The sequence below is a fragment of the Glycine max genome, chromosome 18 (genome assembly GCF_000004515.6).
Source record: "Glycine max cultivar Williams 82 chromosome 18, Glycine_max_v4.0, whole genome shotgun sequence".
NCBI lineage: Eukaryota > Viridiplantae > Streptophyta > Magnoliopsida > Fabales > Fabaceae > Glycine > Glycine max.
Window position 1 is genome coordinate 52,728,850 of NC_038254.2, and position 72,089 is coordinate 52,800,938.

At 30.8% G+C, this 72,089-nt stretch overlaps 5 protein-coding genes, 1 long non-coding RNA gene and 1 pseudogene across 7 annotated transcripts; 3 read left to right on the top strand and 4 right to left on the bottom strand.

The window, feature by feature from the left end:
* Nucleotides 1–445: 445 nt before the first annotated feature.
* LOC100788063 (probable receptor-like protein kinase At5g24010) lies at nucleotides 446–2,397 on the bottom strand. The gene has a single exon (XM_014770718.2). It carries the CDS (start codon nucleotides 2,269–2,271, stop codon nucleotides 871–873), a length of 1,401 nt encoding a protein of 466 aa, XP_014626204.2. The 5' UTR covers nucleotides 2,272–2,397; the 3' UTR covers nucleotides 446–870.
* Nucleotides 2,398–7,767: 5,370 nt separating this feature from the next.
* On the bottom strand, nucleotides 7,768–10,404 carry LOC100788593 (uncharacterized; annotated as a pseudogene).
* Nucleotides 10,405–10,563: 159 nt separating this feature from the next.
* LOC100789131 (nucleolar protein 14) lies at nucleotides 10,564–17,822 on the top strand. The gene is made up of 13 exons (XM_041012136.1): nucleotides 10,564–11,262; nucleotides 11,434–11,504; nucleotides 11,739–11,798; nucleotides 11,885–12,097; nucleotides 12,186–12,314; nucleotides 12,680–13,147; nucleotides 13,204–13,368; nucleotides 14,710–14,902; nucleotides 15,016–15,209; nucleotides 15,523–15,615; nucleotides 16,299–16,438; nucleotides 16,769–17,047; nucleotides 17,157–17,822. The coding sequence occupies exons 1-13, from the start codon at nucleotides 11,229–11,231 to the stop codon at nucleotides 17,419–17,421; spliced, it is 2,304 nt and encodes a 767-aa protein (XP_040868070.1). The 5' UTR covers nucleotides 10,564–11,228; the 3' UTR covers nucleotides 17,422–17,822.
* Nucleotides 17,823–18,622: 800 nt separating this feature from the next.
* On the bottom strand, nucleotides 18,623–22,824 carry LOC100815167 (uncharacterized). Of its 2 annotated transcripts, XM_041012135.1 has the most exons (5): nucleotides 22,552–22,824; nucleotides 22,082–22,159; nucleotides 21,455–21,508; nucleotides 21,132–21,185; nucleotides 18,623–19,347 (listed from the first exon to the last, which is right to left on the bottom strand). In XM_041012135.1, exons 1-5 carry the CDS (start codon nucleotides 22,569–22,571, stop codon nucleotides 18,882–18,884), a joined length of 672 nt encoding a protein of 223 aa, XP_040868069.1. In that variant the 5' UTR covers nucleotides 22,572–22,824; the 3' UTR covers nucleotides 18,623–18,881. The 2 variants fall into 2 exon arrangements, with proteins under 2 accessions (XP_040868069.1, XP_003552409.1); XM_003552361.4 differs by lacking the exon at nucleotides 21,132–21,185 and having other exon boundaries at nucleotides 22,552–22,729.
* Nucleotides 22,825–25,381: 2,557 nt separating this feature from the next.
* On the top strand, nucleotides 25,382–26,332 carry LOC121173975 (short-chain dehydrogenase/reductase 2b-like). The gene is made up of 2 exons (XM_041011848.1): nucleotides 25,382–25,473; nucleotides 26,059–26,332. The coding sequence occupies exons 1-2, from the start codon at nucleotides 25,382–25,384 to the stop codon at nucleotides 26,330–26,332; spliced, it is 366 nt and encodes a 121-aa protein (XP_040867782.1).
* Nucleotides 26,333–27,964: 1,632 nt separating this feature from the next.
* On the bottom strand, nucleotides 27,965–28,590 carry LOC121174039 (uncharacterized). Its single transcript, XR_005889730.1, has 2 exons — nucleotides 28,545–28,590; nucleotides 27,965–28,327 (listed from the first exon to the last, which is right to left on the bottom strand). It is a non-coding gene; the product is annotated as an uncharacterized lncRNA (long non-coding RNA).
* Nucleotides 28,591–35,929: 7,339 nt separating this feature from the next.
* Nucleotides 35,930–39,027, top strand: LOC100789656 (U-box domain-containing protein 15). The gene is made up of 4 exons (XM_003551622.4): nucleotides 35,930–36,252; nucleotides 36,736–36,852; nucleotides 37,052–37,477; nucleotides 37,975–39,027. The coding sequence occupies exons 1-4, from the start codon at nucleotides 35,941–35,943 to the stop codon at nucleotides 39,025–39,027; spliced, it is 1,908 nt and encodes a 635-aa protein (XP_003551670.2). The 5' UTR covers nucleotides 35,930–35,940.
* Nucleotides 39,028–72,089: the final 33,062 nt, after the last annotated feature.

The following is a 72,089-nucleotide window of genomic DNA, read 5'->3' on the forward strand; positions in this document are numbered from 1 at the left end:
TAAACAACTTACAGAAAACAAGTGTTGCGAAAAAAAAAAATAAGAACTTATGACATGGCCCAGGAGGAAGATAGACTCGTTCAAGGAGCATGTCAGAACTTCTCTTGAAAAGTTAGTAAATGCTAATGAATATTTTCTAATATCCAGCGAGACTTGGGATGATGGTTCATACATTATAAAATCTCAAAAGCCATTACCACCTATGAAGAGGAGTAACATAAAAATTATTCAAGCCAAGGGCTTGTGAATCATTAGAGATAATAGGTAATCCATTAACCAAATGAACTACAAGAGCAATTTTCTATGCAAATACTAAAAAATTGTATAAAATGAGCAAAAGAAAGCTTTCCCTTCATTCTTCAGTTTCAACAAGCTCATGGAATTAGAAATTTGCTCCATGATTAATTTAAACAAACTCGGTCCAAGCATAAACCAAAACAGATAATTTGGGGCATCAGTATATTTTCATATAACCACTAATATAGAAGTTACATGCGTATTTCCAAAAGTTCGAGCAATAACAATGATGAAAGCTACAGCATTACAAAAGCAGAGCAAAATTAACAATGATAAGAAAACAAAGTCTGGAGGCAAAAGGAATGCCTTAATTAATATTATGATATAAACAAGTAAGGAAACTTAGATATAATACAACAATCCCTAAAGCATTGGCATTAGTCGGGCTTCCAGAATGTCTTCCTTTTCTAGCTTGATCTGCAGCATGTTCCTTCATGCTTCTCTTTTCTCATGAGGGCCACAACATTAGATGGCTAGATTTGCTGATATTTTTACACACAACTTATTCACTTGCTGACTAAACATTGCCAATCTTTTTTTCTTATATTTTGATATAACTATATATCACCAATCTTAATTCTTAACACTATCATCCGACAAATTCACAGGCAACCTTGACCAAGACACAGATTCCCTCGACCCAATCAACCTCCTACGAATCACTATGGACAAGCTCAACACAATGCAAACAGCAGCCACCAAAGTAAACAGCATACCTGTATTATTCCTCGTCGACCAGCTCTTCATAACTAAATCAGCACAAACCTCTCCATCAAGACTACTGCGAGAATTGTTCAACTTCATAACCTCAACCGCATTCAATATCCCATCGATGACATGCGGCATGCTGCTCTTCGAAGGACCTACACCAACACTCAAGGCCCCATCTCCTCCATCAACCACAAAGTCCGCATAGAACGGCGAAGCCAGCGAATTCGTAACGTATGAGAGATCCAAATCTTCATAAGCCAAATTTCCATTGACATAAACATTGAAGTAAAGCAAACCAACCGAAATGCTAGCAATATCACAGAAATGCAACCGAACCAAGTACTTATACCCTCCAACAACCGGAAACACCCAAGTCATATTAACGTTAGGAACAGAATCATTCTTACTCCTAATCAACCTAGCACTATTATACACATTATCAGGCCCAACCTCACGACTAGCCCCTCCAACATGGTAATTGATTCTCCCACCAAAGTAAAGCTTTTCCGACCCAACACTTGGTCTGAAAAACCCATCATCAGGAACCCAAGTTCTCCACAAGGAATCATTAAAAGGGGTAACTTTAACACCCCCAACAGTGACCCTGTAAACAACTTCAAGAGCCTGTTTGTTCAAACCCTCAAATTTCTCTAATTTCGATGAACTCAAATACTGTGCGGTGTCGGGGACAAGGTCTTTGGGCGCGGAAATCACCTCAATGGCGTTGACGAACGCCAATCTGGAGTCTTTGTTCGGAACAAACACGATTTCGAGCTTCTCCGCGTCGACCCAGATGAGATACTCGACGATGCTAGGGTTTGTGGCGTCGCTTAGCAAGCGAGTGAAGTTGCTGAGAGCGACGTGAGCGTTGAGCAAGACGTGAAATTGGGCGAGACCCAGATCGAGATTTGGGGTGGTGAAGGGGTGGAAGTGGAGGCGCACGATGTGGGTGCCTTTGTCGGAGACGGGGAAGGTGTATCTGGCGGGGCTTGTGAAAACCCTAGCGGTGTGGTAGATTGGGGGGGAATTGGGGAGGGGGTTGTTGTTTTGGAGCGAAAGGGCGTGGGGGGGCGGGGAGAAGGGGGAGCGGTGGTGGTGGTGGGTGGAGAGGTCACCGGAGAAGTGGCGGTGGTCGACGAGGGTGGAGGCGGCGGAGGAGCCGCAGTTGATGAGGTAATCGTCGGGGGGATAGAAGAGGTGGGAGAGGGTGGAGAAGGGGAGGAGGAGGAAGAGGAGGAGGAGAGAGAAGAGAGTAGAAGGCATAATTGTGAGAGATGAATGAATTGGTGGAACTTTGGTAGGGAAGATGATATAGAAGAAGAAGACTCAGTCGAAGTCGTTGAGATGAGTCAACGGGACCCACACGCTCTCACAACCTGGGAACTCACTGTCTTGACTCATTCCTTCATCATTTTTCTTTTTTTTTTTAAGAGTGGATTTTCTTTTTTCTTAACTTAAATGTAGGGATGTACTACTATTTCTTCTTGATAAATAGTTAAATTTGGCTTCCAAAGTGTTGAGTTAGATTTCAGTAATAATTTGATTAAAAAAATATAAATTTATTATTTAAATGTATAAAAAATTTATGAAATTATTTTGTTATTGAATTATAAAGTTTAAGAATTAATTTGATAATAAATTATATTTTTTTAAAGAATAATTTGATATTAAATTAAAAATTTTATAAATCAATTTATTGTAACTATTAATAAGATTAACTTATCGTACATTGTACAGATTTAAAAATTAAATTTAAAATTTTCAAACATTAATTTTTGAACGTTTTACACTTTCACCCTTTAAGAAGGAATTCGAATTTTTACCCTTCGTCGTAACATTATTATTTATTTTTAATATATTTAAAGATTAAATTAAAAAAATTATTCTTTTGAAATCTAAAACTCCTTTGGATAAAAGTGGCGTTATTTATCTAACATTACTGACAATATTTATAAAAAAAAATGTTACTGACAACATTATCTAATCATATTAAAATTGTTGACTTTTACATATACTTATTATTCAAAAAATTTTTCTGAGAGAAATTATTATAAAATTTATAATTATATACATTCATTCATGATTCAACATTTAATTTTAACACACACATATATATATATATATATATATACACTGCTTATTTTTTTATAGAAAAAGTAAGCTAATCAATTGTAACTAGTTATCTTAAGATATATTCAAATTTCAGTGTTGCTTATTAGAGACTCTAAATTACCCTTCTATGCTTGTCATGTGATACCTTCTTGCCAGTATTCTTCTGCGGAAATACTCTTAATTCCCACTAGACCTTCCATTCCCCCTATTACATGCCTCTACTCATTTCCACATAATCTATCACTTCTTTATTTCCTCCCATCTTTCATTTCTATAATTGTATTTGGTTATTTCTTCCCACCTTCCATTTCCTATTCTTTTTTCACAATCGCCGATCTGATCTTAGGAATCGATTGCATCTGAATTTGATTGATAATATAAAAGAGTAAATATTCAAAAAGTAAATATTCGCCCCATTTCTATAATTGTATTTTGTTATTTCCTCCCACCTTCCATTTCTATAATTGTATTTGGTTTTTATGAGTATTGTTATATGAGTCATTTTGATCATTATAATTTTAAAAAGTAAAAATTATAAGATCACTTGATGATGAAAGAAAAAAAATGAGAGAAAAAGAAATTGTGAATTCAAATTTTTCTACTAACAAAAATTAACAAGTAACAGTAAAAAAATGTCATATGGATGAAAGTACAAGTACGTGTTGGAAGGGTCCGACGAGAAAATGAAACAAAAGGTAAGGGTAGAGGAAGCACACAAGGTGGTCTTGTTAGAAAAAGAAAGTGATAAACAAACAAATAAGGTAGGAGGACGATGTTGATGGATGGAGAAATAAGAAGATGGAAAGGGTAGTGATATATGAATTAAAGATGAAGAGGCAATAATTAATGATGTAATAATGACTAAGATATACATCAATGACTTAAATCACATAATTAGTGAACTCAACATTTGACATAACTAAGTTAGTCAACATGGTTCAAAACAGTAATTTATGGATAATAATGTCATGGAACATCTTATCAGTAAGAATTCTGTAATTGTCATGACTTGAAAGACATGTTTGTCGATGAGTTACAGAAGAATCTCAATAGAACAACAATATATATAGTTTACTTTTCAATAATGTAATGAGTGAAAATTACTTTTTATGTGTATAGAGATAACTAAGCCTTTATCCCGTCATTTGAGATAGAAGCAACACATCAATGTTCTTGTTGTTGTGTACTCGGTATGCCCTTATGACCTAATTCACTTTTAAAAGAATAAAAACTCAAATAAAATAATATTTTTAAGGATCAAAACTAAGTTTTAAGATGTTTATAATAAGAACCAAAAACAGGCAATGTTGAATAATGACTTAAACTCATGTGAAGTATGTATATTTCTTTTCTAGGAGTGGAAGTTAGGATTGATAGCAATTTTCAAGTTCATTGCCCCAAGAAGAATCAAAAGTAACTTGCTGTTTTTTTTAGAAAGTAACTTTCTTTTAATACAAATTCTTAAAAAAAAAATCATTAGGTGTAAGTCAAAATTAATTGAACACGGCATTACAGGCTGTTAGTTTAGAAAATGCTAAAGCTATTTTACAAACTAATGGAAAGCTAATGACCCTTTAATTTTGGTCGTATAATCATAATCCACACACCGATATGTTATTATGATCAGTGGACTAATAATAGAAACTCACCATACAACACTCACACGCACAGCGGAAACTCAATGGAGAGAGAGACAAAACTAAAATTGTTTTTTACACTCTCACATTCATAACAGAAAAAGAGATTACTTCACAAACTAATAAACTTGATTTTTCACTCATATGATCTATCAACAACGTACAACCTGTGCCCTTTGTATAGGCATGTTACATACAATATAATATATTACAATTTGCTAAGTGTCACTTAAGTAAAGTATATATTCTAATTGCTAACCATACGTAACAGCATAATGCCAACGTAACACAGGATAATTTTACTAAAGGCCACGTAACATATAGTACATGTGACACCCTCTATCACTCAAATAATTTTTAATAAAGGAATAAAAATTCAAATATTAATTAAAAGTATTTTTAAAACATTTTTAAATACAAGCTTTTCAAATGGGTAAAAGGCTCACATTCACTTTCTTCTACATCATATTCAAACTTGTCCAAATAAATAATAAAGTCATCTCGACTCAAAGAAAGTCATATAAGTCTCATACAATTAATATAGAACCTATATCCTAATGTCACATCCTATTAGAGCGTGGTGTTCTCGTGTCCTCTAGCATGAGGTTATTCATAGTCATCCACCTATTCATCTGCTCCCCCGAACACAAAGTTCAAGATCATCACAGGATCCAAACATAAACAACAAACCGGGAGTAAGTTATCACATTGCTAACTACTAGAGAGAAACAACACAACATATAGTAGCCAAATACAATTTACTTAGCATATCTCACATTATTTCATCACTTTGTCATTCATCAATCACACCTTTCAATCATCAATCATTATACACAGGAATCACACACTCTGATCAAGACATAATAACACATCAATTTCATAATAAACAATTAGCAAGCGTATGCGACAGTTATGCTAAGACTCAAGCCTATATGCAATGTGGTACCATGTCAGTGAAAAACCACCCTGGGACGCTTAGAAGTACATAACAAGACACACCACACAATGGGTTTGTCAGGTCACTCTCACTAAGTAAGATCATAGGGAGACCAGTCAGGGTCACGATGTTTTGCGAGAATGCTCCAACCATATGAGATCAGCATAGGCTTAAAGGAGCACTCAAACCCGGTGACCCCCAAGGCCTACACTCCGAAGAGTCCGTCAGGACCTCTCCCTCCTGATTCAGGTCCAACCCCTAAAATAATTTTTGCATGCAGACACTGCTAATGAATTATACAATACCCACGACCTTACACTCGTGTTTTAAACACGTTCAACACAATTGCGCTACGATTTAACACTGGTTCCTAAATAGGAAACCTACATTTTCTCTTTAACACTGTGCATCAACGCTTTTCTCAAGATAACACTGGTCGGGTTATTGTATAATTCATAGCTTACAACACAAGTAATTTCACATCAAGTGTTAACTACACACTTATCCACAACTAGAACTCATTCACAATTTCACTTCTCATAGTGTGGAAATCCACCATCACATGTTTACACGTATCTCACAAATTAACACATGTTCAACTTTACACTTATACTCAATCTCAATAACAATATTATAATCTCAAAGCAACATGTTATTCTACAATTCATCACATACTCACAATTTGAATCATCATTTCATATCCTCAATATAACAATTTATATAAAAGACCATCACAACATGAGGACTAAAATCCCTCAAATAATATTACACAATTATATCAAAATCATAGGTCGAAACATACAAATATCAAGAGCACAATTTATCAAGCAATATTCATTGGGACATCAATATTTTATTTATAATCATAAAGGAAAAATTGTAATTTAACAAACATCCCAAAATAAAACCCCAATTTAATCCTCTAAGGATCCCTACACATGTTCTCACTAATCCCCAATTGTGAATAACTCATCCCTTACCTCTAAGCGGACTCACGTGTCTTCCGATAGCGATAGCAGCATCTCTAGCGGTTCCCTAAAATTCCTCCAGTTTCTCCTCCGACTGCTCCGATAGAGTTTCCAAACGTCAAAGAAACGTAGAAGGGATTGAAACCTCCACTTGTACTGTCTTCATACGATTCCTTTTTCTCCCTCCACGAATATTATCTCCCAAATCCCAACGGTAGAAGCGTGAGGAATTGAATTTCGAACAACATATACAAATTTCACAATAATCCAACGGTTAACGAAACCGGGATCGTAGTTTTACCAAGACAGCTCTGGGTTTCTGCGGGAAAGAAAAAGGCTACAATGCGAAGGGTGTTTCTCTCAGTTCAGACATGATATCGAAATTCCCAACGGTGAGAATGCTCGAAATTGTGTTGCGAACATGATACTCAAATTTCACGACGATCCAACGGTGAACGGGTTTGAGATCGTTGTTTTTCTGAGACTGATTTGGTGGGCTGCGGAAAAAAGAAAGGATTTTGAGAGGAAAAGGAGAAAAAAGAAAATGAGGCCAAAAAGATTAACATAACTATTTATACCTAAGGTACTCACCCTATTATTTGCTCTATATTTATTTATTTATTTATTTTTTACTAAAAAACTTTTTAAATTTATTTACGAAAAAATTGGAATGTTACAGTACACCTTGCAAGGAAACAGCCACGTAAAGATGTTGCCGTCAAATACATGGGGTTGCAGTAAGAAATTTTGTTTTGCTGCTTGATTTAGTTAACCGACATCATATTACTTTCAATATTAAAACTCACAAATAGTTTGTTCATGTATATTTTACGTAATATGTATTTAAAAAACTCATTTACCATATCATATCAGTATTCTTTCATCACATGCATCTTAAAAGTCCAATGTAATTAATTTATAGTATTTTACATAATCACAAGACCTCCCACCCAAAAAACACCAATTTACACTTGTAACACTTGTCTTTTTCATACTCTAAACCTTTCGCTATGATATTCTCAAAATCATTAAAGAACAACAAATAAGAGTAAATAATAAAGAACATGAGAATTATCAGCAGAAAGTTGGGCTACTCCCCATGCCTCTATTTATGAGCAAATTCGTTTTTCCTGCATTCTCCCACGTCAATCACCATAGTTCCTTCTTCCTTTGACGGTTCAACCCTACAACAATTTCTTCTGGGAGACTGCTCAAAACAATAACATAAACCGAAACCCATTTTAAGTAAGCAAATATTAGTTTCACTCATCAATATAAAATCAAAATAATACATTAAAGACAAAATGTGCTTCAAGCTTTTTGATTTTCTGTCAAAATTGATCATAATCCAAATAATTTAAAAACTATAATTTTGAAAATCATATTTTTTTATTTAATAAATTTTAGATCGGAATTTCCTCCGGCTAGATAAGAATTCTCGTATTCACACATTCTATTAATTGTAATCGTTAGATGATGATTAGATGACTCATATTTTATCTTGACAAATCTAACCTAAAATATACATTTGAAATGTGAACTGTAATATTCATCTAACGATTACAATTCATGGATGCGTGAATGCAAGAAACTCATTTCATAAATTACGTCATTTAGTATAACAAGTTTCATAAAGAAAAACAAAATTCATTTTAATTATAAGAAATACGAAAACCAAACTCTTTTTATTAAAAAATATAGAGATTAATACCATTTTTTTATAAAAAAAGTAAGAGACCTAAAACAAACTTTTAGCTGGGCATTAAACAATTCAAACAGTACTAAAGAGATGGACCCAAGATTTTAGGAAAATAGAGAACCTACCTTGTCCCACAAGTGCGGGTCGGGTTTCTTAAGGACCTTCATTACTTGGATTTGGGTCGGATCGGGCATTTTCCAATTACACTCCGGGTGGAGCTGGACCCGAATATACTCACTCACAGTTTCATCACCAACGCCATCAAAGGTTGCATTGGACAAGTAAAAAAAAAAAGGTTTATGGCAAGTATTCCGGCTGAAAGGGCGCGTGTTGAACGGAAAACTGGTATAATCTACCCGGCGATACCAATTAAGAAAGGTTCTGGCCGGTATCTCCATGTCCCGGGCCAGGAAAATGCCCCGGAAAATTTGAACCGCATAGCCCCACGATACGGATATGGTCCATTGCCGGGCTCTGTCGTAGCAAATGGACTGTTGCATGAGCCCATACGAGTCGAGTTTCATGGGCCCAATGAGCCTCTGTAGGGCCTCAGCCACGTTTGGAAATATGAGCTCAACCACGTCCAAGTGATGAAGTGATGCATGGAAACTAGGGGTGTAATGGAATGTGCTGCTAGGAGTCCAAAGACGTTGCCGTATACATCAAACTGAAAACAAAATAAAAAAAAAAATATATAGTGATTTTGTACAAGTATATGTAGCAACTTCTAAAAAAAAATAAAAATTATAAGTATATGTAGCAGAATTGTAAAAACTAAATGCATAGAGTATGAGAGGAATAAACTGAAATGCATAATTATTTGTAGTTGAATGAATAATTACCTATCTTGGCTTCAAATATGTTACTTGCTTCTTTTCATTATAATAGTCGGATAAAAAATTATATTCCAATATAATTATTATTATTTTTATTTATATCCTTTATATATTAATGATAAATTATTAAATCTATAAATAAATTAATGATAATATAAGGTTAGTTTTATAAATTATTATTCTCTTTTATTTGTTTATTTTTGTTTGGTGTGTATAAAATAATCAAAGATAATTATTATTTTGGGACGAAAGGAGTATAATTTATAGAAATCTAAATGATACTCCTAACGTGTGAATATAGGAATATGGTTGCTCGACGGGTTGTGTTAGATTTAACTAAATTTGTTGTTTAATTCGATTGAAATTTGATGGGTTAGATTAGGTTGAGTTTGTATAATTTTTCTTAGAGACTCAATTCATTTCAATCCAATCCCATCATGAAATGAGTTAGATTGAATTGAATTAGTGAAATCTGAATATTTGGAAAAAAAATTATTTTGTAAAAATATATTTTTATTACAATAGTTTTACTTTATAAGTTTTTGGGGTGTGAGTATGAGAGTAACATTTTCCTAAACAAGTATATATGAATAGAATGCCAAAATAATGTAACAGATGTCGCAGCTTAGATGCATGCCAACTGACATCTAACAAGTAACAACGTTAGTGACCAACAAGAATCGATCATAGAGGTTTTATATTATGTGAGTATGTGAGAGGTGATATAATTTTCTTTATAAAAATATATATCGTGTCATGAGTTATGCTAGGACACCTCCACAGAGCATAGGTAGGCCACGTGCATTACGCGTGGAGGCTGCGCACGCATTAGAGGTTCTTAAAAGCTTATGTTAAATGCAAAAATAATTTTCGAAAATAAATAAGAAAAGAAAAAGCTGGAGAAAGCAACAACTTTCATAATTGCTTTTTTGGATCGTGGGAGGGGTGGGTTTGGTTTGGTTTGATAGAGAAAGTCAAGAGGGATTGGGTAGCTGGAGCATTTCCAAGGCATATTAAAGAAGAACAAGAAATTTCCTAAAAGACAGAGATTTTTGCCTCAAATATGAAAGCAAAAAATATTGTATTTAGTGTGTGCCACCTATGTAAAACCACGTCTAAATATGCCCATTAAATTAATGAAAATGAACCATGTGAATCACACCCATCACCAACTTTCTCATCTGTCTTCTTTTGGGTGCACCTCCATCTCAATCATATACTGTTGACCAAATTCAAGCAGCAGAAGACCTACTTAATTAATGCTAAAAGAAAACACTAAATATATTTCTTTTATAAATATAACTACACTAAATGCATGATTGGATTTAAGTATATTAAAAAAGCTAAAAGAATAGTTTTCTAAGATAAATAAACTGAGCAATTTCTCAGGAATCCAACAGAATAAGTGACACACAAAAATTTGTGATTTTCAATGAATTTTCAACCAATAACAGAAAAATGTGTTTAAAAGAGTGCACTAGAGATTTTGTTGTTAGCATTTGCCTTTAGCATACATATGACCGGATGACAGTGTAAACAAGTTTTGAGGAGAGCTACTGCTAGCAAGTAGCTAGACACTCTCTACTGTTTGTTAAAATTTACAGGATATTACAATATAATGTGTGGAGCTTATTGAACAAGTGAAACTCACTAAATTTTGTGATTTTCAATAAATCTCAGTCAATAAAGAATAAAGAAGAATGTGTTCAAAAAAGAATATGTTGGAGAGTGTGTGCTAGCATTTCTAAAAGCTCAGTATATTTAAATTATTTTTTTGTAAATTTATTTTAGAATAAATAATATATGCACTATGTGGTGATGATGTATTAGAATGCCATCCGAATATCCGATTACAAACTGCCAAACGTTGTAAGTTTGCTGACTATGCAATGATGATGTAAATTCTCTTTCTTTGGGTGTTTTTAGCTGAACAGGAAGTTGAGCAAGAAAAGCAAGTATCACTTGTCTGATGGAGAGGAGAATGACTTTGAGGGAATTGATTCTCTTGGAAGAGATGATTTTGAGGATGAGATGCTTCCTGATGATATTGATGCTGAGACTGATGGTATGTCAATGTTGTGTGATAGTTAGATGACTTTTTTGTATTGTACTTTGTTTTGTGACTGCAGAATTGATGGCTTATTTGTCAACATTCTGCTTCAATTGTAATGAATGGCTTATTATGCTGCTTGTTATTTTTGTATCTTGGGTTTATGCTTAGTGCTGGATTTTGCAGAGAAATTAGATTTGGTTCAACGGAGCATGCAGATTCCGGGGGAAACTAGTGCGGATGATGGGGAGGAAAATGTAAGGCCTGTTATGCTATACATGTTGGTACCGTTATTTTTGTTTCCTATTATAATCTTAATATGCGTACATGATGTTACGTATCATGTATGGGTTGTGTAATCTGCGAGTGATTCATGTGGTGATTATCTAAAATGTTAATATCCTATTTTTGATAAACTTTTACAATTGTTACTGGATTTTGAAATACTTTGAAGTTGGTTCTTAACTGTGAGTTTGTGACTTCTTCTGCAGAGACATAAAAGCAAGAAGGAAGTGATGGAGGAAATTATCTCAAAAAGCAAGTTTTACAAGGTGTGGGATATTTCTGTAATCAAGGCTATGGTAGTTATTTGTTCTCTATATTTGCTCACTTTTTTTTTCACTCCAATATTTTCCAGGCTCAAAAGGCAAAGGATAAAGAAGAAAATGAAAACTTGGTGGAAGAATTGGATAAGGATTTCACTTCCTTGGTTCAGTCTGAAGCCTTGTTATCTTTGACTGAACCCAACAAGATGAATGCTTTGAAGGCTCTGGTGAACAAAAGTATTTCAAATGATCAAAGTAATAAGGACCAGATGTCTGCTACTCGGACAATGGATAATTCTGTGCAGGTACTATTTATCCATGCGGGTTCTTCTTGGCCTGATAACTTCATCTTATTATAAGTACATCCTATATCTAACTTTCAATTTTTGGCAGGAAAAACCTGATGATTATGACAAACTTGTCAAACAAATGGGGTTGGAAATGCGTGCTCGCCCTTCAGATAGGACAAAGACACCAGAGGAGATTGCTCAGGAGGAAAAAGAAGGTCTAGAGCAATTGGAGGTATGGTTACGTGACTTTTAACCATAAGCTTGTTATTATACAATTAATAAATAAATTATTACCCTTACATATAAAGAAGCATTTTCCTGCAATTTTGAGCATTAGTTGTGCTATGTTCTTAGCTGTATAGCTGAGCTACATTTTAAGATGGTTTAGACTGTTGTTATGGCTGAACTGGAGGGATGGGAATGAACTCAGGACTGGTAAACTAAATTCATGATTGATTGTTGTATTTTAGTAAGGTTGCTGCCTTGTAAGCCAGTGGTTGTGGGTTCTAATCATGGACTATCTGCATGAGGTAAAGTTGTATACATCTTTATTTTTAGAGAGTCAACTAATAAATCCTTTTATCCATAATAATTAAGGAAGAGCGGCAGAAGAGGATGGTTGCGGCTGAAGATTCAAGTGATGAAGACAATGAAGATTCAGAAAAGCCATTTGAACAGAAACCAAGATCTATATCTGGTGATGATCTTGGTGATTCCTTTTCTGTTAATGAACAAATTATGACCAAGAAGGGTTGGGTTGATGAGATTCTTGAAAGAAGAGATGAGGAAGATTCTTCTAGTGAAGATGATGATGGTGAAGATCCTGACAATTTGGGAAGCTCTGAAGATGCTGATGAAGGATCAGATGAAGATCTTGATGAACACGAGAAGGATCTTTCTTTAAAAGATTGGGAACAAAGTGATGATGATGATATTGGTGCAGATTTAGAAGATGAAGATGATAGTGATGAGAATATAGAAACAGCTGCAGAAGACCTTGATGAGGTAAAAGGATCGGATGCTGCAGTTCATATAAAAAAGCAAAAAGAAATGCTTCTGTTGAAAGTGTAGAAAAAGATAAGGATTCTTCAGATGCCAAGATAGATGTTGTATGAAAACAGTCAAAAGAGTTGGACATTCCTTATATAATTCAAGCTCCGAAGACCTTTGAAGAATTATGTTCACTGGTGGATAAACATTCAAATGACAACGTTATTTTGATCATCAATCGGATTCGGAAAAGTAATCCAATCACACTCGCAGCAGAAAATCGAAAGAAAATGCAAGTATGAAACCTGTTCCTTTCTATGTACTTTTTGCTAAGACTCAGATCTTCTCTTCATGCTTCTTGTATATATGTGTACTGAACCCATGATTGCTTTATTAGCAAAAGTGTTATCTCTGACATTTTCAACTTGAATATAGTGTTTTTGGTATTAACTTTGATGTTGTAATTGTATTGACAATTAATGAAAATCTAAATGAATATCAATTACTAGGTAAATATTGGTTCTTGCTGGTTTCATACTTCATTATTTGAATGAAACCTATGCTTATATGTATTTTAAAATATTATTTGACTCTCACCGGTGTTGTAGTTACTGCCTAGAAGGGACAGACTACTAGTTATTGAAAACATTTTCTGAACTGATTTGTTTCAGATGATGCCATGCTTTATTGAAGGAATCTTGTACCATCAGTTAGGTCAAACTGTTATAACTTTCAATTGTTCATTCGTTTAAATTTAAATTTAAAGATTTTGCTATTGAAAGCCATTCACAAAGATGTACACTCTGTTTTTATTCCCCTTGGTAACATCCCGTTATTGAATATTGAGTAGTTCAACATGAAGGTCCAGTTTTGAAATTCCTTCCATGGGGATGAGATGGATAGGTGATATGCATAGCCAATTCTATTTTTGAAATTTGTTTATGGTAAGGAGCCTAGGATTAAATCTGTATCAATTAAGACTTAATAGAAGTTGAGAGAAGAATTGGCTTAGTGATATGGTACAAGCCAACAAAGGGTTAGTCTGCTGGTTAACAATCAGTAAAATTGAAGTGGCTGTAATGAAGAACATCTGAGCAATTCCCTTTCTATAGGATTGAAACCTAATTTAAAACAAATCCTAACCTTTTGAATTTTTCTTATCCTAGTTTTCTTTATTAACTTGGATAAAAAGAAAGAGGAAGGTTGAAATAAAATATCAAATAAGAATGTTACAATAGAATGGATTGTAAGTACAAAAATTACACAATAAAGTACAATGGCATGATCACTGAACTGTAACTCAATCCTCTTCCCCTCCTCTCTTTTTGCCATAAAGTGTTCCTGCACCAAAGATAGTTAATAAAGGTAATTTATGTTGGCATTGATGTTTATATAGCATGGTTTAGTTTGTACATGTATTATGCATCGAATGTAAGAGAATATGTAAAGCATATGCCTGATGGTTCTTCACTTCTAGTTCTTTTTTAGTCTAGTCCAGATCACACTAGCACTATTTTTGGATGTAACATTTGACACACTATTACATTGTATTCCTAAATAGTTTATCAGGATATTGTGGTTTGTGATTATTATATGGCTAACCATATGGGAGGCATTTATATCTCTTCTCTTTTCAGGTATTCTATGGAGTATTGTTGCAATATTTTGCTGTTTTGGCAAATAAGGAACCACTTAATGTTGAGTTACTCAATATGCTGGTGAAACCGTTGATAGAGATGAGTAAGGAAATCCCATACTTTGCTGCAATATGTGCTCGTCGCAGAATAGAAGCTACCAGAAAACAATTCATTGAAAGTATCAAACAATCAGGTTGAAAAGAAATGTTGTCGAATATCTGCATTCTCTATGTTAACTATTGTGGAGAACTATGAATTTTTAGATGTTTTGGTAACACCCTATCTTTAATCATTTTGTTGTCACAGAAAGTAGCAGTTGGTCTTCTTCAAAAACGTTGTGCCTCTTGCGTTTGTGGTCCATGATATTTCCATGCTCTGACTTTAGGCATCCAGTTATGACTCCTGTGATATTGTTGATGTGTGAATATCTGATGCGTTGCCCAATAGTATCTGGTCGTGATATTGCCATTGGCTCTTTCTTATGCTCTATGCTTCTCTCAGTAAGTATATCCTGAGTCTAGATTCTTTAATGAGTTTGTTCTGTCTAACTTGTACGCTTTTCATATGGTATCATCCATGATGAATTCTGAAGGAGACTATATTTGAATTCTATCATGGAATGGTGGCAACTTACCTAGTCTTTATGAAAAAACCCTTTAGTGGTATCTGTTTCCAGAAATGAGTTTTGCTTTTGGATTATTTACTTGCTAAGATATTTACTGTATTACTGAACTTCAATTTTCCTTCTTTTTCACTTATTACATTTGCTGCTTGCTCATGTATCTAATATATAAAATACCGGAATTTAGACAGTCTCGAAAATTCTGTCCTGAAGCAATAATATTTCTTCGAACTTCGCTGTTGGCAGCTACTGAAAGTAAACATGTTTCAGATGAAGATTCCCAGGTATGACTGCTTCATTGGTCCTCTGTATTTTTAATCATATTATGTGGTGGGTGAATGTGTGCTTGTATGTCTTTATGTTTTTATTTATGTACGGGGGCTACTAACATCATCATATGTGTAATGTTATTAGCATCTTCCACTCTTCTTTGAATGAGAAAACAATTTTAGATATTTTAGTTCTTTGGTAGAAAACCACCGTCCTCAAAAGTATTGCTAATATTATTGTCTACTCTTTCCATTTAGACTGTACCCTCCTTTCCTTGTAAACAATTTCTTTGGTACTGCAAAATCCACATGAGAATACAAGTGCATTCAAGCAGTTGCTGTACATTTTCTTGAACTTTTCTACTGATGCCCTATACCATAACATTTTATCTTTTTCCAGTCTACAATCCTAAGGCTAAATTATGTGACTGTATTACTCTTGACCATAAATAATAAATATGGAAAAGGGTCATTTTTCTTTTTCTTTTATTAGTTCAATACTATACTTTTAACATAATAAATAGATAGTAGAAGAACATTTAATGGAGGATTGTTATGATATGCTAGCACTTGAGTTAATCCATAACCTAGTTAGACCCTGCATTTGGGGTACAATATTGAGAATGTGGTGCTGTACTTCATGGTTGTATTACAGTTTCATGTTTGAACACTGAAATGGCTATATTGTTTTATGCCAGTTATATCATCTTATGGAACTGAAAGCTATCAAACCTCTCCTATGCATTCAGGAGACAGTGAATGAGATTAGTCCTCTGAATTTCTTCAAAATAATAGACATGCCAGAAGACTCTTCTTTCTTCACTTCTGTTAGTTTCAGGTAACCAATAATTTGTTACAACCATATATCTAAAAAGAAAAAGGGCTACCTCCATGTGGTTCTTATGTTGACTCTCTTGGTTTTGAATGGGGTCTTTATGTTTTTTAAACAGAAAAAAATGTTAGGGAGGGGTGCAGGGATATGTGTACTTGAGTTGCAATATCATAACCTGGTCGTTTAGATTTTGTGTTATAGCTGTAGGCTTGTTAATTAATACTGATGCTCCTAATATTGAAGACTTCTATATATGTTCAGATATTGATTGTTGATTCCTTTTTGAAGGTTTATGGTTTTCATTTATCTTGGCTAATTATGATTGTTTGATCACAGGGCTAGTGTATTAGTTGCAGTTGTTGAAACTTTACAAGGATATGTCAACGTCTATGAAGGTTTAAGTTCATTTCCTGAAATGTTCCTACCAATTTTTAAATTATTAAATGAGATAGCAGAACAAAAAAATATGCCAAATGTATTACGAGATAAAATTAAAGATGTGGCTGAGCTCATTAAGTTGAAAGTGGATGAGCATCACACTTTGAGGCGACCACTTCAAATGCGGAAACAAAAGCCTGTACCAATCAAATTACTGAATCCCAAGTTTGAGGAGAAGTAAGTCTCTCCGTTTCCCTTGCTTACATTTGATAATATGTTTCCTTAGACACGCGAATCAGAAAAAGAATTCAAATTAAGCACTTAGTATGTTATATTTGTTCTGCAGCTATGTCAAGGGTAGAGACTATGATCCTGATCGTGAACAAGCTGAACTGAGAAAATTGAAGAAACAGTTGAAGTGTGAAGCTAAAGGGGCTGCACGAGAATTGCGTAAAGACAACTACTTCTTGCTGGAGGTGAAGGAAAAAGAGAGGTCTTTACAGGAAAAAGATAGAGCAGAGAAGTATGGAAGAGCTAAAGCTTTCCTTCAAGAGCAAGAACATGCCTTTAAATCAGGACAATTAGGAAAAGGGAGAAAAAGGAGGAGATAAAAACTTGTGTATTTTTACCCTTGCACAGCCTAGCCTAAAGAGTGGATAAATCAAGAACATGCTTGGAATATTTATGGTGGTTCACTATAACCTAGGCCTTCCTTTCCTCACTCACTATTAAAAGTTGAAGCAAATGGTGGTGTGATATGGTATAAAGATATCTATTTTGACTATGTCCTTGCCTTCCCAACTTAATCTTCTGGGAAGGAAAGGAATGCGTTGCTCTTGTATTCACGTATGAGGATTGGGAGAATTGTAAGGGTTTGCAACTTCATCTAAGTTCTCTCTCTGTAAACATTCATAGCCACCTTTGTTGAACCAAGATAAAATTTTGCATATGAATTTTCAATCTAATTTGTACTCAATTTCCCTTCGACAATGATATGAATTCAAATTCCACCCATGATCTAAGGATTTTGTTAGTAAGCAATTTGTAATGACCTCAACAAGCACTGAGTTTTGAGGCATATATAACTCCAAACTTTTACTAACTTCATCATGCTAAATTCTTAGCATCTAACTAATCTAAACTCTAAACTCTTGAATATAAACAAATAATAAGAAAAAGTCAAGAACTTTTGTTGAAATTATTTTGATTTTATTTGAAGTTTTTGATTAATTCTACCTCATAGACATGCATATGTTTATCCCATAGTTATAAAAATCGGACCTACATTTTTTATTGGATCCGAATTTGATATCTACAGCGATTTAATTAAGGATTTAATTAAGGTAAAGGATTAAAATCAAATTGACTTAGTCAGACTTGGTCAAACCCGATAATCTAGACGGATTTGGTCCGACTTGACTGGTTGAATTTTTATTTTTTCCAGTTTTTATACTATATTCAAGTGTTAATAACTAATTATTGAATGACATATATGTTCTATATTTTTTTATCTTAATAAAAATATATAATAATTAATTATCATTGTATTCATCATGATATAATTTCATATTTATGTGTTTTATATATCTTTAACATATTTGTTTATGATCATTTAATAATTTTTGTAGTTAATTCTAAAAAATAAAAATTTCTTTAATAATTTAATGATAATAATACAAATTGATTATTATGTTATATATATATATATATATATATATATATATATATATATATATATATAGGGTCAACAAGTGATCATCCAATAGTAAAATCCATTCACCCAATGTCTCAGAACATATAAATGATCAAATCTCATCAAATAACATGGACTGTTGCATTCATAATCAAACTACACTTCAATCTCATCCATGTAGTGGAACACAAATAACAGAATCTTTGTAACCATTTGTTCAAACCATATCTACCGAAATCACGTCAAACATGCACCATATACACAAACACAGACAAGCTTTAATATAATAAAACAGCACGACGTTCATTTTTTCATGAGTTTCACCAGAAGCAACTGAAAGGTGCTTCTAGTTTGACGTGGATTTACACGTTTGAGATTTCAAACCAAAATCGTATGAGGTTGATTATTGCGCCAGTTACGTTGGTCTCTGCGCAAGTTACGGAAGTAGTTCTTAGGGCTACGTTCAAAATCATCTCTATAAATGCGAATATTCCTCCCTGGAGCCTTCATTGTCTTCCCTCTTTCACAACAACAACAGAAAATCTTCCTTATCACGTTCCAAAGACCCAATACAAAAATAGAAATCACGTTCCATAGCAACAAAACAACACCAGAAATCAGCTTCCAAAGCAACCAAACAACACCAAAAACCACCTTCCAAAGCAACCAGACAACAGGAATAGCTGCCAGTGCTACAACAACAGCAATAGCAACATACAACAACCATTCTCCACCCAATGAAATTTCATCACAAGCGTCAGTCTTAACGTTAAATTGATGCCCAGTGAATTTTTCAAGTATTTGATTAATCTTTGTCGCTAAGCAACTTATCAGGGACATGAGCCTGAAACATGGAATTCAAGTTGGTTTGAGTGAATCATATAAAATTGGATTAATGGATTAACCCACCATATATTATTGACATAGTACTATGTTTTGTTCTATGTTTTTGTTTGCGCCTAAAGATATTTTCAACCTAATGTCGGAGACTAATTGTACACATGATCAAGAATTGACCCTTGACAACATGCTTAAAAAACTCAGCTATTTGCTAGTACTAGCTGTACTGAACCTTGTTGGTATTACTGAATGTTTTGTTCAAATATCTCAAATAGGGTCCTCATTTGACCTGTATCATTGCACTATTTTAGCACAACAACATCAGCAAACAACAAAGAAAGAAGAAAAATATCTTTATGTAGGTTAGATTTTATTTTAAAATCCATTGGTATTAAGTGAAGTTGTCCAACAAATACTTCTTCAGGCACAACACTTGTTGGACTTGATGCTTGAACAACAAATGGTGGGTGATCACAGCGGTTGGAAAATACCCAAATTTCACATTGATTAAAAATAAAACCAAATTAAAATATATAAATGAGAAACAACCCTCACCCCCTGACTTTATATATTATAATTATGCATAATAGTGGTTGTCTATATAAATATATATATATATATATATATATATATAAAATTTCCCATTCAAATGCTACTTAAAAGCACAACACACATAGACTATGTTTGACAAAAATATATTAATTAGTTTTTAACTTATTTTACTTGTTGAAAAACTTGTTTGACTATTCGATAAATGTAACTTCTAGTAACTTCTCATTTTTTAAACACTATTGGAAATAATATTTTTTTAAATGTTAGCTTTTAATTTTTTATATTTTCTTCGATTTTTATCTTGAATATATTTATTCAATTTCATAGTTATTCTTTTTAAATAAATCATAATTTTTTTATTTTTCTATCATTTTACACTTATATGTTACTTCAATACCTAATTTTATTGAACACTTATAATTTAATAAATTAAATTTTTAGCTTTTAACTTTCGGTTAATTTTTTAACTTTTTACTAATTTTTCAGTAGTTTTCAGCTAGTCTTTCAAGTAATTTTGTTGCACATAGTCATAGTGGCAACCGCGTAAATTTAAAAATAGAATTTATTAAGAATGTATGATTATAAAAGTTTTACACTAGTTAGTCAGATAGAATTTATTTTTAGTATGACTTTTAATGATTTTTATTTTGGATAAACTTCTTCATATATACTTATAAGAAAAAAATATTTATTCATAAACTAAAATTAATTTATGCATAAGTTAAAATCATCTTTTGGAGAAGCTAAACTCATTTAATTTCTCTAAAAAATAATTTTAACTTCCGCATAAGTTAATTTTAATTTATGAGAAAAACTAGTTTTGTTTTCTTATTTCATTTTCCTATATGTATTTATGAAAAAACTTCTTTAAACTTGATCATAAAAAAAATCAACAAACTTATAATTATTACTAATATAATAGTTTGTAATTAAAGGATAATATAAAAAACTTTTATATGGTTAGACATAATGTATGAATTATTTATTCATTTTTTACTCAAGCAATAAGTATTTTGTTAATTTTTATAATAATTACCTTAATTAAATACAATTATATAAATATTTTACTCTCACTCATCTATAAGTTTGTTACTTTTTAAATAAATGGATGATATTTACTATGATATTTGATTGATTCAAAGTATCAAAAACTTCCATGACAAATTAACTCGAGCTACAAGAAAATGATTTAAAAAAAAACATTTACTCAAATCAACGAGAAGGGCATAAACTTACCAGTTGATGACAGGATCCATGCAATGCTGAAGACTGTGAAGAAAGTTTAAAACCCTGAAGAAGAAGAAGCTCTCAATAGTGTTAGTGTTAAGTTTTTTTTGGTAGTCAAGTGTTAGTGTTATGTTTTTTTTATATAAAGATTTTACTCTCACTCATCTACTTGGTATGATAAGTTTTTTACTTTTTAAATAAATGAATGATATTTACTATGATATTTGATTGATTCAAAGTATCAAAAACTTCCATGACAAATTAACTCGAGCTACAAGAAAATGATTTAAAAAAAACATTTACTCAAATCAATGAGAAGGGCATAAACTTACCAGTTGATGACAGGATCCATGCAATGCTGAAGACTGTGAAGAAAGTTTGAAACCCTGAAGAAGAAGAAGCTCTCAATAGTACTGTTAGTGTTAAGTTTTTTTTTTTTTTTGGTAGGCAAGTGTTAGTGTTAAGGAAAGAGACCCCTGAAGAAATATTATTTTTTAGACTTTCATAAGTTAGAAAAACTTTTTCTTAAGTATATTTTTAATAGAAAATTTGAAAGGATCTAATCTGAGCAAGGTTAAAAACATTCTTGAAATTAGTAAAACTATTTTGATCAAATGTGTATTAGCAAGAATTAACCTTCTATTTATATAATTCTTTCTGAAAGAAAGAAAAAACGATATGCTTATGCCATTTTCAAAATATTCAAGATTTACGAAATAATATATATATATATATATATATATATATATTTGCAGAATTTACATAATAAAAAATATCTTTAAAATCATGGAACAAGTAAATACTTATAATGAATATGTTTAAAATGATACTTGCGATGGATTTGGATTGTGATTCAAAGTATAAAAATCTTCACGCGGCATTAAAAATTACCTCGCGGAACAAGAATATAATTATTTAAAAAATATTTTTTGAAATCAAGGACAAGGACATAATCTTACCAATTGATGACAGGATCCATGGTAGGTTGGAACTCCAACTCTAACAGCGGAGACGCATCGAGAAGAAACCGTGAACCCCTGAAGAATTGAGAAGATCTCCATAGTGTGTTAAGTAAAGTAAACTCCTAAAGAAATATTATAATGACCCAAAAAATACTTTCATTTTATATCATACGAGATGTATTTTGGATCATTATATTATTGATGTAAAATATTTACCACAATTTGAGATTTTACCTAACAGATTTAAACTTAATTTCACTCTAATTAATAATATACGTTGATGTATGATAAATTAGTTGCTTTTATAATCAATATCATAAAAGTAATGTTCTGGATGATCTTTTATTAATTCAAAGTATAGAAATCTTTATAATGCATCGAAAATTAACTGGAGCAACAACAAAATTAATAATTTAAGAATAAATCATTAACTGGAAAAATCAACGAGGAAGGCGTAGTAATGTTACCTATGGCTGACACGATCCATGGTGAAGAATTGAAGGAGAAGAAAAATGGTGAGTCCCTGAAGAAGAAGAAGAATATCTCGATAATGTTGAAAGTAAAGGCTCAATTTCTTTGTTTAATTTATTGGCAAGTGCATCAGAAAGAGAAACAAAGGATTGGTTGAGTTTAATTTATTGGCAAGTGCATCAGAAAGAGAAACAAAGGATTGGTTGAGATAAGACTGAAGTTTTGTTAGTAACATCGTGGAAGGTGGAAACTAGTCAAATGAACACTGTACTACTAGACGACTAGTAGCAGTAGACCCCATGAGTTTTTATATTGTAAATTAAGTAAAGATGGTTAAATTATTCCTTTGTTTTTTATTATTTAAATTACTTAATCTGGTCTTTTTATTTTTAAAATATTTAACTTAATCTTTTAATTTTAAGAAAATGTCCAATTTTATAATTGCATTCAATTCAAGAACACAAGTCATTAATGTTAAGGTTGAATCAAAATTTAAGTTTAATCTTTGACAAAAATAATTTTTAATCATATTTTATTTAGTCTTAACGGAACTCTAAATTAATTAGGATTCATTTCTTGTGATAAATTGAAGGATTAAAAAAACAAATTCATTCAAATTGATACTAACGTTAATAAAATTGAACATAAGCACATTATTTTTTTTTTCTAATTTTGTCACTAAATATAAAATACTCTTTTAACTAATTCATACTCTTTAAAAAAAATGATTAATAAGTTAAGATAACATTGAATTTGTTAATTTGTATTACTTTTCCACTTAATTAATTAATGTATGATAGTCTTTTTATTCAATCTTTGTAAGAGAGAAAATGCATTTATATTTTAATACATGACATTTATTTTAAAGTAACTAAGAGTGTGCTTGGATGAGAAAATTTAAAATTCTAAAAAATTTTAAATTCTGAGAATTTCAAATACTTCAATTTAAATTCCTTCATTTCTAAAATTTTGTGTTTGGATAAAAAATTAAATTTCTTCATTTTTAAAATTTTGTGTTTGGATAAAGAAATTAAATTTCTTCATTTTCAAAATTTTGTGTTTGGATAAGGAAATTGAATTTCTTCATTTTTAAAATTTCTTATTTTGATAAAATAATCAAATGCATTCTCTTTTAAAATTTTATATTTTAATAAAATAATTATTTTTTTCATTAATAAATTCTATGTGCTATTTGTCGAGTGTGATATTTCAATAAATATGTACTATTTTAATCTATTTCAATTAAAAATATATAATTTAACTATTTAAATTATTATTTCATTTACGACACACTACACCACTCACAACATAAACAATATTTAGTACCATTTCACCTTGTTTTTTTGCTAAAGTCATTGGTCAGTAATGCAATTACATAAAAAAAACTTGGACTGAAATAAAATCTAGTCACAAAATAAGTCCAACTTTCAAAATAATTCTAAATTTTCTAATTGCATTTGCTTCAACACAGGAATTCCTTCACATATTTTCTGCAAAAGAAAATATAATGTTAAGTGTCACTAAACAAATCATATTTGTTAAAACATAATTTGTTATATAAAATGAAAGATATAAATGTAAAATATAATTATACAACATCAACATACTTGTCATGATATCAAACGTACTTGTAATTTGACATCAAGGCATAAAAGATAAGATGTAATCCTCTTTCTCATCTAATGGAAGAGCTTTTATAATCGCAAACTTAATGGGATTTTCTGTCAACCAATCAATTGCTCTATGTCTAAGTGCACCATTAAAATTAGGTATATTATCTAGCTCACTCACCACTTCTTGAGCTTCTTTTATCTCCATCTTTTTTTGTTCTCCATCTTCTTAGTCACTTCAACAAATTCTTTCAATGACTCGGCTACTTCTTTCATTGAGGAAATCATCCCTTCTTTCTCTTCACTCTTACTTGGACGAATGTTTTTTCTCATGGCAGAACTTGATCCCTCTAAGTCAAAACTCACACTATGAATTGCTTCCTCTTCATTTGTTTCTTTGCTCATGATATCATCTGCATCTAATGCATTTTCTGCTCCGAGTCCAGTAGCTCTATCCTTTACACATAGGTCAACAATATCATCCCAATTAGGAATGACTTTGAATCGATTGAGGAAACTATGCCTTTCTAATTCCAAATTTTGGACAGGTTTCTTAACAAAGTACTTGTCATGATACCAAGTCAGTGCACCCAAAAGCATAGTGACAACACTAACAATAATAAAAAATACTTGTTCAAGTTCTTCTTCCTCCTCTTCATCTCTTCTACGTTTTCTTGAAACAGCCGAAGCATCAACTATACTACTTTCCATTTCTTGACTATCCACACTATATAACTAAAAGAAAAGTAATATAATAACAAAGGATGTTATTAACTTTAATAAACTATTCACAAAAGCTCTATGACAAAGAAAGAAAAAAAAGAAAATAACAAATAGTATATATAATGCATAAAATTATGAGTAAAGTTTTCTTTCCCTTACCTATGAGGCACAACTGAATTTGTATTGAAATCCTAGTGCAACAACAAGTTTATTATACATTAAAAAATCCTAGTGTTGACAAGTTTATTATACATTAACTTTTTTTTATACTTCCTTTAGTTAATCAAGAATTCTTAGGTAACTAATCATAATTTTGTTTCGAAAATGAATGAGATAAAGCCCAAAAGAAGCATGATCATAGCCAAATAAAAAATAATCTAGTCTTGCAATAAGTGCTTTAGCCAAGTGTATGGACCAGCAGTTGAATTGCTTGTGGGAGATTCCTATTTTTTTTTAGCTTCATCGGTGCTAAATCCACACAGAGATAGACAAGATGGGGCACAAAGAAAAATCAAAGGACCTAAAAGAAAAGAGATTGCAACAGATTTCTCTTTTGAGAACCATTCCTTATTCTGATCACCAGAGGTTTGATGTCCAAGCTATCTACCATGTCTCATAGTCCTATGGTTATATTGATTTTTTTTTATTGTGCAATTAGACTTTAATTAAGGTTATAACTGTAGGAAATGCAATTTCTGCCGGGAATTCAAGATTTTTACAATTGTAATTGCAGCTACATTTATCCAAATTTCATGCAATATCAAGATTACAATAAAATTCAATTTCAATCACAACTTTAATTTAAAACCTTGAATTTAATATAATTTTGCTTTCTCATCATCATGAGCTTGTGATTGTTAAAAGTGTCAAACTATAGGGAAATTATTAAGTGGTGAAGGGTCAAGGTATCAACTAGTTTTCATATGACATATAATTAAGTATTGTTAACTTTTTTATAAATTAAATTTTTTTGAATATGTATCACGAAGAAATTGACTAAGACCATAGACACATAATGATCTAAAACTTCCTAATAATTTTTCCTAGCTATGTAGATCAAAATTTAGGTTGCTTAGAACCTTTAATCAATCATCTTCATATGTCATTTGGACATAAGATTCACATAATATATTTACTCTGTTATTATTTTGTGTAATTGGGTATGCATAGGTGGTGGTCCAAGGAAACTGTTGCTGTGGTTACAGGTGGAAACAGAGGAATTGGGTTTGAGATATGTAGGCAACTTGCTGGTCATGGAGTGACTGTTGTACTGACTTCAAGAGATGAAAGTGTTGGTGTTGAATCAGCTAAGGTCTTGCAAGAAGGTGGCTTCACGGAGGTGGCTTGTCATCAACTTGACATATTGGATCCTTCATCCATCAACCAATTTGCTGAATGGTTGAAAGAAAATTATGGTGGTTTAGACATTCTGGTCAGTTTCTAAAACGTAATTACTTCCTTACAATCTTACTGCACTTGAATTAGTGGCCTATCCTATAGTTTTGTCCATTTTTTTTATTACCGTTGTGGACTAGCTTATTTTCTCAACATCCACTGCAAAAGCTTATAAGTATTTTTAAGATATTGGTTAAAGAATTTAAAAAAAATATTTAATTTTGACCAAACAAAACAAAGTTCCATGTCAATTGGCCATTTCTAAAAGCAAAGTTCCAAGTACTTATGATTTGGATGTTGCTACTTGGCTACTTGGCTTCCATGAACCCTTTGGATGTAATTCAAACAAGGGACGGAGGTTACTTGGCTTCCATGAACCCTTTGGATGTTGCTATGGCTAGAAAAGAAGCTCCAAAGCTAGCTATGCAGATGTCAAGGCCTTTTGTGTTGGCATCATACCAATCCTTGACAGGGTTCAAGTTGTATTTATAAAGTTTTTCTCCATAGTAGGATTATAAAACTAATCTCAGTTAAGGGTTTAATTGTATTTATAAAGGTTTTCATCCTTTTCTACAAAGATACTATGTTTTACAAAAATCGAATCCTAATTTTTTCTCATAACATCATCTTGGATAAAAAATTTGACTTTTATTTAGTCATTTTATTTTCTAAGTTGGTAATTGTCCCCACTCCCAAACCTCTCTTCTATATAGGAAAAAAAATGTACTCTAGGGCTGCACAATCCTAAATCCTTTCTCATAGCAAACGAAAAAAATGTTGGTTTCGAGGCCCCTGAATCTAAACCCATTCAGGGATTGCAGGCATCAAATTGTCGAGACTCGATCACTTCCACCGAATCTCAGGGCCTGGAACCAGCCACCAACAAAACTTACAATTAACAACCACACACAGTTTATTAAGGACATGCGTCATAACTACAAACATAACTATGCCACACGCCATCAACCTTTAACCTTCTAGAAATCAAAGGATCCAAGAATCCTAGAAACCGGAAGAAAAGTGTCTGCTTATTGGGATAAAAGGGATCTACAAATGCAAATTGGTTGTTGTATAGATTCTTATGAAAAGATTGCAGCAAGTGATTCCAGCATCAATAGTTTCTTACTTTCTTCTATGTCCCTCCCTTTTCTACACCGAGCTAAGCAAATCAAAAGTTCCTCTAACTAACTTCCACTACCCCTCCACAAAACAGACACAAAACATCAGGCCTTATCTGGTTTGGGCCTTCAAGAATACATCTTGAAGGGCCTATCCCACTTTGTGACTAATTTCCTATCACATTGCAGTCATTATGACAACAGTCTACAAAGGATTAACTACAGTGAAAACCTCTGTTATTTGAAGAATTAAAACTAGTGTTGTGACACCTCAATATTTAAATTCAGCTGGCTTTCTCGTTAATTATAAAACTGGTACAATAGATTTTCATCGGATGAGTGCTAACCAATATTATCAGACAAGGAAGCAATGTATAAATTAGTGATCAATATTTGTTTATTGAACACACTTCGCACAAAAACAAGAGAAAACCTCAATACAATGAAAACATATAATAACATAAAAAAGTTTAATCCTAAATGTCTCAATGTCTTGTTTTAACAGCAACTAAATTCTTAAATTGATAAGATTTTCTCACTCTAAAGAAGAACAAGACAAAAACAACAGGAAGATTCAGCTTCAATTCAATTACTAAGTTTCAGACATAGGTATCTCCCTCAGATTTCTACATTAACAAGTGGGTATTATAGATGCAGTCCATCCAAATCCACTAAATCCTTAAATCCACAAGCACTCAATCTTAAGCTTTAACTAGACCTGAATAAATACTTTTAATTGATGATCCAATGGAATTACCAACGAGCACTCAAGTTTCAATCGCGGATTGCTTTTGCACGGCTTCAGGCAACTCATCCACACTTAAACCAAATTATGTCACGAAGGCAATTGGCAGAATCAAACCGAATATTAACATAAACAACTAGTAAATAACATTTAGACAGATCATTCATACGGAATACAGAATCTGCGCACGAACAAGGCACAATAAGAATTAGAAATTCCAGCACAAACTACATAGCATATGAAAATAGACAAGAAATAAATGAACACCGTGATTTCTAGATCTACGCCTTATTACGCTTAGATTGAACAATAAAGATAGAGATAGAAATAATAATTGTAGGAATAATGAAAAAGGAACCATCTATTTGAAAAGTGCATTGGTGGAGGCGAGAACTGACCTTGCTTGTGACCGGCACCTTTTTCGGAATAATGCAGAGGGAGAAATTGTTCCAAGAGAGAGAGAAGAGTGAGAAACTTTGCAAGAATGAAGGAGCGAGAGAGAACCTATCGAAATCCTAACACAATCACCTTCTTTTTCTTCTTCCTTTCCGATGCAATCACCAGAAACCACCGCCGACAGCTGAACAAGTGCGGAGGTTTTCGGGAGAATCTGTGGTGGAGTTATCCTAGGTATCCTACAGCACAACAACATTTCAAATTCTTTCATAAAATGAAAGAATTTGAAATGCTAATATTTAAGTTAACTAAAATCTCTGATCAAAATACTTAAATTTTTTTTTTTCAAATTTTTATTCAAACATCTTATTTATTTAATTGAAAAGTAATTAAAATTCTTTAAAAAATTGAATTACCCTATTAAATTTTTTCATCCAAACATACTCTAAAAGTATTTGGATAAAAAAAATAATAACTAATGCAAAAGACAACTTGAAAAGAATCTTATAAAAAGGATAAAACAAAATTAAAAAAAAAGAATCTTATATTTAGAAACAAAGATAATATATATTTATTTTTTAAAATAATTAGTCTCATGACTTCTGACTTTGAGTATACCTTAGTAAAAAGTCACAACAAGAATAAAGGAATAAAAAAACATTTTTTCCTTTTCAAAATTGCTGGACAAAGTTAAAAATTCTAAAAATATAGAGGATATCTTATTGTGGGCAAGAAATCACAGGGATCAAAACCAAGTTTGATTAGTTTAGGGATAAAAAACACATTTTTTTTCTTTTTAAAATTAGAGTATAAAGTTAAATATTTTAAAAATAGAGAGACCAAGTTGAATAATAATTGACAAAACAATTTATACTTGTACGATATTTAAATAGGTGTTTTTATTTATCTTAAAATCATTTTATATTAAATTAAAACAATATTATTTTAAAAAAGATCCTATCTTTTAATTTATTAGTTTTGGGTCGGTCAGACTCATTTTTACGAGTTCTGAGATGATTTAAATTTTTAAAGTTAATGAATCAATCACCATACCATTTTTTGTTGGTATAATTAGTTGAACTAACTAGGGCAATATGATTTTTAAAACAATGATTAAAATTGAAAATTAATTATAAAAATAAACTTTAATTACCCTAACAAAATCATGACAGACAACAAATTGAATATTTGAAATATAAAAACAAATGATAACAAAAGGAATTAAGGAGTTATCTAATAAGAGAAAATATTAAATAGGTATAAAAGAAAATTCAAATTTACCTAGATAGTAAAAAATAATACATTAATTAGTTGAAAAGTTAATAAATTACTCTTTCAGTTCATTTTTTTTATTTAAATTATTTAATTTCATCTCTCTATTTTAAAAAAACATATTTTCACTCTTTACTACAATAGATTGTGACTCATTATTATAATTTGGATAAATTTATAATGATTGATACACTATTACTATATTTATTTTGGTAAATCGATAGAATGTGACAAGAAAGGGACGTGGCCATATAATAAATGCAAAAATTCAATTTATTAATTATTTTATGACTTGATTTTTATATAACTAATATTTAAAAAATATACATAAAAAATTAAAAATTACACGAGCTTCATGCAAGTTTACCAAAACTCGATAACATTGAACGACCGTGTGAATGAGTTTTGTAAATTTATCATGTCTTTCAAACCAAATGGTTCCTATCTTTTGTAGTTGTCTTATTCATATGTAAATATTTATATGAATGTAAATTGATTTTAGAGATTTATATTCAATATCCAACTACAAAATGTGAGTAAAAAATACATATTCCAAATTTGAGAGAATATCATTGCTTTTTTATCCTCTTTAATGTCTCTATTTATATCATTTCTCTATTTTAATCCATCGAAAGATATGATAATCATTTGTCGAAATATGTTTTGTAACAATCTTGTTCTTTGGCCTAGACATCACTTGAGAAATATGGACGAAAAACTTCGAGTAAGAGAAAATCAGAAACCCTTTTATGAAAGGATACTTCCTGGTCGACAATTGCCGAGATCAATTATTATTACAATGCATCATAAATATATATTTTAAATATTTAAATTATGTCATCATTAAAAGTAATAATAAGTATTTTTAATAAATTCATAACTAATAAATATTTACAATATACAATTTGTATTTTAATTGAAAAAAATGTCAACCAAACATTTTGTTTACAATCTATTTTTAATTGCTTACCCTAAACTTCAATTGAGAGTCATTTTCAATATATATTAATTTATTAGTTGAGATGCATTAAAATAAAATCATTTTAGTATTATTTTAACTAAAATAATGCTAACTTTTAAATTAGCGGCAACAAATTAGTTATATTAATGTATATGTTTAGTTATCTATTATATTTATCTATTTAAATAAAATTATGAAATTAATGTAACTATATCTTAACTTGTGAATTTTATATCAAATTCAATTCTTAAATTTTATAATACAACAAATAATAACAATTAAAAAAAATCTTATTCCATTAAATAAAATGACCTATATAGATCACACAATACTATTTGGCTAAGTTGAAAACCTTTTTTTTTTTTTAATTTATAATGTTTATAATTATAATTAATTATATAATAAAAGCTAAGATTCTCTAACTAAAATTTGATTGTTTTAATTTTATAATAGTTGGAATTATAATTAATTATATGATAAAAGATAACTCTAACCAAAATTATTAATTATAGTGATAACATAATGTAAATATTAAAAATATAAATTTAAAATATATATGGAGACTAAATAGAAGATTAAAAATATGTATTTATTATGGTGTAATTTTGTTAATTTTTAATTTTTGTCAAACCAAAATTAATGTAATGTAATTTTTATTAAAATTTATTTTTCAAAAAAATTAATTAAGCTTCAAGAGTATATCAATTTTTTTGGTATATTTATGATTTGAAAGAAAAAAGTACAAATTAATTATATTTGAAAGCAAAATATTAAAATATAAATTTAGAAACATGTAAATTAAGATGTAGTACCCAAATAAAATAATCTATTGGAGTAAAAAGTTACTAAAATTTTTATAAACTGATATGACACTTGAGGACAAAAAGAAAACTACTAAAAATTATACATTTAACATTGCCAAGTTAACATCGATTTTTAGAAAAAATCGATATTAACACAAACGGTGTGACATACTTATAATTAAGATCAATTTATTGACATCGATTTTTGTAAAAACCGATGTTAACATGTAATTGTTAACATCAGTTTTTTTAAAAAAAACAATATTAACACAAATGTGGCTTCAAAATCGAAGCAGCACACCTTTCATTAATTACATAGTGGTTTCAAAATCAAAGCATCATGTCTCCCTATAAAAAACGTTACAACCGGTTGTCTTAAAAAAATCTGAACCGTTTCATTTTTAATTATTAAATCGGATGGACGCAATTCATTATTTGATCATTTCGAAACTTGCGTTGGGTGCGAAAGTAGTTTCACTTTTGCACCCTAATCTTCGTCTTGTGGAAGATATAAAGTTCCACGCCTGCCTTAAAATTTAAGAATACTTGTTAAGTGAACACTGTATCGTGTACGCACTACTACTTGTGACTCATGCTTCATGGGTCTCACACTCCTTGGTCACTCTCACCACTCCAGTTCCGTACACGTTGAAAAATATATTACTTGTGACAGTTTAAAGTTTTGAAATATGTAATAAATATAATAAAAAAATATAATTAATTTGTTAAATTTGAAATAATACATGCATGAAAGTTTCTAATATATTATTTATTTATTTAATTAATAACTCATTTATTCTTTTCGAGTTACACGTCTAGTGCTTGTACAATACATGGAAGGAAAGTGCTATAGCTCATGTTCAAAATAACTTGAATTTATAGGTTATTTCTTGTACTCTTGCATATTGAAGTATTATAAAGTTTTGTATATGAATTATTTAACAGGTTGAGAATATAAACTCTTAAATGGTGTATTATCTCTAGCTATATAGGTGATCTATGGTGATAGGTAGGGATGAAAATAAATCAGACCATTTGATAAGAGCCTACATCCTGAACTACATTTGATTCGTTATCACAAATTAGACACCCAATAGTCAAATCACTATTCGCACAACAACCTTCCCAGATTCTCTCCTCTAGAGTTGCTGCTTGTTCTTATTTACGTTAAGATTCTTTCTTTTAGGGGCAACCTAGAAAAGGCCTTGTGGAGTGCTTTGGGTCTGGTGGGTTTGATGCAAATGAGTTTGGGTGACGACGACGAGAACAAAAAGTAGATGATGTCAGGATGTGTTGGAAAATGGACAAATTATGTAATCTATAATACAAATATATTATTGATTGGTCAATCCATAATGCATTTTTTTTATTATAGATTGCTCAATCCGTAAAAAAAATACATTATAGATTGACTAATTCATGTTGCAAATATATTAGAGATTGACTTATATGTAATTTTTTATTATTATGGATTGAGAAATCTTTAATAAAAAAATGTATTACAGATTGATCAATTTGTAACTATATCACAGAGGTAATGTGGTGAAGTTGAGTGTGAATTTGGTGTGTATGGGGCTTGCGCATGTGGACACAAATCTAGATAGTGTGATTGATGGTGTCATGGTTGTGGTTCCTCCCTAACAAGAGCACTTAACAATTTTAACTAAATTCATTGTCTATTTTGTTTGTTTTGTAGATTTATTGGTGTTTTGGTTGTTTGCATGGTTCTAATTTTGGTTGTTTTTGACAACATAGGCCTCACTATTGTTTGTTTGCATGGTTTTGGTTCCTCATTATTGTTTGAAAAAATGTACTTAATGTCATGCTTATATTGTAAATGGAGTTTAGAAACGATGGATGAATATCAACAGAACTGGAAGGAAATGTTTAACACAATGAAGAAGATTAACAAAAAAGTTGAGAAAATGTTCAACCCTGTTCATGTTATGGATCAGGTTAGAAATTTCAACATTATTCTCAAATAAACATGACATTATATAACACTTTTGCTTATATTATTTTGCTTGTTAAATGTAGCCTTTCAGTGAAGTCAGTAGGTCATTTGTTGTAAGATGAAAGGATGAACTAGAACCTACTTAGCATATGCTACACTCTAGTGGCAACATGCACTCTGTCACATATAACCAAGATCTAATGAGTTCAACTCAACTTACTGGATGGATAAAACTTAGAGCGTTCTATGGGCTCACTAGAACTCATCTAGTGACCTTAACCCATTATGGATAGAGTGTTTCCTCCTCACTTTCAAAAGCATCTCTGAACCAAAAGCTTACCCTAAATGACACTCCTTGTACCACTAAGTTTCTAACTCAATCACTTTTAAAGTCCTCATGAATGAGTACAAAGTGACTTGCATCATTTTGGTGAGTAATTAAACACTCATTTGTATGTCAAATTTTAAAATCATATAGATATCTAACATAAATTTTATGTTAATTTCAAGATGTGTCAAGTACCATGTATTCATTTATAAAAGATGCAAGATTCATCCATCTGAGCTTGGAAAGAACTACGAAATGTAGAATAGTTTATAATCATCATAGGAAGACTGCAAAAATTGAAAATAAATGGAGGGATTTTGCATAATCACATACTTTACTTCCAAAATCTCAAATTATATTTGAGTTCCCAGATGTAACTTCTAACTTTATTTTATTTTGAATTTATTTATAATTAAAGTGTGTTACTACTCTAATATTATCAATTTATAAATTTTTTTTATAAGCTATTTTGTAAGAAATATTGGAGCATGTTGAACACATTTATGGTATATTAAATGTTTATAACTACTCTTGGTGCATGATATATTGATATATTTTGTTTATAACTTTTTGTGCATGACTACTTTTATGTGTTTTTTTACAATTTTGAATGATAAAGTGTGATATGAATTAATTACAGGTTGATAATTAAAAAAACAAATAGAATATTTAAAAAAACCCATAAAACAATAGTGATTTTTTTATAAAAAAAACGATGTTATTTTGAGCAAAAAACAAGAAAAACTTATGTTGTTATTTACTGACAACATCGATTTTCTGAGAAGAAAACAACATTAATTTTTAAACAACAACCGATATTAATATTAATAATTTCAACATTAATTAATAACTTATGTTAAAAGTCCTTAATAACCTATTTAGAAAACCTATTTTCTAATAATGTATGGACATTTGAGTTACTATAAACGAAGATCCCTCACATAACATAAATATTTAGAGGGAAAATTACAACAAAGTAAAAGTTCAATAGACTTGGTGACGGCCATAAATGTCAGGTCAATACCCATATTGCATAAATGTAGGCTATGTATTGTCTACAACATCAAATAAGGTAAGTTGGATTGGATTTTGGCTGAAATACTCACGGAATAAACAAAGTTAAGAAATTGAATTCTTTAATTTCATGATGTGATCCAACATTAGAAATTGTATGATCAATAAAGCTCGTGCATTAGTTTGACCAAGATCAGATTCTTTTACAATATTAAGTTTTTAAGTTTGCAAATAAAAGTCTTTGAACGATTTACATTTGCATCATGATTTACAATTAATCAATCACACGTGTAATAGTTATTATTTTAAGTTTAGTAATATTTCAATCTCCCAATTAGTTAACCAAGTCAAATTCCAACAACTCATCTTAAAATTAATATATCAAACAATCGCCTCGTCAATTTCATTTTTTTAATGGTTTAAATTTTTATTTTAATTATTTATAAAAATGTTAATAGATTATTTTCTTTTTACAAATTTCCCTTAATAAATATTAATCATATATGATTAATTTAATTCTAATATATTTTAATTTATTATACTCAATTAATTAATTTTTAACTTAAATTAATCAATGAAATTATTTAAGTTTAATTGATATTTTTTCAATAATTATTTACATAAATTATCATCAGATTAATTACCCGCCAAGCACATGTTCCTGTTTATATATATATATATATATATATATATATATATATATATATATATATATATATATATATATATATATATATATATATATATATATATATATATATATATATTATAAAAGAAACAAAAATATTTAAATTTGTTTTTTAGCATAATATTTTGCTCACGGGAGACACTAATCTCGAAATATACGGGCAAGCCCCAAAGGCATACAATGTAGGAATGGAACTGACAACCCCATATGATCAACCAATCCCATGAAAACTAATAAACAGTTAGTTACATCATTTGTCAACATGGTTTTCTTAATTCACTTTCGTTGTTTTGGTAACAATATTCTAGCTATTAGGCAGCGACGGGCGTGCATGGCGTAGCATAGGTACGTGAGGCTGAGGCAGAGAGAGAGAAGGAGATGACGACGATGGAGGAAGAGAGAGACGTGTCATCGGATGAGTTATCAGAGGAGAAATATGACCCAGTGGAGGAGATCCAAAGAGTCATCCAATCCATAGTTCAATTCGGCGAGTACCGGAGGACACAGAGGAAGGAGAGCCACAACCTCGTGCGCCGTTTCAAGCTCATGTTGCCTCTCTGGGAAGAGCTTCGTGACCTCCCACAACCCTTCCCAGAAATCGGCGTCACTTGGTTATCCAAAGTCAAGGATGTGCTTTTGTTCGCCAAGGATTTGTTGAAACTATGTAGCCAAGGAAGCAAGATCCACCTCGTAAAATTTCTTTCACGTTTTTTTATTAGATGAGAAATAAAGATTATACATATTTCAATTGTAATGTTTTTTGACTTCTCATAATGCAATTAGAATTGTGGGCACATTAGTTGTATTTGTTTCTATGTGATTTTCGTAATATCAAAGATTGCGACGAAAAAGTGAGATAATGATTTAAAACCTTGATATGAAATGAGATTATTTTTGAGTTATGTTATTTGCCTTAATTTAAGTATGTTTGTCGTAAGAGTTATTAATATTTTACCTTTTGGCGACAAGTTGTCCTTGGCATAATTTAAGAATTTTTTTTATACATGGCATAATTTAAGAATGTTTATGCTTGTGCTGTTTTTCTTCATGGCTAAAATGGGTTGATGGGTGTTGAAGATGTAAAACTAATGTTGAGCGTTCATATATTTACAAGAGTTGGATTCTAGGAGTTTTGGCAAATGGGGTATTTATTCTTTTTTTTTTTTTTTTCAGGCTTTGGAAACCGAGGTAGTTATGATCACGTTTCAGAAAGTGTATGACAAATTAAGCCAAGCGTTTGGTGATGTGCCTTGTGATGAAATGGGTATCTCAGATGAAGTCAAGGAACAAGTATGAAACGTGATTTTTTTCTTCATTTTTGGAAATGAATTCTAAGGTTTATATATTTATGAAAGTATTTATGTGATCTCGTGAGTTTTGTTTATATGCTGTTGAATAATTCTTTCTTTCTAATTGCGAATGATATAGATAAAAGAAATGTGTTTTTGTGTAAATACATCTTGAGGTAATCTTATATTGTGTGCTTCAGCTTGAGCTAATGCACGTGCAACTCAAGCGAGCCAGGAGAAGAACTGATACACAGGACATAGAACTTGCAATGGATATGATGGTTGTGTTTTCTGATAATGATGACAGAAATGCTGATAGTGCTATCATTGAGAGGCTGGCTAAAAAGCTGGAGCTTCATAGTGTTGAGGATCTCAATATAGAAACATTGGCTATTAGGAACCTTGCTGCAGAAAGAAAAGGGCAACAGGCTGAGAGCACTCAGAAAATAATTTACCTTCTTAACAAATTCAAACGAATTGCAGGCATGGAAGAAACCGGCATCCTTGATGATCCTGCCGCACCCAAGATGCTTGAGAGGTGCACCTCTTTGGTCATCCCTCATGAGTTTCTCTGCCCAATTACACTAGAAATCATGACAGATCCTGTCATTGTAACAAGTGGACAGGTACTCATGTAGTTCTTGAATGGATTTTCTTTGGCTACCTATTATTAGCTGAACTTTATTTAAAATCACAAAATTGTCTCTCTCACTTCTTATTTTATGAGTCTCATTCTTAATTTTATATTTTTAATAAATTTTAGTTAATAGAAGAGAGTATGTTAAAAAGAGTGTGTTAAATAATATTAACACTCTTCTCGAGAGGAATCAAACAATTATGGCACATCATTATAGATATTGCTAGTAGAGCTACTTAAGGCTTGAACAATCCTCATCTCACAAGCCAACTTTCTCGGTTGAGTTAGACTAAACCCAGACTTAAGAACATTAATGTTTGAAAATATATTACTTCAAAATAAACTTAAACCAAACATGCACTTAGTTGAAAGGCATCATGCATGTTGTTTTAACAGCTAATGTTTGGTAGATGGAGTTCAATGAAGAAATCTGATGCCTTTTTTCTATATATGACTGACAAAATTGTTTTCTTGTGATTATCGTAGACATATGAAAGGGAAAGCATAAAGAAGTGGTTCCAATCCAACCATAACACATGCCCAAAGACCAGGCAACCTTTGGAACACTTGTCATTGGCACCAAACCGTGCCTTGAAAAGCTTGATTGAAGAATGGTGTGAGAACAACAACTTCAAACTTCCTAAAAAATACAATTCTTCAGGTCCAGAAAGCTGTCCTATAGACAGCAAAGAGGAAATTCCAGCTTTGGTTGAGAGCCTGTCATCTATTCATTTAGAAGAGCAGAGAAAAGCAGTGGAGAAGATACGTATGCTATCAAAGGAAAATCCTGAGAACAGAGTTTTGGTTGCTGAACATGGAGGAATACCACCTCTAGTGCAACTTTTGTCCTATCCAGATTCAAAAATACAAGAACATGCAGTAACAGCACTTTTGAATTTATCAATTGATGAGGGTAACAAGAGTCTTATATCCACAGAAGGTGCCATTCCAGCTATCATAGAAGTTTTGGAGAATGGTAGTTGTGTGGCTAAGGAGAACTCAGCCGCAGCTTTATTCAGCTTGTCAATGCTTGATGAGATTAAAGAGATTGTTGGTCAATCAAATGGGTACCCGCCTTTGGTGGATTTGTTGAGGAATGGAACAATTAGAGGGAAGAAAGATGCTGTGACAGCTCTTTTTAACTTATCTATCAACCATGCAAATAAAGGTAGGGCCATTAGAGCTGGCATTGTGACACCCTTGCTTCAATTGCTCAAGGACAGAAACTTGGGCATGATTGATGAGGCTCTCTCCATTTTGTTACTCCTTGTATCAAATTCAGAAGCAAGACAAGAGATTGGACAACTTAGTTTCATTGAAACCCTTGTTGAGTTCATGAGAGAAGGGAGTCCAAAGAACAAGGAATGTGCAGCATCTGTTCTTCTTGAGTTGTGCTCAAGTAACTCATCCTTTACATTGGCAGCACTTCAGTTTGGAGTGTATGAGTATTTAATGGAGATAAAACAAAATGGAACAAATAGAGCACAGAGGAAAGCAAATGCAATCTTAGATCTCATTAGCAGGAGCGAGCAAATTTAATCTTGCTTTCTCCAATGTAGGGTATAACTGTATTACTTCATAGCAAATTAAACTAATTCTTTCATATATCCTGATGTACAAAGTACAGTGAAAAAGTGTAATTAAACTTCTTTTTCATTATATTAGTTACAATAAATATGTATTTCTTTTTAAAATTTGAAATCCTGATGAAAATATGTTAAAGATTGATTTTTAAATTCATTTTGCAATATAAGTAAATAAGACTACATCAAATATATAACCATCCTTTTCTAGTCTCAAGGCACAATAAAATAGTACAGATTCATGGTATCCCGAAGTTGGGAACAAATATATATATCCAAGATTTAATCTATCAATGCGATCAATTTTAGTTTTAATGATATACTATTCTTTGTTTTACTATCGTACTTATTTTTTAAATAGTTAGTTTGATAAGGTCATAAATTAAAATTGGAGACTAATTTGTTGTCATAATAAAAATTATAATAATAAGAAGTGTTTTCACAAATATTTTTTATCCACAAGTTGGTGAATATGGAACACACTGAAGGGCATTCGATGACAGAGAATATGAGAATTTTTTACAATACTATGAATCAGTTGACAGTTACATATATTAAATTAGATTATGAGTTGCGAGCTTTGTTGTTGTTCAATTCCTTGCTCGATAGCTGGGATTGGGAAGTCCATGTTGTGACACTGACTAATTCAGCTCCAAATGGGAAGTTGTCAATGTCAATGCTAAAAGATAGCATCTTAAATGAAGAAGCCAAAAGGACGGAGTGCTTGAGTATTACTTCTACTCAATCAAAAGCACTTGTTGCAGATTCACAGGGGAGAATGTAATCCAGAAAATTTCAAAAGCATGAAAACTCTAACAGGCATAGTAAGTTAAGAAGCAAGCCAGGGCTAGAAAAGAAGTGAGATGCTATCATTGTGGCAATGGCAACAAGAGACATATCAAAAGACATTGCAGATTGCTCAAGAGAGATAAGTCAGGGGAAAGAAATTAAGGCATGGAGAAGAAAAATGACAAAGACACATCTGTAGTTGCATCTGATAGTGATGTTTACATTATCTATGATGATAACTCTAGAACGTCATGATTTTGATTAGGTTATTGATTATGGAGCCTTATATCATTGTTGGTGATTCTGGCACAATAAAGATGGAAAATGAAAGGATATGCAAATTGTTGGTATAAGAGATGTTTAGCTTGAAACTAGTATTGGGTGCAAACTACAATTGAAGAATGTTAGACATGTCCCTAACATCCGTCTCAACTTGATTTCAGTTAAAGCTTAGGATATCGACGGCTATGACATTTACATTGGTGGTGGCATATTCAAGCTCACCAAAGGGTCACTAGTGGTGATAAAAGAAAGCCTTGGTACTCGATCTCTATAGGATGCCTGAAAAGTTATACAGTGAGGAGGTGAATGCATTTGAAGAAGCATCTACTGATGTATGGCATATGCGCCGTGATCACTTGAGTGAGAAAGGACATAACATCCTTACCAAGCAAATTTCTCTTTCTATAAAAGGTGCCCTTTTAAAGATTTGCACTCATTGTTTTGTAGGGACACAACAAAGTTTCATTTCATAATTCTAGTTCTCATAAGAGATCAAATGTCCTAGATTTGGTTCACACAGATGTTTGCACTATGGATTGTAAATCTCTTGGTGGATCTTCATATTTTGTTACATTTATTGATTATCACTCAAGAAAACCTTGGTCTTTTGCTTTGAAATCATGCAAAGTGTCTTCAAGCCAATGTCTTTAAAATTGGACGGGTGAAAGTACTATTTAAGGTTCAATGAATCGGTTTTATATTTTTTAATATTATATAATATTCTAAGTAATAAAATAATATAATTAAAGAATTAGGATCTAAATAATTATAGTGGTATAAATGATTGAATTATATGTTTTATAAGATAAAAACTAATAATAGTTGAGAAAATAGTTGACACTTATGTGAAATATTTAAGAATGTATTTTATTTATCTTAAAAATATTTTAGATTTTTTTTCTTCAAAAAAGCTAAAAAGAAAACAAATTAAAAACAACTGATTCAATCTTGGTTTATTATGCTGGTTCAACTCTGATTTTATACCGATTTGAGTGGTTTTTGACTAGTTTCTACTAGTTTTGAAGTGTCCAAAATTTTTAGAGCTTTTGGATCGGTCAACTAATCGATTCTTGATTTCCGATTCAATCGATTAAATTGTTCGGTCTGGTTTAAAAAACCATGGGTTAATGTAAACCACTTAACCAAAAAAATCACCCACCCGAAAATAAAGTTGCAATGATTACTCAGATGTTAGGAAAACAATGTTACCCACTCCAAACAAACACTAATTAACTCTATCCTAACAAATAACCAACCCTATTTAAACAAACAATATTTAACTCACCCTTTAGCATCAAACCTTGTCCAAATGTGTTTGTATGTCACATCTTTCCTTGCATATAATTCCTCAATGCTTGTTATAGGGGTACAACTCTCATCTTCATCCTAATAGGTCATAGCTAATATCCTTGCGAACAAGCCATAAAAAAAGGACGAAGAAGTAGGCAAAGATATAGGCCATTTGCATGTTGTACATTGAGAGGTTTTTTGGAATGTCTTCTACATTGGTCTTATCTTTAGCTACCTTAAACAAGACATGTCAAAGAAATGAAATTGTTGTTGGGAAAAAAAATACACCCATATGATTATTACTCAAAAATCACATAATAAAAAACAAGAGATAATGTCATAAATGAAATAAAAAAGAATCACAAATTTATTTAACGTGGTTCGAACTCTCATTTCTATATCCATGATTTTTTCACAATTTTTTAAGACAAACTGAACAAATTTGTAAATTTTTTCTCAACATGATCCCCCTCTCTTATCTAGGATAATGAACCCCCTTTTAGGCCGGATAATTCTTCTTTTCTTAAGAATCTTTATATATAAACCTAACATTATAATCTTAAAAGAGAAAACAAATTTATAATTTTCAGAATACATCTTTAATTTCAAAGAACATCATAGAAATAAGACAAAATCATTTTTAACTCTAAACAATATTATAGAGATTTAAATTTACAAATTTAAATTGTTTCCTAAAAAAAATGAATTCAGCTTCGTAATTATTATCATTTTTTAGAAGCCAAAAATCAATAAACAAATTCATTAAAAACTGGTTCCAGCGGTACCTAACTTTAGAGTAAATAGCAAAAAGATTACAAAGAAGCTATGTAAATGCACATAAGAAAATAAACTTTGCATCAAGGGTTATATTTTATTTATACTATTCAAGAATATAACTAATGTGCTAACAATAAAGTTGACTACTTCCAACATACATTTCATAAAACCATGATCATCCCTCTCCTTTGCTCCCCGACAAAACCGCACCACAAAATTTCACAACCTCATTTATTCAATTGGAATATTAATAACTGTATTCCCCACATTTGCAATAATGTGTCCTACTCCTTAACATCTCATTAAAACTATCAAATAAGTTTGTTACTTTGTTGTTGTGACTTTAAAATAAGTCACAAAGGTGTATTATATATAAATTATGGAATATCATGTGGATTACATAGCCATATCAACTAATTAAATTTGTTTTTTTTTATGTTTACAATTCAAACTTAAGAACCTTACAACAAATTTTATATTTTTATTTTGTTTTTAATTAAATATTTTTTTAAAAGACCACTTTTCACTACTTTTTGAATAAATAAAACAATAATTTTGATGTGTTTTTCATATTCATTGTCGTGCAAAATCTTGACTCCATGTACAAAATTATCAGTTGCATAAAAATTCATCATCACGGCCATGATTTTTCATCTTTATCTTGTTTTGAGTCCTTCATCCTTGAAACATTCTTGATCAACCCACCTTGTGTTTTTTGTTTCTCCTCCCATAAGAGATAGCTAAACATCTATTTAATGATTAGATTGAATATCATATTTTTACTCAATTTAATGTCAAGTTGACACAAAATATATGTAAAATTAGATTCTTGATTTTATAGTAATTTATTTTCATCTCAATCAATTATATGTGTTATATTGATGAGGCTATTATAATAGTATAAATGTATAACTTGAAAAAAGGGGTACACATTGTTATTAACAAATGAAGTAATATAAGTATATATTTTTATTTATTTTGGTAACGGAAAATAAAGGGATAAGAGTATTATTTTAGTATTATTATAATATACTGCAAATAATGATAGATAAAAATCGTGATATTTATATTACATATTTGTATTATAATAAATAAGATTCATTTAGTCATAATATTAATTTATCTAAAATACTATTAATTTTATTTTCGTCCGTATGAATTAACTCAAGAGTTTATAACAACTCACATCCTATTCAACCAACCAACTAGACTCTAATGGTAAAATAGATTATTTTATCAAACAAACATATTTTTAAAACAAAATAAAAATTAAAATTGCAATTGTAGTCGTGCTCCTGTTATTGTTTAACATTTCTCCCTACAATCATATTTTATTATACTTTGTAATTATAATATACTCATATTCTTTTAATTATATTTTATAATATTAACTTAAAGATTAACAAAGTATATAGGAATAAAAATAAAATATGGGTGAGTTTATTTAAATTTATTTTTTAAAAAAAGTATTATTTATAATTAAATAATTTTTTTCTATTTTTATGTTTTATAATCTAAAATAGGTATTTTGGGTCAATTTGACCAATACTAAATACATACTTGATATGCACGTGTTAAAAATTACTCATTTTAATAAATATTTTGTTGACCAATCTATCATGATAATTAGTTTTAATTTTTAATCTATTTTTATAAAAAAAAAAACCTTAAAATACCTCATAGTTCTTCCAATGACAACAATGTCAAACACCTTATCATCATCCATTGGTAACATCATCTTTCTCTCTCTCTCTCTTGAATGATGTAATACTGTGTAATATATTACGGTGAAAAGAAAATCAACGATTGTCCTTTGCTGCTTGCTTTCTTGTCTGTTTTATAATTAAAGAATATCAAGAATAATAAAGTATGATTCAATATTATAATTGAACACTTTTGATCAACAAAATAATATTAATAATTTATTATAAGCGAAAGCATCTTCCAAGTTTATATGTAGGTATAAATCATTTATATATTTTTGACTAATTTGACTACTTTGTGAATAAATAAAATATTGATTTTGATTTTGATGTGTTTTTCATATTCAAATATATTAATACGACCATGATGAAAGTTTGGAGTCAAATCAACGCTCAATCTTGAAGAACACAATATGGTTATGATGAAATTCATTGGCACACAAAATCTTAACTCCATAGACAAAATTGCAATTCATCAAAACCATAGATTTTCAGTTTTAGCATATTTTGAGTCCTTTTTTCTTAAAATACTTCAACTGTCTATCACAAACTAATTGAAATATGAGTTACGTCAGTAAAATATACCGTGAATGTATGAAACTAGCCTAGAATAACATATAGAAAGATGACCAAATCCTGGTTTATACATTTTACTAGATTTCTTCACAAAACATTTTTTTTTGGAAAAGCTAATAGGAAACTTTTATTAACAAAATGAGTCAAGCACAACAAATGTCTTATATTAGTACACATCTTCATAGAACTTATTCAAATATGATAATGAAAAATAACTACAATAAAAATTTATTAGGGATTATTTAATTCCACGTGCCTTAATTTTTTTTAAAAAAATGCTCAATTTTACACATATAATAACCGAATAGGACAATCTCACCATAGTCGTTGATTGTCAGTTAAATACATCCTACGATTTATATTCCGCATGCACGTTGAGAATCCAAACTTGGGGAGCACATGGTGCATCCTTTGTCCAAACTCATGTATGCACTATGAGTGGTTAAATGGATCTAGGTCTATGTACTGGCCCACAAAGTTCGTGGTTTGTGCGGGTAATAGATTAACTTTTTTAAATAATCAATAATTATGTCATATTTTTGGACCCGTCTCGCTTAACCCGCAGACTATGCGGATTTAATCCGTGAAGTCTGCGGGTTGCCCGCATTATAATTTTATTGCTTCAAATATGGAATCATTTGTTGTTGGAGATGTTTAAGTTTCATATTTTAGATTTATTGCTTAAATTTTTTTGTTAAGACATTATTTATTTTATTGATGTAATTGACTAATTGTTAAGATTTTATTTACATTTATATTGAATTTAATTTGATTGTGTTGTATTTTTATTGAAATTGAAATTCTTTTAAAATTAAGCTCGTGGATCGATCCGTTTGACCCACAAGGTCCGCGTGACGAGGATGAACCAATTTATTTAGTCCGTGTATGAATGTGGATGAACTGCCCCAGTCCACAACCAATGTAAACTTATGCGGACGGGTCTTAAACAAAACGAGTCGATCTGCTTATCCACCCCTAATACGCATCGTGTATATATACCTATAAGGGTCGCACACACAAAACACAACTGCTTTTTACAAAGATATGACTGCGTCTGTTTTTTAGTCTTGGAATTTGCATCTCTACTTACCTATATATGTCACAAATTATTAAAACATTTGGTAAGAGTCAGAATGAATTTTCTTTTAAAAGAGTAAATTAAGTAATGCACCCTCAACAACGGGTACAAAGAACATTAGGGACATGAAAATTTTGTTTAGGATTTATATGATGGTGCTTGAAAGAATAAGCTAGTACATTATTAATATTAATTAATTAATTCCATTCCAACACATATAAAAACACAATGGCTAGGAAAGTAGTACTGCATATATAAATAAATCGTAAGGGCCCTAACCATGAAGATGCATGTTTGCAAGTTCCCATCGTTAGACAAAGCACATGTGGACAAAACAGAAGTATCAGAGTGGGCACTGAGCATGACATACATGCAAATAGTGAAGTAAGTGCTAGCAAGTTAAGTACATAGCAAGGGAATTTTCGACATAAATGAGGTAATTAATGGGAGGAGTTGATATTGTTGCATGTTGTAGGACACATATCCCGTGACATTAAAGGTCTAGTTGTGTCTTGTGTTGTGTTGGCACGAGTATCAACAGCATACATCAAGAGATCGAGAATTTTTTCTCTCTTTTTTATTAATTTTGGTAGTTTTAATTTAATTGATAAATATAATTTTAAACAACATTAAATTTCTCTTTTTGGCAATAAAAAATGCCATTGACACGACACACACAAACCAAAAAAGGAGACAAAAATAACATATATTATAAATTGAGATTTTTTTTTTTTTTTTACAAAAGGTTGATATAACTATAAGACTTTATATAAAAAGGAGAGACCATTCCTTCGAGGGCATCTCATAAAAAATAGAGACCAAAAATATCATTTGAACAATTGATCCGTGTAAATTACAGTTTTATGTGTGTGGGCATGTATATATGTGCATCTAAGTTAATTTTTCATTACTCCTCATCTCTCTAAAGTCTCTATATATTAAACTAGATTGCGTGATCTCTGCATGACACAAATTAAATATTTTTATGAATATTTTTATAAAATATCTTAAATATAAATAATTTTTTAAAAAAAACGCATTAATAATTATTTACAATTAAAGTATAACATTTCTAATTTTTAATTATTGTTGTTCATTATATTAGTACATAGTTGATTATATATATTTTATACTATCGTTTTTAAAATACAAAGAGTGACAGGAGTAAAAATTAATTGAGTAATGTAAGGTAGTAATTTAAATAATTGTCATGAAATAATATTTCAAGGAATCTAAAATAAGATTTATTAGTTACAATTAAAAATACAATAAAATATTTTTATGAAAGAACATTTTTAACTTTATATTTTTTAATTAAAATCTAAATTCAAACTTTGCATGCCATGGATAAAAAAAATTGTGCTACATATCGATCATGTATCATAAAGTATGATAAAATTTAAATTATTAATCACTATTGACCGGTACAAATTGAAAAATATTTGATTACTTGTTATATTTTTAAAAAAATAAAACATGAAGAAAAATAAAAATAAGAATTTAAATTATTACGAGCATTTCATATTTACAATATACTATAATATTAAATTTTATTTCCTATAATTAGGGATAATAATATGTAATGTATGAGTAGTGTAATGTAGTATCCACTCTCATACAAACACTTAAAAAAATCCGTACCTAAATTAATACCCTTGTGAAATATAAATTTAATATCCATGTCACTTTTTGTTGGATATACCTAATTTTTTATATATGTATTCGTTATCCACACTTTAATTAATATGAAATTTGATAAATAAATAATATTAATTAAAAATATGAAAGTTATTAAATTAAAATCTTATTTAGAGATCTTTCAAAATACATTATATTTTAAATTGTGATAAAGTTTTATAATAATTAAAAAAATATTTTCTATGAAAGTATATGGAAGAATTTCTTTGAATATACTAAAATACATATTTGAATTATGATAAAAATATCATTGATTTTTATTGTTTTATTTGCGATCTAACTTTTATTAATTAATATCTAAATTACTATAATAGTGAAAATCAGTTAATTTGCCTAAAAATTACCTTAAGAATTGACATTCATGTTAATCACGTTTAAAAATAAAATGTAGCTACATTTGGTCATTAAGTAAATTAATCATAAATTTAATATAATTACATAATAAATGAATATTTCAATCAAATTAATTTATTTTGAGAATGTTACGTGTAATTGTTTTTTATTTCAAAACAATTTATTTTACAAAACTCCGGAAAAAATCACGTGTCAATTTTCATTTTTGAAAACATTTTCCTATTATGTTTTCTTTAGAGGATTTTCATATGTATGCAGCATAGATGTATTTTAAATTCGTATAAACATGATAGTTTTTTAGTTTTTTACAAAGTTTTATTTATTTTTATCTTTAAAACTAAAAGATTATAAGAAGTATTTTTAGTTATTAACCAGAGACTCAAAATGCATTTTTTTTTGTTAAATATAATTTTCAAATGACTAAAAGAAGTATCATATAAAATTAAGTTTCTCTTCCGATTAAATACACAGTACCGGTAGTGGTCAGTTACTTGTTGATGGGAGAGATATAAACAGGTAAATGATAGAAATGCAACTGATGAGCCGGTTGAACAAATATGGCTCTACTTGAGCCACCAATGATATGCAAACACCATAATATTTTTAACACCTCAATAATATCTCATTTTTTTATATTTTTTTTATTTATCATATCGTAAATTTATATATTTTTTTATTTTTCTTTATCTAGGTGTAAAATAACATATTAAATGTCTATGTAACATTTTGCATTAAGAAGATTTACTAAAAACATGCATGTGTTTAACGTTTAAGGTATTCTCAAAACACATATTTTTTATTAAAAAATATCATAGTTTCATTATGTACGTGTTTTTATATTATGAGTTTAAGTTTTATCATTGTATATGTTAATAAATTATAAACTACTATGCAAAGTTGTATTATAAAATTTGGATGTATAGTTACTGCAATATTATTAAAGTATGTTTGATTCTATATATAAAATTTTTAGGTTAAGTATTCCGAATAGTTTCTAATTCCTTGGATTGGATAGGCATGTTATTTTTGATTCAGGAAAAAAAGGTTGATACGATAATAAAAAAGATATGACGTAAAAAAGAAAAAAGATTTTTGATAAGATTGATACGTGGGCAAACAAAAGACAAGAAACCTGGCGTGACGGCGGTCCAATCGAAACTGTCTTAATCATACGTAACATCATGATATTATTTTCAATTATGAGTGGAGAAATTGGAAGCATTAATTATTATTACGAAATCATTGTGTGTTATAATTCTGTTTAGATTCAAGAGTAATTAAAGTAACATTCTTATTCCGTCAATTTCTTCGATTTTTGTTCTTTTCTATAGAAAGACAGGAAAGATAAAAGGACCTTAAAGAGCGGCTCAAGAATCTTATAGACTTGGAATAAATTTAAGAAGGAAATTTTTTATTTACTTATAAAATAATTTATTAAAATTATTATTATTTTATTTAAAATATAATTTTATAATAACTTTTTTAGATATATTAGTAATAAAAAAAGAATTTTAAGATGGTTTTTTTAAGGGTTAAAGTCTTCGTGGGTCTTAAGCCGGGTCTTGATAGAGGATATATATACTGTTAGTATTGCTATGACCTCAATAGATAACTTGGAGCACAAGGAGAATGGTGGCGTCAAAACAGAGAAAGCAAGGGACAAAAAAGCCAAAGGGAAGGGAACAAAGTAATACAAGGGAACAAAAAATCCTTCTTTTTTTTATAATTGAAATATGTAAAAGTAGAAAGTAATTTTCCCACAAGAAACATGACCAGAACTTTTGCAACTAAAGTTGCGTACAGGAGATACAAGATAAAGGAATTTTAAACTTTTTCATGTAAATTTCGGCTCTTGGTTCCCTCTGCTCAACAAAAAGTTGTGTAAGAAAGATAAAGAAATTTTCAGTTAAAGCTGCAGTATTCATTCCGAGGAAGGAGTGATACAGTTTAATTTGGAGCACAAGGGAAGAAACCATGAAACATGCTCTAGAGTTGTGAAAAATGGCCTTCTAGGCAGGGGTAAACGGTAAAAATGATGGTCTAAAAAGAACTCCATCAATTTGTCCATCTTCTTGATTAATTTACATTACTTATATTGGCTTTGGCCTCACATTATTTACATTGGTTTTGACTTCATATTCCTTACATCCACTTAGGCCTCATGATTCATTCAAAGCTTTCCATCTCGCAATTAATGCATGTTATATATTGAACTCGACGGATCTTGAAAAGGTTTGATTCTCTAACATCTTCAAGGTCGACTTCAAGAATCTTATGAGCTTTGGACTTACACATTGGTCTCGGCCTTACAATTTACAAAGGTTCGAACCTTCCAATATTTGAATAGACTAAGAGTCTAAGGATTACAAAGCGAGTTCTAGCCTTCAAATCTCTCCAAGGTTGGATCCAAGCTTTATTCTATCCAAAGTTAAATACAAATGAGTTTTCCAATGAGATAAAATTAATGAACTTTTGCTCAGCTAACGATTAGTTAATTTAATTTGTAGATGTCCTCTTTTGCAGAAGTTATATGTTTTATTATTATTATTGTTTTAATTTTCATACATTAAATTTTAAAAGTCTCATTTTCATCATTTTTATTTTTAAAAGTTTTCATAATTTATAATTTTCTTGACAGCAATAATTTATAATTTTAAGAGTTGAGAAATATTATATATATGTGCTTAAGTTCATTATATTACGATATATTCAATGTATTCATATACTCCATTAGTGTATTTGTAAATAATTCAAGAAAAAATCACGAAAGCTAATAAATTAAATCAAGTAAATTTCTAAGAAAATGAAAAATTTGAGGGTTGCCCTCCTGGTCTTTTCCCCTGTTTTCTTATTCTAGATACTGGTACGTTTTTTTGTGGTTTCACACTGTTCAATTCTTATTTCAACGAAGGCAACACCTTTATTGTTGGCGGTTGGTTAAACGATTGTATTTTATTAAACTCTCCTAATATCTCTGTAGGTATAATTATCTAAAGAGTAATTCTAGTCAAATAATAATGTTAATTAGAATTAGATGTTTGATAGTATAAATATAAAATGATCTAATTAATAATTTTTTAGAACATAGTGATGTAAATTAACTATATGACAGAAAAGTTCTACACCACCTTACTTGCTAGAAGTAGAGTTTTGTTTTAGTCTTTGAAGAGTTTTTTTAAATTATTAATTATTAATTTTTATAAATGAGAAAATTTAAAATACACCATTTTTTTCTTTCATTTTTTAATAGATGTGCAGTCAAACAGTCTCAGTCACCGGTTTTATTCGTGACGACAAGGGGATGCAATTGTTGTTGCAGTTGATATTCGTGAATCGAGACGAAAAAGATGATAATCATGTCTTCTTAATAATAAATCAATTCTTTTGCTTAATCAATGGTCCATATCCCCCCTCCCTATTTTCTTCTTTCTTCTTTTCAAAATAATAGGAAAGCTACTTTTGAATTTGAGTTATCATACCCATCAACAGATTTTTTTGGATTTTTATGTAAAAGGTCTACAAACAAAATTAATAATTTTGATAATATAGATTTGTTCCTTTATAATTGAAAGGAATTCCAATGGCCACTCCTCAAATCGAATTGAATACACACGAAGAATTCTAAAAAATTAGTGGTTTCAATGGTCGTTGGTAACCTTGACCACGAAAAATAACAACTAAGAAACCATAGCCTCCTAGACTGTCACTAATTATAGTTCAAGTTTCATCGGAAACTTTCTACGGCCAACCAGGTGTTTTGTCATCAATTACATTATATTTCTCAATAAAAAAAATAATAAATTTTCATCAAAAGAAAAAAAAAATCTAAGCCTCTCATTTAATTTGCTTAGTAATTTAAGTTTTTCTTTCTTCCTATCTCTCTCTATCTCAAGCCCCACTATTTCACTAAACAAAAAAGTACATTTGAGTGATATCATCATTGAAAGTCAGATACCACACTGACTTCTCTCTCTCTCTCTACTTTACGAGAGGACAAAATAATGAAGATATTGATCAGCAAGTAAGAACCCTTACGTTTCTTAATTACGGATACATTTTTTACAATTAATTAAGGATACATTTGAACAAGTCAGTCGTATGGCATCATGAAATCAAAAAGCAAATATAATGCACTATGAAATCTGTTGGGTCTGCTATCAGTTCTGCTTCTCTTAGAACCTACACAAGATCAAAAACAGAAAACACAACAAAGCAAGCAACCAAGGATCTACACCAGATTTAACGTGGTTCGGCAATGTGCCTACATCCACGAGAAATGGCAGCTCATCATCATCACATTGATAATGAAATATTACAAGTTCAATACAAGCAGCAGCTAGCTTGATCTCTATCGGTTTCTCTTAGCAAAACCTCTCCCAATCTCCTATCTCTCTTTCTGTTAAACTCTCTCTATTTTTCTGCTAAAAGGAAAACTCCCTTAATGAATAACATGATTAGATATATATATATATATATACTCTAGTTGCTAGCTCTAGGAACAAAGGCTATCCTTTGGTGCCAAAAACCAATTTAGTAATAACAACTGAATTTAGTTATAATAACTAAATTTAGTAACTGAATTTAGTTATGACAGCACCACTTGAAACCTTTCCACTTGTGCCTTTAGTGATTTTGAGTCACATACCACAAATCTTCACATTGACTCCAAATCAGCAAGTGTCTATCTTATGATTCAGGGCTGCACTTCTACTAAACTTCCTTAGGCATCTTCAAAATTGATCAAGTCCAGGCAGTACTTGAACTTGACACTAGAAAGAGATTTTGTGAACATACCAGCAAAGTTTTATTCTGTTGAAACCTTCTCCACCTTTACCTTTTCATATTCAATCACATCTCTGATGAAGTGTAGTTTCACATCTATGTGCTTTGTCCTTTCATGGTAAATTTGGTGATTTGCTAAGTGAATGACACTTTGATTGTCACAGTGAATTATGACACAAGGTTGTGCTATTCCAAGTTCATTTACCATTCCTTTTAGCCAGATTGCTTCCTTCACTCCTTTAGTTAGGGCCATGTACTCTGCTTCAGTCATTAAAAGAGCAACAACTGATTGTTGATTTGCTTTCCAATGGATTGTTGTTCCAAACAAAGTAAACACATATCCGGTTAAGGACTTTCTTGTGTCTACATTTCCTGCAAAATCTGCATCTACATAGCCTGTGATTGCTGCCTCGTGTGCTGTCTTCTTGTACCTTAATCTAGCTTTCAAAGATCCATTTAGATACCTTAGTGTCCACTTCAAAGCTTCCTAGTGTGCACTGCCAGGATCTCCCAAGAACCTGCTTATTATGCTTACTGCATGAGCCAAGTCAGGTTTGCTGCAAACCATTCCATACATTATGCTTCCAACACTACTGGCATAGGGTGTTTGATTCATTTTAGACCTATCTTTAGCGGTCTCTGGTGCTTAAGTAACAGATAGCTTTGTATGATGGCCAAGTGGTGTGCTAATAGGTTTGCTTTGATGCATCCTAAACTTTTCCACCACTTTCTTGTGGTAATTGCTTTGGGACAAGAATAGTTCACTCGTTGCTCTATCCCTATGAATATCAATCCCGAGTATCCTTCTAGCTGACCCTAGATCTTTCATCTCAAATTCTGTGTTCAAGCTTTCTTTGAGTTGCCTAATCTCTTCCTTGTTAGCACTTGCTATGAGGATGTCATCCACATACAAGAGAAGGTAGAGAACACACACTTTTTTTTTCAGGATATATACACAACTGTCATATCTGTTTCTAATGAAGTCATATCTAATCAAGAACTCATCAAATTTCAGATACCACATTCGAGGGCTTTGCTTCAGTCCATATAGAGATTTTTTCAACAAACACACCTTGTTCTCCCCTTCTTCAAAACCTTCAGGATGGTTCATGTAGATGGTTTCCTTCAGATTTCCATGGAGAAAATCAGTTTTAACATCTAGCTGTTCAAGTTTCAAATCATATTGATTTACCAAACCTAGCATGATTCTTGTTGAGCAATGCTTCACAACTGGTAAAAAAATCTCATTGTAATCAATTCCTTCAACCTGTGTAAAGCCTTTTGCGACCAATCTTGCCTTGAATCTAGGCCTTTGTATTCCTGGAATACCTTCTTTCTTCTTGAAAATCCATTTATATCCAACAGCCTTATGCTTCTTGGGTTGATCCACAAGTATCCAGGCCTTGTTCTTTCTTAAGGATTTCATTTCTTCATTCATTGCCAGAAGCCACAGCTGACTGTCTTCACCTTCAATTGCTTCCTTCCAGGTCTTTGGTTCTGAATTTTGAATCTCCTCAGCAACATTCAAGGCATAGCAGATAATATCAGCATGACCATACCTCTTTGTAGGCTTTGTCACCCCCTTTTGCTCTATCTCTAGTCAATTGATAATTGGACAAGTCATGCTGAGTAGCCAGCTCTTCATTATCTCCAGCTTCTGCTTGATCAGTGTGATAAATAACATTTCCACTGCCATGATCTGAAATCTCATAATGCTCCACCTCAAATTTGGTACTCTCACTACCTGAGTTGGTATCCTTCTGCTCCTTGCTTAGCATTGTCATTCTGCTTTCATCAAAGGTTACATCCCTGCTGATGATGCATCTTGTCTCACTAGGTTCCAATTTCCATAGCTTGTACCCTTTAACTCCTTCAGGATAACCAATGAACACACACTTTACAGCCCTTGCATCCAGCTTTCCTTGTTTAACATGAGCAAAGGCCAGTGATCCAAACACCTTTAATCTTGAATAATCAGGTGGTTCACTATTCCAAGCTTCCATTGGTGTCTTGCAGTCTAAAGCTGATGAAGGACATCTGTTAATCACATAGGCTGTTGTGTTTGAAGCTTCTCCCCAAAAGGTCTTTGGTAGTCTGACACTTAGCAGCATGTACCTCACTCTTTCCAAAATGGTCTTATTCATTCTTTCTGCTAATCCATTCTGCTATGGTGTGTGAGGGACTGTTTTGTGCCTTTTGATACCTATTTTTCTGCAAAACTCATTGAATTGCTCTAAAACAAACTCCTGGCCATTGTCAGTCCTTAAAACATTTAGTTTTGTACCAAGTTGATTTCCAATAAGAGTATGCCATTCTTTGAATTTTTGAAAAGCTTCTGACTTATTTTTCAAAACATACAACCATACTCTTCTTGAGAAATCATATATCTATGATGGTGAGAAAGTATGAGCTTCCACCATGAGTTTTCACTCTAGATGGTCCCCATAAATCAGAATGCACATACTCAAAAGGCCTAGATGAAACATGGATACCAATGCCAAAGCTTATTCTATGTGATTTACCAAGCACACAATGATCACAAAATTCAAGTTTATCTAGTTTATCACCACCTAATAGATTTTGTTTCTCAAGTTCATGTAATCCCCTTTCACTAACATGACCTAATCTCAAATGCCAAAGTTTTGTTTTATCAATCAATGTATTACTAGCTATTGATGCATGTCCAACAATAGTGGAACCTTCAAGAATAAACAAGCCACTACTTTTATTCTTGTTACCCTTAGCAATGACAAAGGATCCCTTTGAAACCTTAAGAACACCATCCAAAGTTCTAGTTGAATATTCTAGATCATCAAACATGTTTATGGAAATAAGATTTCTTTTGAGTTCTGGAATGTACCTTACATTTTTCAGTAGATACTCTCTGTTATCAAACATATTCAGTCTCACAGTTCCAATTCCTTGTACCTTGTAAGGGTAGTTGTCTCCTAGCAGTACAGTTCCTGCTGGTTTTAGTTCCAGGGTTTCAAAATAGTCCTTTCTCGGGCTGCTGTGATATGAGCATTCAGAATCCATAATTCATTCTGTTTGTGTTTTGGTATTTGAAGCTACTAGAACACCTGCACTCTCATAACCTTCAGAGGCTTCAACTATGTCAGCAGAGTCCATAGATCCTTTCTTAATCTTGTCTAGGCAGTCTTTCTTGAATTGACCAGTCTTGTGACAATTAAAGCATTTGAACTTTGTTTTCTGGCCATTCTTTGAATCCTTTGACCTTGACTTGGACTTCTTTCCTCTTGGTCCCTTCTTTTCACTCCTCCCCCTTGAAATATTCAAGCTTTCACCATTATCCTCAGATTTGGAGTCTTGTTGTTTCTGCATCTCCTTGGTCCTTATTGATGTCTGGACTTCTTCTAGGGTAATGTCTTGATCTTTGCCATAAAGGATTGCATCCTTGAAATGTTCAAAGGATTATTGTAAGGAATTCAAAAGCAAAAGAGTTTTATCCTCCTCTTCAAGCTTTACTTCAATATTTTTCAAATCATCAAGAATCTTATTGAAATCAACCAATTGCTCAGTGACTGTTCTTGATTCTATCATCTTGAAGGTGTATAGTTGTTGCTTCAAGCATAGCCAATTTGCAAGAGACTTTGTCATATACAAGGATTCCAGTTTCAGCCACATTGAGGTTGTTATCCTTTCTCTTGCAACTTCTCTTAAAAACTTTATCTCCAATGCATAAAATGATTGCACTTCTGGTTCTATCAATCATTTCTGATTTCTCCTTTAAGCTTAGAGATTCAGACATCCTTTCTTCTCCTTTAAGAGCTTCTGCACAGCCATGTTGAATCAAGATTGCTTCCATCTTGATCCTCCATAACCCGAAGTCATTTTCCCTTGAGAACTTCTCAATATCGTACTTTGTTGTTCCCATTTTTCTTGATCTTGATGTCCCCACAGGCGGCGCCACTTGTTGGATCTGCTAGCAGTTCTGCTTCTCTTAGAACCTGCACAAGATCAAAAATAGAAAACACAACAAAGCAAGCAACCAAGGATCTACACCAGATTTAACGTGGTTAAGCAATGTGTCTATATCCATGAGAAATGTCAGCTCATCATCATCACATTAATCACGAAACATTACAAGTTCAATATAAGCAGCAATTAGCTTGATTTCTCTCGATTTCTCTTAGCAAAACCTCCGTTAATCTCCTAGCTCTCTTTCTATTGAACTCTCTCTCTATTTTTCTGCTAAAAGAAAAACTCCCTTAATGAATAACATGATCATATATATATACACTCTAGTTGCTAGCTCTAGAAACAAAGGCTATTCTTTGGTGTCAAAAATCAATTTAGTTATAATAACTAAATTCAGTTACTGAATTTAGTTATGACAATATCACTTGAAACCTTTTCACTTGTATTTTTAGTGATTTTGAGTCACATACCACAAAATCTTATGGATAGAGTTTTGAAATAGTTCCAACCACACATTCCATTCTCTCCTTGCTAATGATAATTAAGCATATGTGCCCAACAAACTAGGTGGGAAAATGAGTAGTGTTGGCTTTTATTGTTCTGTATATCCTTTGGTTATTTTCAATGTATTCTTCATGGGTATAAATTGGATCATAACCACTGAGATTTGAACCTCTATTTATGGTTCTCGCTTCGCATATGGATTTACGGTACCCCTTGTATCTATTGTTCAATATATTCTTATTTTGTCGATTAAAAAAAACTAGTTAGGAAAATGAGGTAGAAATGAAAATTCGCTAAAATTTTATAATTTTTAGAGGTCAAAAGAATGAACTTTTGACTGTTTAAGAAATTACTGTACTAGTTTTACGAATGTCAAAAATTATTTTTGATATTTATAAATAACTGATAGTATTTGATTAGAATATGATAAACTCGAATCTAAAATCGCAGCAAATAATTTTCTTAGCCGTTTAAAATTTGACGGCCAAGTTCTGTAAAAAAAAAAAACTGATGGCTTAACAACAAGTGTTAATGATGATAATAAATTATTGTAATAACTTTCTTGGCAGGTTTTAGACCGTCACAAGTTGTAAGATTAGGAAAAAATTTATAAAAATTAAGGACCTCATTCATCAATCATCATGAACAGCCTCTTACTATAAATTGTTTTAAAAAATTGAATAAGAAAAACAGCAATTCTCCAATTTTGTTCACCTATATAAAGTTAAACTCAGCTTTCATCATGTATAACTTTTACAAAGCTGATATAAAATATGTTATCGTAGTACCTAGACTCTTACTATAAATTATCATTTGATCTTGTCTAAATAAATTATCATTTTATCTTGTCTAAAACCTTGTCGTGGAAAAAAGGAAGATCAATATGAAACTTTAATTAACCTAGACTCTAGGTAATGATTATTTTGATTTAATGGCACTGACGGCTCTAAAAGGAGCCAAAGTATATTAATTAGAGGGTAAATCCCGCATATTCCTCAATCATAAAGAATATTTTAAAGAAAGTATTACTATAAATAAGTTCAAATGCAATGCTATATTTTTGTATATTAATAAGTTTTTGTATTTTTTTCTTTCTGAAGAAACAAGATTTTGTAAGAAAGAACGTGCTTCTGCTTCCTAATATTCCAAAGAGCAATGCTATATTTTTAGCAATACTTGTGGTACAAAAATGCATACCAAAGGAATAAGACCAATAGGAGGAATTTATAACCATACACGGTTGATTTAAAGATAAGTTCTTGTTAATTAATGTCTTTGAGGTAAAATTATGAACAATGTAATTTTTTACTTTTCAATAAAATCATTTTTACTTAAATTTTTTTAATCAATATTCTTAAGGTACGAGTTAACATTTGCTTAAAAATATAATAAAGATTGTTTGCGTTCAAAAATATGATTCATGCAGGTTTCTGGCTTGCATCATTTTATTCGTACTATCCAACATTATTCTAATCCAAATTAAGTTGATAACATAAATCATTGTTATGAATCATTTTTACATTTCATTATTGTAAATTTTTTAGATAAAAAACTGTACCAAAAAAAGAAAAGGATCGAAAACACATGTTTTTTGTTTTTTTTCAACCATATTGCACTATTTTGCAGCTATAAATTAAAGAATACTTTTTTAACAGACATTAATAACGAATTCTTAAATGGTGATTTACATAGATCCATCTAAGGCAAGGTAATGGTTTTCCAAATTGTCTGCAACTTTAACACAATATAAATGAGGCTTCAATCCGTAAAAAAGTGATTAATTACAAACGTCATTGAAAATGAGTGTGATGTCTGGTAGGGCACACACCCTTTGGCATTTAACGTCACACAAAAAAATTGCAGACAAAGCAGGGTCACCGTCGCGTCACATCCTTATTTGCATTCCCACCACTAACTAAATTTCTAAATCAAATCTTATGTTTGTGACTGGTGATTAGGTCATACGTACGGTATTTTCTTTTTGCGTGCTACCTAACAATAAATTCTTTTCAAACTTTTTTCTTTCTTTCTTTCTTTAAGAAGCATAGTGTGACTTCAAGTTTTTTAACCATTTCTCTCTCCAATGTTCTTGGTGACCATGGCCGGCATAGCCGCCTACGTCCACCAGCCAACGGTGGCTACCGGCGACCATAAGAGAGAGGCAGGAATAAAATCGGGTCAAAGGGCAAAAGAATATATATAATTGAAAACTAGCTAGCTAAAATCTTGGTTAGAGAAGAAATTAATAATAGGAGAGAAGAAGAATCGAGGGAATACAAGAGCAATAGAATATAGGTAAATTCCACACACCATGTAACTTACAATTGATTGAATACATATTACAGGCACAAATTAGTTACAAAAAAAAAAAGAACAAACCGACATGTAATTTAGTGGTGCAATTCAGTCGAAAAACTGATGAGCTAACGACGAGGATGAAATTGCACCTCATAATTTTATTTTGAGATCCTGAAAATATCAGATTTACACAGATATATAATACATATGGAGAGATTTTAAAAAAGTAAAGAAACATTACATAGTGGTACGTAATTGCTATGAATTGATCATGATGGGAAGGTTGATGATGAGATATGTTGTGAGGATGAAATTGGATGGTGGTGGATATGTATTTGTGTGGTCATCAACTACCACTCCCTTTCCCTTTCCTGCGTGCAAAAACGTCCCTCATCTTAGGTAACGGTGTACCACTTGGGCTAGTAGTGGTTGAAGTGTTGGGAGGATTACTAGGTCTTGAACTATAGAAAACATCTTTGATGGCTATTTTTGGTGGTGTTTCATGCTGGCTAGTGTTTGAAGTTTTAGGACCGGAAGAGTTGCTTAAGCTATTGGGCCACAAAGCTTTTTTTATGAGATTTTTGGAATCAGCCATTGATGGGAGCTAGCTAGCTAAGTAGAAGGAGAAAAGGAAAAGTGTTTATGAGAAAAATGAGCAAGGAAGGAAACGGACTGGGGTATTTATAGACAAATTCGAAGATTCTAGATTGCTAATTTGCATTTGTAATTTAGGGTTATTACATTCTCATTTCTAGTCGTTTTAGGTTTAATTTGCATCTCATTTTAATTTCGTATTTTCGTTTCCATCATCATAAAGTCATTGATGCATATATGTATGCATAATGCATGCACCATCATCATCGATTTCAGTATCACACAACGTTGTTACCGACTTTGGACTTACCTAATCTACTTTTCTATTCTTTAATTAATGAGTCATTAATTAGCGTACATTTAAGGCAGTTACAAATTTTATAATTAACTGATGAGTAATGACATAGTCAGAGTTATGAACAGTGTGACCGGCGTAAAGAAATCATCATAATAATAAGGAAAAGGGTAATCAGTAGGTAAGAATATTGGTTAAAAAAAATTAAAATAAAATCATTTTTTATTATAAAACGAAAATTATGTTATTTATGATTTTTTTTACATTGTCTTATAATTTATATAATAATAATTTTCTTCTTTAATTCATTAATAAAATTCTTTTTCTTTATAGTTTCTTAATTAAGACACTAATTAATATTTAGATAATAATAACTTTAATGAATCACAATTAATTAACTTAATGAAAAAATGTTACATTTTTCTAACTGCTAATTCATTAAGACAAGATAAAAAGGAGTACAAAAAGAGGATGATGATACCTGTAGTGGTACCACACCCTGATAGTCAATAAAAGCTGCCATATCCAAAAGAAAAACTGCATCATCATCTTCCTTACAACCCTCTATGTCCGACCTTTACAAATCCCCTATCAATACCATCCTCTAAACCCATGTGTCTCATACAAGAAATATAATTTTCTGCCTATATCCAGAAAGAGCCCGCAATCAAATAAAGACATATCACCTACACAAATAAAATCATTATATATGCTTTAAACACAAATGGGGATTAAGTGTCTACTGAACGAATGAATATGAAAAGCTTTGGTTTGCTCCCTTTAACCATGACTAGCTCCAGAACAAAATGCTATCCATCAAACTAGTATCATCAAAATAACTTCCCTTAAAACGGCCATTATTTCTGCATCAAGTCCAAATATTCCGGACAATAGATCGAACTCCATACAATTTTCCAAGCCTCATTAGATGTTATTGATCCTCCGAATAAAGCATGTTGTAGAAAAAATATATTACTATGCTACTAATAGTGAATCACAATTAATCAGCTTAAAATTTTTAATCGCGTCATAAAAAACATCATTTTTTTTACAAAAAAAACTTTTAAAACTTATTATACTTGTCCAAAGTCAAAACTTTTAAACGCGTCATAAAAAAACATCATCTATAACGCTTTATTTTTAATGTTTTTCTTTATATTTTCTCTTCAAATGGGTAACTAAACTATCGTAAATTCAACCTACTGACAACCAAAATTGATATTCACGTGAATCATGACACGATAGAATGAACAAAAAAATCTGTTATTTTCTACTTAATTGAATTAGAATTACAATTATCCTGATTTTTGAAAGAAATAAAAAAGGAGTAAACACCTAATTTATTTCATATAAAAATTATTCAACCAATTCAGTTTTTAAAAGTTATTAAATAATATCTTAAAATTTTTAAATCTGAAACATTTTAATCCTTGTTAAGTAGTACATCAGTATTTAAAAAAGATGTATATATTTTTAATCAGTAAAAGAAATTAAAGGTATATTTATATATATGTAAGGCGCAGAAAAGGGTGCTCAAACCCAATCATAATGACCCTTCCACAAAAAACGCCAGACTCAAATCCAAGCTTTAGTCAAATATACTATAATTTCTGACCTGTGCAAAAGATACGTTCTTATACCTTTCTGTTTTTAGTAAATATTTTTTCTTAAATAAACATTTCACGATTATTTTAGTAATGAGGAGAGAGCGAGATAAAAAAAAATGAGATAAGTGTGAAATAAATAAATTATATGTAATATAAAATAAAGAAGTTTTAGTAGAAATTGTATTTTCTTCTTGTGATAACTTTTATAATAAGACGAAAGATAAAAAGGAAAAAAGTGAGATAAAATGAGTGATATGATAAAAATTATATTGAGAAATGAAAATTACTACCTATAATAAAACTGTTGAGGAGAAATTGTGGTGAGTATAATATTATTCTTTCATTTCCATACTTTATGCCCTTTCTTGTTGGGTTCCATCACTTATCTTTTAATCTAGAATTGTCAACGATTTGGTGTTAGAGGTTCCTTAGCCGGGAATTTTAGAAGTTTCCTAGTGAATTGTGGCGTCTGACTACTTTTAACTTTTTTTTATAATAATAATAAAAGTCCGAAAGTTAATCAGTTTGAATCATCTCTATAGCTGCACATACTTCAGAAGAAGAAAAAACGCACATGAATCTGAATCTGGATATACACAAGAATTTCCAAAGAATGAGTTCTAACTTATTGATTGTTTTTCTCTTTTTGGAATAAGAAACTCGTAGGGTTAAATCAGTTTAGGACGATTAAAAAAAAAAAACACAGTAACACCCTTTTCTCTTCTTTCCCAAGTCGATCATTATCTATAGTCATCGGTGACTATAATTCTGGGGTTCAAATTCTGCCGGCGACGACAAATTCCTCCGGCCAACCATGGTCGCCGGCGACCACATAATCGACGTGGTCACGACCCAAATGGACTGAGAGAGACAGAGAAATCGGAACAGAAGTACCAAACCATGACACATGATAATAAATACAAGGGAAGAAAGGAGTAGAAGAATCTAGGGCAATATATAATAATAGAAACAAAAGACAAGTGCACCACTATATAACTTTATAACTTAATCTCAAACATAATAACAACGGAGATATTCAAAATTAAAAAAATAAAATAAACATATGCTAAAACACACGTGGATAGTGTGGGTGGTACGAGTAGGTGGTGAATATTGCTAAGAACTAGGAAGGTTGATGATGAGATATGAGGAATAATTTGGTGTGTTCATCCACTAGCTCCAAGTCCTGCGAGCAAAAGACTTTTTAATAGTGGGTAATGGTGTTCCAGCCCTAGAGGTTGAAGCATCAGAAACACTAGGAGGATTGTTTGGTTTGGTATAGTAGCAAAAGTCTTTCATGGTAAAGGTGCGTGCTTGCTGTTGCTGGCTTGAAGAATCAGAATCCTTAGGAGGAATATTGCTTGGTTGGGAGTAATAGCAAACATCTTTCATGGTAAACTTGCGTTCTTGTTTCTGGGTAGTTTCTGTATGAGAGGAACTAGTACCTTTGTTGGATCGATTTTTTGGGTAAAAAATTTTCTTTGCGTCGGCCATTGATGCTATAATTAATTAAGCAAGAGCTAAAGAGAGGAAAAAGATTGTAATTAGAAGAAGGCCAAGTAATAATATTTATAAGGACAATCCGAAGATTCTAGATTTAATTTGCCATCCCTAGCTAGTATTTTTGGGTTTTGCATTTCACTACCATTTCCATTCCATTTAAATTCCAATTAACGGAGAAAAATTTTCAAAATCCTTTTTTTAAAGTAAAAAATAGGATGTTAATAAATTTTCCATTTCATTTCACGCATTACACACGTAAGCTGCAGGTAGCGAGGGTGAGAAGATTAGGTGAGAGAATTTGAATGTGGCATGACTCTTAATTTCGTGCTCATACCATTAGTCGATAACACCTCTATCTTTCTTACATTGTCCATTCTCGTGGAATAAATCCTGTGGGTTGCGTGTATCGTAATCTATGTCGTCAAATATAGGCATCTTAATTTATTGTTTAAGATTTTGGTTTTGCATTTGAATTCCATTTCATTCTTAGTTCCATCTAAATTCAAAAGAGCATGGAAATATTCACACATTCAATTCTCTTATTACACGTAACACATATACGGCTTAAAAGGTAAAGTCGGTGAGTTTGCATGCACCATGCATTCATGCTTCTTATAACATCGGCATGTCGGCTTTCTATATATCACGTCGTTGATTTATTTATTTATTTTACTTTCACTTGAGAACGCCATTGGATTAATTATATTTAAATCAGCCAATTAAAGTAGGCATTGAAATTTGAGCCAGTCTTGACGTATAGAGTTGGTGTGGCTGGTTTAGTTTATTATTCATTGTAACGAAAAATATATTATTTTCTTATAATTTTGTCAGCAACTTCTACAATAACCGAAAGATAAGGAAAAAAATAAAACCAAAATACGATCCAAAACAATAGGATATTACTAACTAATATTGTTATGGCATTGATCAATGGACTAAAAAAAGAAAATATTTATTATATAAATCATATAATAGTAAAAAAAGTCATAAATAATATAATTTTTCGTCTCTCAATAAAAATATTTATATTTTAAGTTCTTTAACTAATGTCCTTAAAACACTGGTTAATATTTATCAAAAAATAAATATTATAAAAGTGTCATTTGTTATAATAATATATTAATGTTTTAATTTTTTAAAATTATTGATGTTTTGTAAATCTAAAGAATCATTCATTAGTTATTTTCACCTATAGAGTATACTTATCTTTCTTTAATAACTGCTACAATGATAATTTATCATAAGCAATGACATATTTAATAAAAATATTTTAGTTTGAATACAATAAGATTTTACTCTTACTGTATACATTAATCTTAAACCTCAATTAATACGAAACAGAGAGGTAGTAATTCATAAGAATCCTTTAATATTATCTTTGTCTGACCCAAATTTATGCCTGTCGTGACGATTTAACCACCGTGAAATAATTTGCGGAAATAGCGAAATGCCGAAATGTTTGATATATTGTCATGATGAATTCCATTATTCATTTAAAATTTTCCCATGCCCAGCGTGGGTGAGATAAAAATAGATAGTCAAAAAATGAAACCGAAGATTGGATCAATTTCACTTTCCAACAGTGGCTAACCTTAACATGTTTAGTTGTTGACCAGTTCTAAATTCTCCTACGTCATCTTCCAATTAATTATCGTAATTCTTTCTTCAAGAGAGAAAATAGTAATTTATTATTATTATTATTATTATTATTATTATTATTATTATTATTATTATTATTATTATTATTATTCATGTTTAGGATACAGTAACTTACTTTTTCACTTTAAGAGAGCATACAGCTGAAATATATTAATATTTATATGTGAATATGCATTTCCATTATCTTTAAGATCTGAGCATGTTTGGGATACAGTAATTTACTTTTTTTTTTCTTTCTATTTTTTTTAAAAAGAAATTTGATTAAAATTATATCACACTTAAAAACACTCCTTTTTAATGAGTGTTTGAATACCACAAAAATCGTGATAGATCCAATAAATTCACATAATAAGATACATAATTTTTTTATAAACCACAAGAAGTTACTTGAAAGGTATCATAATTTTAACCTCCACCGTGATTCCAAACATACCATTACTCTTGCAAGACCCTTCCAAAGCACAAGTTGGGGCATTGACAAATGACACTAAAACAAAATCAAGGAGTAGTTAATGCGATATCTTACAATATCGCACCTGAAGCTTGGTGCATTTGGACTTATATGCGTCAGTCCAAAAGCTCCACTTTGACAGAACCAATACATTGCCCATTTACACGTATTGGTGATGTGAACATAATTTTCAAGTGCCTAAGCTATACGTTATATTTTTCAATTAACCTTCCTAACGGTTAAAGCCTTGTCTCTCATTGTTTCCTTTAATTATAAGATTCTATAATTAATGAGAAATTCATTCTGCCTTTCCTAAATTTAGGTTTCAATACTAACAACATGGTCTTGTTTAATCGATAATAATTGTCAATTTATTTGATTATATGGGCTGAGAAACAGTCTAAATACATATATTTATAGTAATATTCTGCTATTAGTGCCGTGCATGATTTTTTCTGTCGATTGTGTTCCTCACAAGTCCTCACGAAATCTTTACCAACAGCTATTTTTAAAATAGGTTCAATAAATTGTATATAGTTTTTTTAAATGTACTTTGACTACTTATTATGTAAGTACTTAAGTATAAGCTATTTTTAAAATAAAATAAAAACAAAGTCAAACTACTTTTATGTAAGTTTTAAATTATTTTAAAGAGTTCGTTGAAATAAATTAATCTTTTTTATAAATATATAATAATTTATTTTCATAATTTCTCTAAAATACTTTGACTAATAATACTTATAAAATAAATCTAAATAAACTGTAAATAAATTCTTTCCGATGGACTTAAAGTCACTTCGAAAAGAAAATAAAAAATATAGAAATAAAGGATTTCTGATCCTCATTCTAACACCAGCCAATCTCGGATCACCCATCACACGTTTGACTATAATTTTATGGCGGCTGTATGCCTTGTTGAGTAATTTGGTCATAATCGTTTATTTCTATAATAAATATTTTTTAGTCAAACAAAATATTCATAGAAAGATGTATACTGTAATATAAAATTATTATATATGTGTGTGATTTTATTAACAAGCTTTTAATTTTTTTTACTAAAAAGTGAAAACAAAATATTTAACACTTTAAAATTAAAAAATGTTTTTTAATTAATTCTTAAAACAATAAGAAGTGTACAAAATAGTGGATAGCATTTGTCAACATAGAATTATATAAACTTGAATGCACCCTAATTATCATTAATTAATTAGGTCAATGGAGATGACGGATAAGATGGTTTGGTGGGCCTCTCTTGGGCTTTCAGGTTTTCCCCGTGTGTGAGACTGAGGTATGCAGTAGGTCTCATCTTTATCCCCACCACATTAACTAACTAAATCAAGTCTTATGTTGTGATTAGCTATAGATAACCCGCATTGAAATCATAGGCACATTATTTTCTTAACGTGCGCTGCTTTTATAATTAAAATAATCACATACTTTTGAACGTCTTTTTTTCTTTTTAAAGATACATCGATGTGACATTTTAATTTATAATAACAGTGAAACATTAAAGGTAGTTTCAAACTTATTCTACCTACTCATCAACTGATCCAGTGTTTGGAGGGTTACTTGGTTTTGTTTAATGGTAATCTTGGGTGGTGTCTCATGCTGGCTAGTGTTTGAAGTTTTAGGACCAGAAGCGATAATGGATCCAGTTTTTTGCCCACAAAGGTTTATTTATAAGGTTTTTCGAGTCGGATTAATGGAGGTAAAGAAGTATTCTTATACGTACATTCGAGTATTTTTATATTTTTTTTAATTTAATTTACTCTAATATTGAGTTAATTGAACTTTTGTTTTGGTCTTCTAATTTTGCAAATATGGTGTCTTATTCTTTTTCCCATCAATTTAATTCTTACTGTTTTTATTACATAGTTGCAATTTATCCTTTAATGTGACGTCTAATATTTAATAAAATGCTAATGCTACAGTTACGTCAACACAAAAATAAAATGTCACATCACCATTTTCATTAAAATAACAAATTACATAATTAAAATAATAAAAAATAGTAATTATGAAAAAATAAAAAAATCTCGAAATGACAATAATAAATAAAAAAAGACAAAAAATGTACGTACCAGTAATTAATTGTTTTTAAGTATTACTCATGAGTTATCGGGCATGTCACATGCAATGCATATTTGCATGGTCGTTCCATCATCACCACCAGCTATAGTCCCTAGCATGTATCTAATTGAATTATATAGTGTTGATTTTAAAACATGCCATGGAAACACCATTTGATTCTAGAAAATCAAATACAGAAAAATCAACGCATTAAATTTGCAATTGGCGTTGAATTTTGAGCACCCTGTGACGTATAAAATTTATTATTATTATTATTATTGGTCTCAACGAACAATTTATCTTCTCTTTTCATTGTAACTAAAATCTTTTATTAGCTTTAGTCTTAAGCAACTCCAAATGTGACAAGGTCAGCCCTACATAAAATTCATGGTTGTTTGTTTTATTTATAATATTATTATAGTTACGATCGCCACTAGCAGTCTACCACGTTTATATCAGCCACCCAAAATTCACCAAAAAGTAGAGAGTAATTCAGGATAATAATGGTATTCTTCTTACGATATGTCATTTTAATATTATTCACTAATAATAATTTTTTTTCATTTCAATTTATATTATACTCCTTTTTTTAGGTGAATTTAAATTATACTCCTTTGGTCCCATTACTATGGAAGTATAAGAGAAAAAAATTATCTCAAAATAATTATTATTTTAATTTTTTAATATAATATTAATTATCTTCTTTTATTTATGTCTCTTATAATATTAATGGTCGACAACAAAATTTATAACTGAATTAATGATTATATAATGTTAAATATGTAAAATTATTATTATTCTTTTTATTTATTTATTACTTTTTTTATTTGTATAAAATAATTTAAGACGATAATTATTTTAAAATGACAGAAATATATAAATCTTATCTTAAGATTGAAAAATCCGTGAATTGCACAGACTACATACTTGTTCTATCTAAGAATGAACTCCTAATTTCTCCTAAGTTCATCTAAAGTTTCACGGAAAAAACAGCTCCACAAATTACTCATTAATTACCTTTTATTCTTCAGTTGAGAGAAATTTTTATTTCGAATAAATCACAAAAACTTGATGCATCCCCTCTACTCATTATTTTTAATTTGATTAGATAACTTTAGAAAATTAATTCTACTAAATAATGGATTCCCAATCATGTCCATGTGGTAAGATTAAACAGTGATAATGCGACTAATTGCGATGTCCTTTTGTTTTTTATTTCCGGTCCGTAACTAATTGGAATGTTTCAACTACAGATAACCCCAGATTAGTAGGTGGGCCAAAATTTCATTTGGGTCCCCAACCAACGCATACCATTCATTCATGAGTGTTGTTAGATGCACCTAACATTATTGTTGGTACACCCAACATTTAAGGTGAAATGACAAAAATATATTTGATCCGTAAGTCATTTAAGTTGATCCGTAAAAGTCTTACGAATCAACTTGATCCGTAAGTTTTTTATGGATCAACTTGATCCGTAAGCTTTTTACGGATCAAGTTGATCCATAAAACTTTCATGGATCAAGTTGGTTCGTATTATTTCATAAAAGGCTTACAGATCAAGTTGATCCGTATCAACCTTCCAGATCAACTTGATCCGTATGATTTATGGACCACCCTCACACACACCCATCACAAATGCGAAAAAAGTGCAATGACATTTTTGGTATTTTAAGAAAATGCTGGGTGCACCTAGCAACACCCTATTTTTTTCTTCTGCACAAAACCGCGGAAGTAGGACTATTGGGTCTTGGTAAAGCTATAAAATAATAACAATTGTTATATACACATCCATTTATTACTAATATACCTCATGTTGCATTTATATTTTCAAAAGGCAATTTCTATTTTCACTATTCCTCTTTACTAGTACACTCTCCTTTTTTCTTCCTAAAATACCCTATTAAAAAGTAAATGTACACTCCTTTCTCCTTCATCTCTCTCTCTCTCACTTTCTTTAGCAAAACGCACACTCCCCTTATCTGGAATTGCATCATAACTCCAACAAATGTCTTTCTATTTGAGTTTTATTCTCTCCTATCTTTCTCATTACTTATAACGTTCTTTCTACTCGTCATTGATCATTTCATGTCACTTATTATCAGATCCTTCTCTTTTCAAACAATAGTTATACTACAATGTATCACAACATGCCACTTTCGACTCACCATAAGAACGACGTGTACAATAGGAGAAAAGAAGAAAAAAAAAAGAGAATGAGATCCTTATTAATGAGTTAAAAGATGGCATGGGGAATTTTTATAAATGGATATTTTCATTCTTTTCCACAACTGCTATAATTCAAATATCCAGTGTATACATAAGCGTCGTATAATAAGCTTTATAATTTTAAAAGACCAAAAAAATAAAAATTAAATAAAATGAGTAATATAAAAAAATAACAAATTATAAAATTTGTTACAAAAACTTGTTATATATAATATTAATCTAATTAACAATATACTGATAGTATAATTTTGTATACTATGATATAATAATAAATTTTTGTGTATAGTAAAATTATTTTTATAATAATTATTTAAAAATTATATTGAAAATAATTTTTTATCAACCAACGATGTAAGAAGTTTTACATTCATATAATACCCGTTACTTTTTATTTAAAGAGGGTAGACTAAACACCAGGTAGTTTAACAGCTACCAAAAAGAAAGTAAGGTCAATTTGATTAGTGATTTTTTTTCTGAATGATTTGATTAGAGTGATGAAAAATAATTAAGAAAAAGGAAAAAAGTTTGAAATTTAAATTGAAGATAAAATAAAAAGAAAATGAATTTTTATTATCAGAGGCTTCTTTTTTTTTTTTTTTTTTTTACTTTCCCTTGAACAAAGTTTGAGTAAAAACAATTTAATAGGCCCAAACTACTTCATTATTATATTGACCCAAACTATTTAGTTTATAGAAATATGTAAAAATTCGATTTTAATTTCTCAAATTTAAAACATCTTAAATGGATCTAGTAGTTTTTATGACAACATGCATGCCACTTTTGACTCATCGAGAAGAAAAGAAGGACGAAATCGTAATTAACGAGTTAATTAACGGGGTGCGATTTTGTTTAACATATAAATGGATATTTTTATAATTAAATGTAGAATTACATTCAGATAATTAACTGGTCAAGAGAAAAGAAAAGAGGGGCAGGTAGACTATAAACTCATTTTTTGTTGCAACAACGCAAGGAAGATTGTAGAAAGTAGAAACAACCAGCAAAAAGAAAGAGCAACGAGCAACAACTCAAATCTCCAAGGGATACTGAATTTTATCTTCTTCTTAAATAAAGTCTTATGTTCCTATTTTATGAATAATAAAGACATAATTAAGGAAAAAAGTTTTATTAAAAATAATCAGTCAAAAATTATTATCGAATATTTCATATTAATAATAATGATAAAAGAAAATGCAACGTTAGGAAGCCGTCAAATCTCTTACGCAAGAGCGAGAAATTGCCCACTATTCATGGCGGTGCGTGTGTCTGAACGCAAAAACACACTTGCTTACTACTCGGCCACACATCACACCATCAACGTCTGTGATTGACTTGTTTAGAAACCACTCTCTCCAGCCAACTTCCAAAGAATCTCAAAACAAATTTACTAATGCTATGTTCAGATTCATAAGAATACATGAATAATAATAACAATTTTAGGGTTTTGTCTAATCCTTTCACTTTCAATACATAATTCCAAACACCATTAATTGATTGAATACTACCAGCCTACAATGAAACAGTACAAATGTTTGAAAAGAGGAAAGCATTCATCTCTTTAATATATCAAAACCTGGAAAAAAAATTATCAAAGCATATCCAGAAAAGCTGGAATTAATGCACGAATATTGTCATTTAAAAAACTTTGTACGTAAGAACCTAATGATTAATTGAACAAGGCAAAAGACAGATTGAAAAATACGTTGACTGAAAGGAAGGCCACATCCATCCATTGTGCTTGCTAAGCAAAAGAAATTAAACATAATTAATATTATTAAAGGGAGCATAAGGTTCTCAAACCCTAAGAAAATGACAACAATGTTACGTCCCTTGCACAATTAACTCTAAGATCTAATACTTTTAAGTGGACACATACACTAATCTAAGAAATCTATACGAGAAATAATCAACTTTAGCAACAAATTTTGAAGCCCAAGTCAACTTTGGCAACGATTGAAGAGATCGAAGACCAAGTTCAGTCTTGGTGAGATCCATAATGAGTAGCAGAAAAAGGAGAAACACAGTCATTAATAATTCATTTCTTCAACATTATAGAGTACAGTATATGCATCTTCAATTTTCCACTCATCATTCCAAATCTTGTACACGACTACCCGAGCACAAAATTATCAATCTAGAAATGAGTAAGAAATTCTTTTGCTCCTTGATCGGACTGGTCTCCCACATCTTTTTCCTGCTTCCTCCATTCTTCTGTGAAAATTACAAACATGCTCCCAATATTCCTGTTAATCACAACTCTTTAATTGTTAGGATATTAATTTTGCCCTTCTGGGCTTCAGGCACTATATAGAAGAATTTTGATTTTCCTGGCTAGTAAGTAATTAAGTGCAGCTTTAAGATAAAAGTCTACAGCTGCGTACATAAGCAAGTTGACTAGCTCAATTCTGCATTGAGCTCGATTTCATCCTGTCTTTAATTCTAGCTTTACACTTAATATACTAGTGCAGTGCAAACAATGGAATTTAATAATAATGGAGCAAACATTGAATTTTTTTATTTCTTTTATCAGCATGGAGCTG

What these genes read in the sequence shown, in the direction of transcription:
- LOC121173975 (XM_041011848.1), top strand. Translation starts at nt 25,382, where the DNA reads ATGGGGCACAAAGAAAAATCAAAGGACCTAAAAGAAAAGAGATTGCAA. An exon ending in CCTTATTCTGATCACCAGAG is followed by an intron (nt 25,474 to 26,058) that starts GTTTGATGTCCA and finishes GGGTATGCATAG; the next exon opens with GTGGTGGTCCAAGGAAACTG.
- LOC100789656 (XM_003551622.4), top strand. Translation starts at nt 35,941, where the DNA reads ATGACGACGATGGAGGAAGAGAGAGACGTGTCATCGGATGAGTTATCA. An exon ending in AAGGAAGCAAGATCCACCTC is followed by an intron (nt 36,253 to 36,735) that starts GTAAAATTTCTT and finishes TTTTTTTTTCAG; the next exon opens with GCTTTGGAAACCGAGGTAGT. An exon ending in TCATTGTAACAAGTGGACAG is followed by an intron (nt 37,478 to 37,974) that starts GTACTCATGTAG and finishes TGATTATCGTAG; the next exon opens with ACATATGAAAGGGAAAGCAT.
- LOC100815167 (XM_041012135.1), bottom strand. Translation starts at nt 22,571, where the DNA reads ATGGATCGTGTCAGCCATAG. An exon ending in ATGGATCCTGTCATCAACTG is followed by an intron (nt 21,186 to 21,454) that starts GTAAGTTTATGC and finishes CTTCTTCTTCAG; the next exon opens with GGTTTTAAACTTTCTTCACA. An exon ending in ATGGATCCTGTCATCAACTG is followed by an intron (nt 19,348 to 21,131) that starts GTAAGTTTATGC and finishes TCCATGTTTCAG; the next exon opens with GCTCATGTCCCTGATAAGTT.
- LOC100788063 (XM_014770718.2), bottom strand. Translation starts at nt 2,271, where the DNA reads ATGCCTTCTACTCTCTTCTCTCTCCTCCTCCTCTTCCTCCTCCTCCCC.
- LOC100789131 (XM_041012136.1), top strand. Translation starts at nt 11,229, where the DNA reads ATGCTTCCTGATGATATTGATGCTGAGACTGATG. An exon ending in AAGGTCTAGAGCAATTGGAG is followed by an intron (nt 12,315 to 12,679) that starts GTATGGTTACGT and finishes ATAATAATTAAG; the next exon opens with GAAGAGCGGCAGAAGAGGAT. An exon ending in AATCCCAAGTTTGAGGAGAA is followed by an intron (nt 17,048 to 17,156) that starts GTAAGTCTCTCC and finishes TTTGTTCTGCAG; the next exon opens with CTATGTCAAGGGTAGAGACT.